Source organism: Chiroxiphia lanceolata, chromosome 7 (genome assembly GCF_009829145.1).
Source record: "Chiroxiphia lanceolata isolate bChiLan1 chromosome 7, bChiLan1.pri, whole genome shotgun sequence".
Lineage (NCBI taxonomy): Eukaryota > Metazoa > Chordata > Aves > Passeriformes > Pipridae > Chiroxiphia > Chiroxiphia lanceolata.
Window position 1 is genome coordinate 16,597,404 of NC_045643.1, and position 72,089 is coordinate 16,669,492.

Sequence of the window (72,089 nt, forward strand, 5' to 3'; positions counted from 1 at the left end):
TAGACCTCTGTAATATGTTTAGTGGCTCTGTGGAAGGCAAGTGCTCCCACTATATCTAGTACAGTTACCATATATGCATATAAGAAATCTTAAATTTCCTTTCCCTTCCAAGGGATATATCAATTTCATATAAATCTTTGGGTAGACATCCACCTCCAACATGAAGGCACAAAGAATTTAATTATTAGAGATTTATCAAATTTATACAGTTGTGCAGTTTTTTAAGTTATAAAATCACACTTTTGTACCTTGAAGGGCAAAACTGAAAATGAGATTTTCACTGCAGCTGTGTTTAAATTGCCAGGTGCACCAACAGCTGTGCTGTTGTGCATACCCAAAGCAGGCCCAGTGCACCAGCGTTAGAGACCTGTAAAGCACCTGCAAAGGAATAGGTAGTGTCCTAATTCCACTCTATTTGGCTCTATTAGATCTTTGAAAGTACCCTCAAAAATGGGTTCAAGAAATGACCAAAGGATCATCTGAAAGGTATATACTAACATACTGTCACCCAGGCTACATACACAATGGCAGTGGTCAGACCCTTTTCAAAGCTGTATTCAGTGCACTGAATTGATTAACTATTTGACTGCTGCTTGTATTTTCAAGGGGAATCCAGCTAGCTCTCTGAATAATGTCATTTACTAAATACCAACAGGTGCTTTAAGATAAGACACTCCAGTTATTTGGCAACTGACACCGGGGTAGGGATCCTGGCTTGTCCACTCTAAAGCGTCCCCCCCTACTTTTAGGCATGTTCTGGCACGCGCTTTCTATTACACCTGAGCAGTAGGTGTAATAGAAAGTGTTGGTGGATGTGATGTGCTGTTAATACGTGTTGCATATTTAATAGCTGGAAAAGCCAAAAGGTTGACAAAATGTTATCAGGTCCAGTGACATTGCTGCTCTGAGAGGGACCTCGCCCGGAGCTACCAATTCCCAACAACTCGTGTGTGCCGAGTCTCAGACCTCCTGATTTCTGTTTTGGCCGGTCCGGTGGCTCGCTCGTGTTCCCCGGCCCAGCGCACACGGGGCTGATCCCGGGGCTCTGCTGTCCCTCTGCGTCCTGCCGTCCCGGCCGTCCCCCTGCTCCAGCGCCGAGCTCACCGAGCACGGGGCTCCCGCACCCACCGGGAACACCCCGAGCAGGGGCTGCCCGCGGGCCGCGGCATCGGGGCTCGGGCGGCGGGGCTGAGCGCGGACTAACTTCCCGACGCGGCCGCCGCCGCTGCCGGGAAAGCCGCCGCCTCCGCGGGCCCCGCGGCCGCTGAGTGGCTGCGCGGCCGGGCCGGGGCGGAGCGGGGGGGGGCGGCCGCCGGCCCGGCACGGCCCCGTCCCCAAACAGCGCCGGAGCGAAGCGGCGGGCGCTGTCGGGCCTGCCACCGCCGCGCCGTGCCGGCCGCGCCGTGCGCCGCGGCCCCGCGCCATGGAGATCGAGCCGCCGCCCGCCGCACAGGTGAGCGCGGCCCGGGGGTGCCCCGGACCCGCCGCCCCCCGCGGGCAGCGCGGCCCAGCCCCGACGGTGCCGGGAGAGGGCGGGGCGGCCGCACGTGCTCCGCCGGGCGCGTGACGCGCGCCCCGCCCCCGCGGACGTGCTGAGTCACGGTAGGGGCGGGGCCGCCGCGGCCGGGCCGGGGTCAGCCTGGGCCGCCCGCAGCCGCGCCCGCAGCCTGGGGAGCGCAGGGGCCGGGAGGGCGAGAGGGGCTAGAGCCGCCCCCGAGAGAGCGGCCGGGGCGGCGCCGGAGGGGCTGGCTGAGCCGGGCGCAGCCGCGCGTCGCTGTCCCCACGGGCCCGGGCGCTCCCGCTCCGCACTCGGGTGAGTTACCGCGGGGTCTCGCCGCTGCAGCCCGGGCTCGCCCCGGGCTGTTGCACAACGACGCAGCGCCCTGGGACGGGTTGGGGTCAGCCCTGCACAGGCGGCCCGAGGAGCCCGGGCCGGGTGTCGGTGCGGGGCTGCGGCCGGTGCGCCCCTCGCACCTCCGGGCGCTGGGAACGCCCCTCCGGGGACTCGGGCACAGCGGGGCGGGCCGGCCGTGGGCTCTGTCAGGGCACATCTCTTGGAGGCTCGGGAGTGTTCGTGGTTTGTACTTAGTGGCTCAGAAAGCTCTTCTCTCGAAGCCCGGGGAAGTTCTGAACCGTTGTGTTGCAGACTAGTTGCACAAGAGCGGGGCGAATAACTGAGAACATAATCGAACTCCATTTTAATTTTATATAATCTTGTGTTTCTTCGGCTTTTAAATGGAAACCTTATCAACAGAATGTTAGCTTTAAAGAAGTAATACTTAAAACTTCACCTCGATCTGTTCTAATTCTTTTAATGCTCCAAAACTAAGACTCTTGTGTTCTGATGATCTTCCAGTGTGGGTTGGTACAATATATGCTATGCCGTGGAGTTTCTTTTAACATTGTTCAGGTTATATAAGTGGATATTTCCTACAGGTAATATCACTTTAGCAGTATTGGATATACCTTTTTTTGTTCAATGGACACAGTTGCTTTTCCGTCGTAGGCTGTGCTTGGCCCATCTGTTTTTCTAGCTGTGTGTGGCACAGCCATGACCACTTTGCTTCCTTCTCGGTTTCTTGGAAAATACTGTAGCAAAAATCAGTTTCTTGGCCTGTGCTATGTAAATACCCTGTGAATTTGTTTTTGCCTATATTATCGAGGTACTTCTGTTATCATTCCTGAGGGACCATTGACAGACCAATTCCTGTGTACCTGCTTTTCTACCTTCTTCCTCCATCAACTGTGACTTCTGTTCCCAAAACCTTACTTTTGTTACTCATTTGCCTGCTTTGTCAAACCTTTTCTACCAAGTCGTCTGTTGCAGTTTTCCTGAGTTCAGCAGCTGCTGGCTTCTTCTCTTACAGACCTAGTCTGAAAAGGCACTGTGTTCTTTAGATAGCAAATAATCATTATCTTTGACATATAGTTTTAATTGTATTTATTAAATGGAAAAGTTATGTATGTATCCTTTCCCATAAAATGTTCTCTCACAATGAGCAACAGGGAGCACAATCTTCATTTAGCCCCTCAGATTTTGCGAGCCAACAGATGGGGAAGGATTTGTGCACTTGTGCAAGTACAGTACAAGCTCCTAGTTTCTATGTGCCTGGTAGCAATTCTCATAGCAGTACAGGTGAGTGTGGAGGACTGGGACTGATCTAACTCCTCAACTAGAATGTAAAAAAATCACCACCCTCTGCTACACACTTCTGTGAGAATTAGCAGTGCTATTGCCTGCAATATTCTTGAAAAAGGTATTCCCTTATTGTGCACCTCTGTCTGGAAATAGGATGCACCTCTGCATGCAGAGGTGAAATGAAGTGTTGCCTATTACATGTGAGGAACATGGACTTCAGACCATCCAAGACAAAAGTACAGTGGAACAAGTGTCACGATGTTTCAAATCACACATACAAAGGCAGGAGGTAGTAGCTGTTCTCTTCAGTAAATTTGAGGTTATTGAAATGGTTGCTTGTAACCTTGTAAAAAAAAAAAAAAAAAGCTCAACAAGTTCCTCTCTTACTAAGTTTTAAGCCTCACAACGATAAGAGAGGAAAAAGAATTCCCTTTCCAACACAGAAATGAAGTTGTGGGTTGCACTTAGGCTGAAGTAAGACTGATTGTGACAACTGGCAAAACAGACAGTAACTGAGTGTCCGTGTAAGTGTATCTGTTAGGGTTTTTCTACCTAGAGAACTGTCCTGAAGAGTCTCCAGCTCAATTAAGTGTGATCTCTTCAGTGTAAAGGGCTCTAATGAGGAACTGCACATACTTTTTTACTTGACATGCTGCATTAGATTGTCAAGTGAGTAGATTTATTTTTTATTTCCCATAGCCTGTCTTTTCCACATGAGGTAGATTCTGCAGGCAAGTCAAAGAAGTACACCATTCAGGACTGGCAACAAGTCATTGCTTTTTGAGTTGGTTGATTTTTTGGATAATGAGGTTTAATAACCTTGTTGAATAGGAATATCTGATCAAGGTATCTGTAAAAATATCTATTTATGTATCTACGTGGATAAATTTCAGTATAAGAAAACTTCCACATTTCTGAGCGTATTGTTATCTATCAAAATGATGGATAAGTTTGGAGGAAGTAGATGAGAGAGTATCACAACCACTTTCTTAAGTAGAAGTGATTTATTTTGACCCTCCCAGTTGTTCTGTGTTCACCTTGTGATATCGAGCTGTACTGGTAGAGCTTTCTTTCCTTCAGAACTCACTAAAGAATATCTTTCGTTTAAGCCAATGTTAGATATGTAGTATGTTTGGCTGAAATGAATGTAGTCTAGTAGGAGTTGATCATGTCAATCTGTTCAGGAAAACAGCTAATTGGATGTTATTGTTAGTGTAGTAAATCTCCATCATATGAATCCTGTTCTGTAGTTTCTCTTTCAAATGTGCTAAGAATTTACAATTGTACTGGAAATCGATGGAAGTGCAAGTTAATTGTCTCAGAAAATCTGAGCTTTGAAGAAGTTTGATGGCACTTGAAGTTGGAGAAGAGTTTGGCTTTGAAAGTTTGTTGGGAAATGTTTGAAAGAGACTAAACTGTAACAAAAAAGAATATCCAGTGTAAGCAGAGGACAGCTGGATGCTCTCTGTGCTTTAAAGAACTCGAGACATTTTTATAGCACTGTGTGGGTGGTTAGGAAAGTTTGTGTACACTTCCCAATAACGTTCGTGAGTAAGAATAAATTTTGGCTTTGTCTCTTACTTTTTTCTTTTTTTAATTAAAAAAATAGAGATGGTATAATAGTCATCCAGAATAAGAATGCAACAGGTTATGTATAGTCCAGAAAGACAAGGAAATTACTGAAAAACTGTCAGATTATTGTATCTGTTGTTGCATCTGAATAGCCTTTTGTTTCTTTTACTTTCTTTACCTCTTAAATTTGCAAATCAGAAAGATACCTGTTTGACAGATAGTACTATTTCTGTGATCCTGACTGAAATGAATATAGCAATAGCATCTTGAACATACTTTGTTTAAAAAATCTGTGATATCTTTGTGGAACACGCTGGGCTTTGTGAGCTGATGTTGAGGAAAACTACAAGTGGAAGGACTTACGTGAAATATTTGTTCTAAGTAAAATCAATTCATACTATAGTTGAATTTTTCATATATAGTTGTAAAATTTTGTTATATTTTGTCCTTTAATAGAACCAAGAAAACCCAAAACAGCAAAAGCTGTTGGAATGTGTCATTGAACATTTTTGCAATGCAGTAGACTTTTTAAGGAGAGTGAAAATAGTCAATTGGAGGTTCAAAAAAGGGTGAGCTTAGGGGAGAAAGAGATAATACAGAAAGTTCAGCTGAAGATGCCAGTAAATGATGCCAGGTGTACCCCTGCTGGTAACACTGGATGTGTGGTTCATCAGGAAGAAGGAATTAGATTGATTCTTGTATCCCGAACATTACTTTCTTCTTTTTCCCCTCCCTTGCAATTATAAAGATATGCTTTAAAATGACTAAACCATTCACTAAAATTAGGCCACTTTGCGTGATGTATTTGCAGTGATTGTCTTGGCTGAGGCTGGTGTGGTACAAGTCCAGGCAGTAACCTCTTGGGCATGAATTAAATATTAATCCCCTGCTGCTTGAGTTGCAGTGCTTGAGTTGCAGCCAGCAAGAAGTCCTGCAAAGTCTCCAGGTTAATCACCTGGTTAAAGTTTGCCTTGGCCTTCATCTCATTCCAACCCTAAGTAACCTATTATTTTAATATAGCACATTCCTAGAGAACTTTTGAAAGAGTTTGAAATATGTTCAGTTTTCTGATACAGTATATTATACCAAAGTTAAACTTTGTACCACAGAATACAGCTTTAGGTGAAGGGGAAAGAATATGACACAGTGGTCAGATAAGTCATTTTCAGCAATAAACTAGTTTAATGGCTTTTGAAAACACTTCGCCTGCTACCTATGCAAGTCTTGTTATATAGACCAATGAAAAATCATGGAGGAGGAGTTGGAAGTCATGGCTTTGAATTCGTGTTATCCAAGGGTGACTGATATACAGTGAACTGAAATGCTGCTCAAGACTGTTCAACTGTAATACTTTTATGGCATATTTGTTTTATTGAGGTAAACAATTAAACCAGCCGGTAAGAACTGAAGCCAGCAATGCTATCTGTGGTGGATAAAACTGCTGAAAACCATGGAAGGCTTATCTGAAACAGATACTGGCAAATACATTTCAAGTAAAGATAGGCATTGTGTACTTTCAGCTTTCCTACCCCATAACTGCCTTCTGTATGGGAAAAACAAAGCCAGTGACAGTCACGTATTAATTGGCAGCAGCAAGAAGTCAATTGCTCTTATAGCACTCAAGTTTTTCTAAACTATAAGAGCAGTATTACTGCTCTGTGAAGCAAGTGCAGGAACAGCTCTGTCTCTGGGTATTTTTTTTGTTTCAGTGATTTTTAGATACGTATTTCTTAATTTTTCTTTACAACTTTTTAAAATAAGGAAATGAAAAAATACATTCCCTAGCCGATTCTCTTCGTTTAATATTAGTTTTACCTTGACATGCGTATGCCAACGTTTCAAATAGAAGCAAAGTGTCTATTTTAAATAGAAGCAAAGTCTCTCAGAACCATCCATTTAAATTAAATATTAATTTGGCACCATACATTTATCTTTACTTGCTGTTGTTACAGACTGCTTGGTTACTCAAATTAATATTTAATTTAAAAGTGTTTAATCATTACTTTGGAGAAGAGCATTTGTCTACATCCTATGAAGGATCTTCTGTTATCTGTCTTTTGCCATTTTGAATTCTTGGTGAAGTATTTGCTCTGCTTTCTTTAACTGACACATTGATTTTTGAATGTTATGTGTTGATACATGGGCTTTGTGTTTGCCTTTTAATTTTTATGTTAATATTCACTCTAGAATAAGTGTTTTGATACGTTGTTCACAGAGATCTTAGCAAGCTATTAGGAGATAATAAGAGTGCTAATTACTCAAGTTAGCATTATTTTATCAGCAGAGTATAACTCCTGCTCAGTAGTATATTGCTAAACCCTAGCACAAGTATTCATTGGCAAAGCTCCAGTAGGATGGGTATAGCTGAGAAATAATACGTGAGTGCAATTTATACACTACAGATCCACTTGAAGTTTTTCATTATGTCAGTTCATATTTCTGATTTGGCCTGATTAGTTGCGGTTTTTATACTGGGAAGAAGGAATATAAAATAGTGTTTATTTTTAGCAAAGATATTTTTAAGCTACTGTAAATGACTGTTAATTGACAGGTTAACTAAACCATTTCAAGAAGTATACCTTTGTTGTTAATGCTATTGCAGTACTGAGGGAGTTGACACCACCCAGCCTTGTACGTCTTGCAGTCTTAAGACTTTTAGTCTCACTTCTGCAGTATTATATTATTATGAGCAATTTTATTAAAAAAGAGAAGAGAAAGGAAAATAAAGTTCCTTTAAGACTGATGTTGCAGCAACAAGTTATGTAAGACCAGTTTGAAACCATCTCTTTAAAACCTTTTAAGGAAGTATCTTCTGCTTTGCTATGAAATGTAAAGACATCAACTTTTCGCTCCTTGTCCCCACCTCTCTCTTGCAGTTTCAAAGTTTTATTGCTGTTTGCTGTATTGATTTTACATGCTGTCTCTTGTAAGTATAACAAAAATTCCACTTCTGGAGACAGCTTGGAAAACAAAATTTTCGTACTTGGGAAATTGACTCAGAAGGAGCTTGGTTGATAGCGTGCCTTTAAGAGCAGGTTTGTTTTATGATTAAGGGTGTGTCTATTTGCTGTGTTTGAAATTAATACCTACAAAATGTTGAAGCAGTGACTTTTCAACAGCTGAGTTATGTGAAAAGCTGCTGTGACTTTGATTTGCTTCCTGGTCAGGTCATGACCACCATTTCGTTGTAAAGAGCTGTGATAGAAAGATCCTGGGGGGTTTTGTTTGTTTGAACCCTTGTGGTAAAATTAATATCTTCCTACCTATTGCTGTAATTGGAGTGGAGCAATTCCTGTACTGCTTGGGCTGTTGGAAGATCCCCATTCAGAATTCCCAGGCAGCACGTGGTCAATGCAAGTCTGCTCCCATGTAAGATGGCCAGTTTTTCTGTCTGCTCTGCAGCTGGGCATCTGGGTGTGGACACTTGATCCTTTCTTCTTTCTACTCTTAGGAACTGTTTGTTTGGGTTATGTGCTGTTGGGTAAGAATGAATTTTGTTATAAATCAGGGTATTTCCAGTTAAATTGCGTGCAGTTATGTGACCAGATGACACAATCATCTGGGTAGCAGAACAATGGGCAGGAGAGGGTGGCAGGGATGAGTGGGTGGCTCTGAAGGTTGGTGCAGCTCAGCTCAGATGGGTGAGCTTTTCAGATGCTTCATGGCCGGAAGGAGAACAGGGAGACTGTAGTGGCAGAGGTCATACAAGACGTGTCAGTACGAGTATTCCACCCCGGCTTGTTACACTAATGCTTGTCTTCACCACTATGACAGAAGTAGTCACTGATAAGTCTGCACCAGTGCAGATAATACAGTCATTAAGTGCCCTTGAAACAAATGTACTATAGACCCTGATGCAATCTGCTATGAATTATTTGACGTGAGATGCATGGACATGTTTTCTGTTTTATAATACTGAATTACATTCACACTTGGTTTACTTTTTTCTACTGTAGCTTAGTCTTCAGCAGATCTGTGTCAGCTGAGGAGTTTCTGGAAGATTGTCCCGCTGATATTTGTAAAATAAATCAAAAAAATCTGAGTAGACTTTTGAAGCAAATAGGATTTAAGATACCTAAGGATGAAAATGGAAGTCAGTAAAAAAAATAATGCTAGTGAAATAGCATAATATGAAAAACAGAACTTTATGTTTGAAACTAAACCGTGACTTCTAACAGCTGGTCTTCCTAATTATTTAAATTGAATTCTTTGGCTATGGAAATGCACATGATATTTATGTGTCTCATAGATGTGTAGGTTGTAACAGAGAATTACAGCACAGTGACTTCTGATACTGTGCTTTCTATTTTGGTTTTAGTATTTGAACTAGAATATGATTAGGTCAGTTCTTCAATTAGTATAAGTTGTGACTCAGTGAAATGTTGTAGTGCCATGGAATGTTTTATGGCTTGATTTGTGATCCTTTATCATCTGCCACTTCAGGAATCTAGTCTGCACCAACCACTCTTGGGAATCCTTGCTCAGCTGATAAACAGTGTGCACATGTCTAGACATCTCTCAAAGTTTCTTTTTGTTGGCAAAATGAAGAATGGAAGCCACTTAAATAATGAAACAGTTGAGTGCTTTAAATTATTCTGAAAAACTGTTACTAAGGTCAGAGCCGTAGAATTATTTTAAACACAAAATGAAGCTTGGGATGGGAGTTTTTGGTAAAATGTGGATCTGTGTGGCAGAGATGATGAACAAGGTCTTATAAAATGTAACTAGTAATAACAATTAACAGTTCATAGCTGAGTCAATGGGCAGTGATTTACCCTAACAGGATCTGTCTTTCCGTGTCTGAATTAACCGCGTTATAGAAAAACCTTAGAATCTTGCAATTTTTTTACTGATAATTTGCTATAGTCTCATTTTTTCCTAAGTATTTACTGAGGCACAAGGAAGAAAAGTGTTTTGGTCAACAGAAAACTGCGTTAAGATCCAAAGCTGACATTTCCTTTGCATTCCATATTTTTCTTATTTTACAAGTGATCTTAACATTTTTGCTCAACAAATTGATTCTAATTATATCTGGAAAGCAATAAAATATTCTGTAATGTCTTCTACTAGAAAAATCAGCCATAAATGCTGATTTTAGAAACGATCTTCTAAATATAGTGTACTTAATATACTTGCAAACTGGATGCCTTCCTCCCCCTCGTATTTAATACTATGAAGCCTGCAGTATGTTTACTGCTTGTGGATGAAAAAGGTATATTGACATGCTTTTATTTGTGGCAAATAGTTGTGTTTTGGCTGTCATAGGTGCTGCTGGTAAAGTGTATGAGGGGACACATGTCAGGGAATGAATGGCCTCTGCCTTGATTTCTTAGGTACATCTACCCACTTAATCAGAAGGCTGAGAGAGACATCCTTGTGATAATTGGGTGTGTGGGCTATGAGTGTCCTGTATACTCCAAGGGGACAGACACGGAAGAAGACCTAAGGGAAATGGTGGGCAGTGGAGGCTTTTGATTTAGATGGAAGGACACAATTACTGGTAGTTGAATTTTGCAGTTTTGTTGTTCTTTTGAGGATATTGACAATTACTTTGGTAAGAAATATAAAACCATTTACCTACTCTGATTTATGCCTTGGAAGATGAATTAGATCCCTTTACTTTCAGAATTTATAAATTTAAAAGTGAGGGCTGGATTGCATCACACAGACAGAACTTTAGTTTTGTACCCAGTTGTTGTTCAGTTCCTCAGTGGGCTTACCTTTTTTAAGTAAAAGCTGTCATTGTGTACAGAAATGATAACTTACATGTGGATGACTGACACCTTAGCGCTTCTTGAACTTTCTGATTTAGTTGTTTAACTTTACAGGACCTTCACATGGAAGAGCTTCCTGAAACCTTTGTGGGGGCTGATGACTTTTAGAGGCTTGCTTTTTGCTGAGAAATGTGTGAATTACAAGTGCTTAAGACAATGAGTAAAATCTACCCTTGCCTCATTCTATGGAAAGACAACTCTCATACATAATGGTGTGGCTAGAGGAAGGGGAAAAGCTATACAAAGTCCTTTCATGCAAATTAAATAACGATTTCTGTGATGTTTCATGTCAATTTAGGGAGAGTGTTTTTGGTCATCAGTGCACAGATGAATGGTATTATTATTGACTGAAGCTTTTTTGTAGTATGTCACTAATGAAGGCTGTTCATGTTGTCAAATAAACCATTTAACCATAGATTACTTGTTTGGAAAGATACTGTCACCACAGTGAAAAAGTGCCCCTGGCTCTCCCTTTCTCCAATCTGTTATAGTCCTGTACTGCCCGGTGGTGACCAGTTGAACAGCAATGTAATTTTGGCCTTATTTCTGGGTCAGTTTTTTTCTCTCCTTTTAGAAACTAAATAATCTTTCTAATTGTATTAGAAGTTGAACACTCAAAAAAATTCACCCTGCTTATTTAGTCAGAACTATGCACTGACACTGAATTCCCAGCATTATCTATATGAATTTATGTATGTGAGAAGAGCACATTAATTGCAAGACTGACTCACGAAGGTGTTTTAACAGCTGTGCCCCACAGACTGCAGTGGGAACTGAGTATCTACGTACTCTGCCAGATGTGGGCACATCACAGATCTGCCCATATCTGGAGCAAATGCTATTCCCTGCAATATAACCATATTCTTAAGCTTTTAGGCTTAAGATTGTGCTCTAGGCTGATTTGTGTGGAATTTCCTTGATGCAGCCTTAGCAGGTAGACGTCTGTGCTTCTGAAGGAGGGCTGGTAGATGTGTGCTGGCAGGACATGTGGTGAACCTCATTGCTTTCTAACCCACCCAGACACTCTAGTTGCTTACTGCTGTAGTTTGTCCACAAACAACAAAAACAAAGTAAGTTGCTTGTGAGATCAGTGAGGTGGAACTTGTGGAAACGTGCTTCTTGTAGTACTAGAGCACAGCAGTTTCCATGTCCAGGCTGTAATGACCCATCTGGTGCCCGTCCCTGTAACTTGCCCAGCCATCAGCAAAATGCCAGCTAGAAATGGGGGCTTTACAGTAATATCCCAGTGTGGTAAAAATGTGTGGTACAAGAAAGATTCTGAATAATCCTGGAGAATATTTTTACCCTCAAACAAATACACGGTTTTCCTGTTCGGTTTGAAACGTGCTTTTCTAAAAAGTGTGAAATCAAAATAGTGGCTATAATAGGTTATAACCCAAGGTAAATACAACCTAATAAATGTAATTTGCAGTTTTGTTCGGTTCTTTCCTCTGTTTCTATGTTCATATTTTCTTGCTTCCTGATTTGTTTCATTGGACATACGAATGTGCTGTAATTTAACTGGATCATGTTTCCCAGATGACTGAGCCATTATTATAAACAAGTCCTCTTGTGGATAAACTAATGAGTATCCTGTGGCAATGTCCACACAGAGGACATACCTGGCTGACTACTGCAGGATAGCTTGAAGATACTCATTTAACAGGTAACTGTTTTCCAAGTACTGTAGGTTCAATATAGAAAATAAATTGGAACACAAAGGCTTTTGTATTCCTACCATTAAAAGATCAGTATTTTACTTACATTATTTGTTTAGATGTAGGGATTTTTTATTGTATAAATGATGAAATTCAATAAATGCCCATTGTATTATGATGCAGTTTTAACTTGGGAGGAAGAAAATCAAGCACAGATAAAGCCATTAAGAAGTCTATCTCGTTTCAGGAAAAGCTGGTCTATCTGAGATGGCTGCTATTTGAATACCTTTCAAAATGGAGTTATGTGGTGCAGCACATAGAGATTAGACAACAGCTAGAAAGTCAACCGCAACAGAATCACCCACTTTACTTGCTGAGGCAACACAGTAGTATTTTGTTGATGTATCAAGCATGTAAAAACAAATAGACAGACTAACCCTCTCATAGAAAACAATCCTGTATTTTTGCCAGCCTCCTAATTTCATTGTGCAACTTGTGTAATAGATTGTAACTTGAATATATATTAACCTTGTGTGCTTATTGACTTAATAATTTTGTAATGCTGCTGATGCAAGATAAAGAGTAAATAGCTCTGTTAAGCTGAAACAGAGAATCAGACTTTGAGTAGAAAGGACCATAACACTACAACCCAAATACACTGTGGAAAAGTGAAAATTGGATTAACACAATATAATTAAGAATGGAAAGAGAAGAACAGAACCCATCTAAGTGAAACGGCAAAGTTCTGAAAACACGTACGATTCATTACTTTGGATACTGATGTTTCAGAAGGCACTCCGGGATGTCAAGAGATTTAGGACTAAGTTTGAAGAAGTGACATGACCCCCTTGGCCATTTTTGGCTTGTTCTTAGCAGTCAGGGTAGCACTTGAAAATATGGGCATAGTTCAATTTATTCAAGAAAAATTCATTGTCAGTAGCTCACCATGTTAGACCTTACCCTGTCTTTTCCTTTCAGCTAAAGTAGGGGAATTTGGAGCAAATACAATGCATGATAGATCTAATCCTCAATACTAGAGGATAACTTCGGAAAAATCCGGTATTGGACAAAGAAAATAAGTGCCAGTGTCAGAATTAAGGTTTTGCTTTCTGTAAGCCGTGCAGATGAGACCGTCTTTTTGGTTGGTTGGTTGGTTGCTACACTATGTATTGATTAAACAATTTAGAAAGCACAGATACTTCTGGAGTATCTGAGATTGTTTCATGTTCTGTCTTCTGCAAAAAGATCTGCAGCACTGAGCAAGAATCCCCTGATCGGTTGTACCATAAATGGTCACCTCAAGGCAGACCAGATGTGGTGGGAAAAGGATATCTATATGTATTTCTGACTCCAGAGATTAATGAGCCAGAGAGGAGAATGTCTCTCCTGCTGCTGTGCCCCAGGCTGGAAGGGAGTGCTGTGAGGCTCTTGCACACAGTCCATGTTTTAAGGAGTAGCAGGGAAGTAGGGATTGATTGATTTTGCAGAAAAAGAGAAAACTTGCCAAAGTGAAAAAGTAAACTGCTTTATGTCGTTCCTTTTTCTTTTCTTTGCTGTCTTTCTGATGAAGGTGTTTTTCTCTACCTGCTATGGTCTTGCTTACTGTTAGCATTAGGATTTTGCAGGTTTTGGAACTGAAATAAAGTTAGTACATTAATGACCATAAACAGCCTACAACAGCTATTTTTTATTGCAGTTACATTCTTGCTCATTTTATGCTCTTCAGGCTTAAACTTGTCTTTTCACTATTATTGGAGAAATATACAAGGTATATTCTTTCCCTGGCAGTTTGGAAAGTTTGCTTGCCATAGGGTGTATGTAAGAAAATCATTGTGTTGAGAGCTTTACAGACCTTTGTTGATACCATTCCTGGAAGGTGCTGCTTCAGGTGAAATACATAAGTCATCCACCGCTCAGAGGAGATGTTTCTGGTGTGAGGGTTGGAAGAGTGGGTGAGTGGTATCCAGAATTGTACTTCCAGCCAGGCAGAGCCTCTCCACATTTTTGTCAGAGTATTGCCCAGACAAGGCTTGTAGCGAAGCTTTCTTAAGAATGCTGGACAATCCAGCCAAGGAATTATTCCACTAATCTAATTTATAAGAGTAGATCCTGACAATTTGGCATTTATTAGGAGAGCATGCTGGAATACAGTGGGAGGTACAGTCTGAAATACGAGATGTATGTTAGGAGAAAATAGAAATTGGCCTACACACACTTAACATTTCAGGAACTGATCTTATCTGTCTCTCTTGAGGCAGCAGAATGTCCAAAGACACATGGTCAGCATGGACAGCATATTTTAACAGTCTTATTTATGTAGACATGAAGTGGAAATTCTCTTGCAACATCAGTTCTTTAAAGCTAGGGCTTTTCAACTCTTAAAAGAGTCCTTTCTTAGTTAAGTTAGCCTGCCAGGGCTTAAAAAGTGTTTCCTGATGCAGGCATCCAAAGACTTTAGGGCCAGGAAGGGCAAATGGGCATCAAGGAGCAGAAGCAGGCTGGTGTAGTGTTAAAACATACTGGTTTAGTGTGAGTCTGGTCACACCATTAGTAAGTGGCACAGGTATGAAAGACAGAAAAAAGACACCCCATTAAACTCAAAAGCACTGTGTTTGCTCCTTGATTGCCTGGAGGGTCTTGGTGAAGGATGTGGTGAAGCAGACAGCTCCGCAGGGCAGTCGGGGATTTGACCTTGTGTATTCACAAATCACAGGTTGCTGTCACATGGCTTTGTTTGACAGCTGTCTGTTCTGTCACGCTTCCAAACCCTAAATTCAGGCATCTAAATTTGCTATGGTAACCCTCTGCCTTGCAGTGCAGATAACTTCTGCCATTCCCTTTTCTCCATTCTTCTCAATTGTTTTTAAAAAGTTTTGATGTTGGGCTAACTTCATCTGCTTTCTATGCTTTCTCTCAAGCATGAGACTTATGTGTCCAGGATTCTTTTCTGTAATTCTAAGTTGTAATTAAGTAACTTACCTTGAAAAAGATTTAGAAAACCAACCACTAGTTATGATGACAGAGATCATCTGAAAAAATTACATGATTTGTAAATAATTCTTAAAAACTACTTGAACAAGATCGGTTCCTCCAGCAAATAATGAGGGGAAGACATACAGTTGTTGCTTCCACTGTGCTTTTCTTAAGTGGTGAGATGTGTCCAGCTCCTCTTGCACTTGCTTTATTACTTTATGGCCTCTTTTTCATTTTTGCCTTGGACTATCTCAGGTCCTTGATCCTCATTTCCTACACCTTTTTTTTTGAATAAAGCAAAAATGTAAGGTGCTTTTCATTCATTCATTTGCTTTCTGGAAAAGAAATAAGAATTGAAGGATATTTTGCCATGTCTGTTTCTGTGAGAAAGGTATAGGAGTGCTTTCCTGCTCCTCATGGGATGCTGGTCTGAGCTCCTTGCTGGATGCAATAGCCATCGTTTCTGTTCCTCTTTCACTGACTCATACTGGCATGTGAAATCATCTGTCTCTTTGGGGTTAGATGCTAACAGATCATGGGAGAGGAAAATAAATCCTTGTCTAGTGAGCGGTTCTGCTAGTGTTATCCCAGTTTATGTTGCAAAAGGCAGGACTTTAAGAAGTGAATGCACAAACCCCACAATGTGCTCTGTATCAAGGGGATAGCTAGTAATGGGTTGAAGGTGCTGTCTGAGATAACAGATTGTTTCTCTGCTGACACTTGGGCTGCTGGATCGTTTCCATTCTACCAGTGCTACCTGTAAATGGATTATATTCCATACAACACCAAAACCAGTCAGATAAATGAGACAGGAATAAAACAAAAGATTAACATTTTGTTTAAAGCACAAAAGTCAGTCTATGAAAGTAACATGAAAACAGGGTCGCTTTCCTTTGTTTACCCTTCTGCAAATGTTTGCTTAGGAGCAATAAGAGTTAATTGTCAAACTTTACAATGTAGTCAGAGATTTTCTCATAAAATGTATAACAGACTTTGCCCAGATGGCAAATGCTGATATGTAAATCCAAAACATGAAAATTTCCATTGGGGGCCAGATGGTGGCTTAATGTGAATTGTTTAACATTTATGTTTATCTTATTAAAAGTGCCTTTATATGTCCAAACTAAGCTATCAATGTGATTGGAAGAGCATATCACTAAATGAACAGAAAAATCAAACCATCAGTACAAGGCACCTCCTGCTCACATGGATCATGGGAAAGCAAAGCATGTCGTCTGTTGAAAAGTTCTTTTTCTGCCTACAAAGTTATGAAGAAAATATAACCAAAATTAAATTACTGTCTGCTTGGGGAAAATATTAAACCCATATTATTCTCCCAGAAGTTAAAAATGTTGGACAACAGTAATACCCATGTTGAATACTGTAATGTATTTCCCCTCAGTGTAGGTGTTGGTGTTCAGCTCTAGAGGCGAGGGGGAAGCATTGTGGCTGCAATCCCTCCTGGGCGCAGGCCCTTCCTCCTCCAGGGGAGGCCTGGCTCGTCCTGCGGCCTCCTGGCTCTGCCAAAGCCATCGTTTCCTCTGATGCAATTCACGGAGTTGCACAACGGAGGAAAGAACAAGTGGGCGCTTGTGGAGTCTGTCACATGAGGCCGGTGCCTTTGCAGTAAATGTGTGATATTAAGGGAAGTGGTTAGCATGGCTCTGAAGGGCAGCAACAAGCCCTGGGTCAGATGAGTCTTTCACAGGACTCTCTGTGCACGTGTTCCAGTTTAGATGCCAATCTGTGCTCACTTGTCCCTTCAAATGAGTCTTTCTGAAAACAGCACATCATGTTGAGGCAACTAAAAATCAGCAGGTAGCCCTTGCACAGGCAAGAAGAAAAACACCTTTTAATAGCTTTAGTTTAAACACTCCAGACATCAAATACACAGTTACTTTTGGGATGCTTTCCCAGTAGAAGGAGAAAAATGCTTCACTGATAAACTTAGAGTGCCTGCCTGTGTGGATACCTGTGTGTATGTGTGTGATGCTGTTCAACAATGCAGAGAAATAATTTAAAGAGGAAGGTTGAGGGGAGGCTGAAGGAACAGTATTGCAAAATGTTTGCTTTAGACTGAAAGTTTTTTTAAGAGTTCTTTGCCATTACTTTATGCTGGTGGTTGTGACTCACTCCTTAATGAATCACTGGTCAATGTTGACTCCGTTAACTTTGACCTGAGGCTTTGGACTAATGCCTAGAGTATTTTTTTTCTTAAAAAGGGCAGTATTACTAAAAGCCTTGGCTGAAATTATAGATAAGTGTTAAATGGCAGGTTAATATTTAAATCAGTGTGCTGTTTGATACTATGTATCAGCATACTGACCAGAAGAACACTTCTTCCATGTAGTCTATTTAAGGCTGAGATGTAACTACTTGAATTGTTATTCAAAGTTAAGGCTAATATTGCTGTATTTATGTAGAACTTTTCAAATTGAAAATAGGAGGGCTCCTTTCCAATTACATGGTGATAATAAAAAAACCCCCAACAACAGGCAACAAAACAACCCATGCTTTTGGTTTTTAGTGCCACAAATACAACAACTACATAGAATAAATAAAGATGCTCCCAAGAAGCATCACTCTCCAGGGTAGAGCACATCAGGGTAGGCTGTTTGGCAAAGCTCAGCCTTTTGCCAGAGATAAGACATTGGCCTAAATATGGTCCCTTTAAAAATAGTGACAGGAGCCAATCAGTGCTGTCACAGTTGTCAAACAACAGCTCAAGATCCTGGCAATCCTGATAAGTATGGAAACATTCATTCAAAAAAGAATCCTGCTTGCTGAATTGACTGCTACGCACACACAGAGGCAGTGCTGTACAGCCACAGCAATTTATTTGGTCAGCTGGTGTCTTTGGAGAGATCTCATCCCACAACTGAGGCAGCACCCGAAGCTACTTAACTTTGATAATGAATATTGCCAGTAGAATGGCTGAAAGAAGTAATAGCTGTGCCATAAGTTTTTGCACTAAGGCTACGTGAATTTTCTTCCTAATGAAAATGTGTTTTGCCTTCTGTAGCTCTTTTTTTCTGTTCACTTTTGTTTTACATGATTTAAACTGAAATTGAGCACCAATTCTGATATTTTTGTGCTGCAGTGTGTTACAACTCATGGAGGAAAACAGCTCTCTTAATTCACAGCTTTGTGCATTATATACACACATCTTTTGATTCACATTTTTAATGTTGCTTTGTAAATGAATAATTCAGAAGTGAGCCCTAAAATCCAGATCCTGCAGTTTTATCCAGAACATATTGCAAATGCTCAGAGACTAGGAAACAGTTTTGGATCTGCTGCTGCAGGAGACAGTGAGCAGCTGGTAAACTACTGGCCCTTAATGAAGCTGTACCATATTGCAATATCTCCAATTACTGCAGAACTTAATTAGTTCATTTTACTCTGCCAATCTGGAAAGACCAAACATTGTCTTGGGTAGCCACTGTAATTATTTCAGCTTCTTCATTGCTGGCCATTAAAGCTGAGTTTGGTCTCTCCCAGTAAGGTATATTAAATGTTTGGTTTTTTAGATTTGGGAGTGCCTGCATTGTGTTACACCCATATATTTTATGTAACTACCCAATTTTATTAAAAAGAGATTTTTTTTTTAGTAATTAGTATAAGTCATTCCTGCCATAGGTAGATATGAGTGCTAATGGTACAGAATTTTTAATAAAGAAATGAGAGAACTGAATTGGTTTGTTGAAATGTGGACTTTCCCTAAAGCTTTTTGCCATAACTGTTGTATATAAGTGATTGTTTTGAATGGCAGCATGAGTTGACATTCAGGTTATTTTGCTTCTTTATTTGAAAATAACCTTTAGAGATAAGGGAATGTTTTAATTTGATATGATGGCAAAAAAATTGTATCTTGGGTGTAGAGCTGCTAAGTGAATCAGATAGGTTCTGTTTAAATGAAATGCACTGTTTGGTGTATTATTTGTAGTGTGTTAGTCTGGTGAGGATGCCCAACATTGAACGTTATTTTTATGTGCTGCCCCAAAGGGTAATTTTCTGCATAATGAAACATGACGTAAAATCCAAACTTCCAGGCACCAGATAAATGCTTGGCACTTACCATCTGAGAAATGTGGCTACCAAGTATTAAAATTCTGTATCAACAGACATACATATTGATAAGTTTTGAGTGTTATAAAGAAAATGGTCTCGACTTTAAAAATATTGAATATTTGAACAGTAAAAAACCAAAACAATGCACTAACCCTCTTGTCCCTCAGCCTCCAAAAAACCCCCTGATGCAATAAATTAAAAGTAATTGTAGCCAAAGCAAGTAGTATTAACCTATTGCTTTTTCATAAATAGCAACTGAATTTGTCTTCTGAAACACTACAGATGCAAGGGGTAGCTGATTTCCAAGAAATTTAGGTCATTGTTAGCTGTCTGATAATGATGGAGTCTCTGATGAACCAGAGCCCAACTGATTAACTGTATTTGAACCCCTTTGAGCACTGTTTATATTCAGCTACTCCAAACCAACCACATCTAGAACATCTAAGATTTAAATTACAATTTTTCAATAATAGTCTTAATAATTGTGTTTAGTGCTACAGTGATGTTACATCACTTGGTGCCTTTGAAACCACATTATCCTCCAACTCTGAAGCTCTGTTCTGCTGATCTTTAAGGTTAATACCAGGATGGAACATAAATATTTTAAAATACATTTTGCAGTATGGCTATTTTAGTTACTTCAGAAAGCTGCCATCATGTTTTTAGTCAGCTTTTACAGTTTTACAAGATCACGTGAAAAAAAATTTACATGGTCAAACTTTTCAATTTCTCTTCTTTCCCTTAAAAAGACTTTCTTAATGTGACACAATTCATTCTATAGCTTAATGTTTTCTATAAGTTAAAAAAAATAATATATTAATCCTCTAGCTAATTCCTGTAATACCTTACCAAATGTAATAAATTCTTGGTTTCCACGAGCCTGTGTGTGGGCCACAGAAACCAAACCATCAGTTCACACACCTCAGGAAGGTCATATAGAGCCATATTTTATTTCAATAATTTTGTAGGATTAAGAGAATAGGACTCAGTTACGTGAGCCCACCCATTTGACACAGAGGTTAGAAGCTTTGCTATTGTTCTAAACCAGTTCTGATGGGGAGGACACTTGCTTAAAAAAAGCATTTCTGTTACAGGACATGAACTTGATTGACATCCTTTGGAGGCAAGATATAGACCTTGGGGCAAGACGTGAAGTTTTTGATTTTAGTCAACGACAGAAGGAGTATGAGCTCGAAAAACAGAAGAAACTTGAAAAGGAGAGACAAGAACAGTTGCAAAAAGAGCAGGAGAAAGCCTTGCTGGCTCAGCTGGAATTAGACGAAGAGACAGGTGAATTTGTTCCTGTGCAGCCAGCTCAGTGCATTCAGTCAGAAAATACTGAGCCACCAGTTGTTTTTTCGCAGGTAAACTCCAATATGTGTTTGTGAGCGTGTTTAACCCTTTTTCCATTCACAGAAAGGCATAATGCTAGTGGCTGCCTAAAATTAATTTGCATGTGTTACTGTAATGGAAGATTCTTCAGTTATTCAAAGATGCAGTGACCTTTTTTCATAACTTTCCTATTTAGACCACAGAGCCTTCAAACCAGAAGCAGAGGCCTTGTCCTTTGATGACTGCATGCAGCTCTTGGCAGAAGCATTCCCATTTATAGATGAGAATGAGGTAAAAATGATCAATACAGCAATTTCGTGGGTGGTCGTCTACGGGGTCAGTCTCATATCTCTTCTGAGATTCGTCTTCAGCATAATACTAATTTGTGGTCTGATTGGAGTTTTCTCCTCAAGCTGGTTCCAGCTGGAATAAAGCAGTGTGGTAGGCTTGAACTAGTGCTGTGTTTGGAGGGAGTGGAGTGGTTGGTACTCCTGTGTTCCTCCCGCTTCCAAGTCCTGCAGCCAGGGCTCGGTGTGTCAGGCCAGCTGGTGCAGCCACACCAAGTCCTGCACACAGCGGTCATGGGCTGCTCAGTTTCTGACAGTGAGCTCAGCACAGCTCTCTGGATTAGTGCCTTCAAGTTGATTTATTTCCATCTGCTGACCCAGACTATTTGTGTAAGGATAGGCCCTTCACCAGCCAGTTTCTAGATTTTTCCCCCTCCCCATTTCTTTCCTTAATATGAAAACACCTTTCATGGGAATATTTTGATATTATCTATTGTTTACAAAAATGCTTTTCTTAGGAAATACCTGTCTGTTCTGCAGAAACAGTAAAACTCTAAAAGCTAGATTTTTGCTTTGGAAATGCAAATCTGGTTTTTTTGAGTGGAGTTTTTGTGTGGTGGGGTTTTTTGTTATTGTTGTTTTGTTTGGCTTTTTAATTTTTATTTTATTTTATTTTATTTCAGGTTTCTTCAGCTGCATTTCAGTCATTGGTTCCTGCTCAGATTGATAGCAACACAGCCTTCCTTTCCTCTGATCAGACTCAGCCACCTGAATCACCTGATCTAGTTCCACCCACTGATGCAGAGAATATGCAGAACATAGAGCAAGTTTGGGAAGAATTATTGTCCCTCCCAGAGTTACAGGTTAGTGTGATAAGAACCTGAAAAATGAAGCATGGTATTTTGGAAAACTGTGGTATTTTGGAGAAGGCAGTACAATAGCGTCTGAACAGATGGTGACTATGACTGCTGTGTTGGATTCTACACCTATAGGGTGCCTGTAACTCAATTTAAGCTTTAACTTTTTCAAAAATAATGTCTTGAAAAACCTGTACAAAGAAGGAAATGAGTTGTTTATGGATAGGCCTTAATAAAGCACACTCTAACTTCTCAAACAGAACTTCCTCATGTTTAGCAAGTCATTGTTTGCCTCTATATGCAACTTATTGCAGCGTTATTACATCGTTAAAATTTCAGCTGCTTAAAAATGGACACTTCTCAATTATGGATCTACAACAGGAATTGTTTTCACAAGCACTGTAAATTTTTTTTTTTTTGCAGTGTCTGATTGTGTGAATCATTTATGGTTACTTTTGCATTCAATTTTCATCTAAGGAAGAGGTTTTTTAAAGCTGATAATAGAATGTGTATTTAGGTACATAGAAGAGTCAGGTATGTTTATATAAATGCTGCCTATATGTGTTCAGTAAGAACTACTTATATAATGTACAAAATTCGATATTCCAAAGGAACAAAAAAGTCACTTTGCTAATACAGAGGATATGTAGGGTTTTTTTAATCCTATCCTTATATTTTTATTTATATTTTCTTTAGATTTGACTATAAATGAGAATAAATTTATTTTCAAATATGCTACTGTAGAATGTCACCATGCTCCAGCACTATGCTGCTCCACTTTATGCTATCAATACAAGAGATGATTGCTAGGTAGAATGCCCGTAAATCCAAATCATATTTCAAAAAATAAAGTGAAAATTTGTAGGAATTGTGTTTTTTCTGCCACTCTGCCTTTTTCCTTTGTCCTTTTATATTTTTCAAATTTTTTTCTAGTTTCCTAACCTTATTACTGTGGTAGGCTTAAAAGCCCCATGTAAGTGGCAAAGGAAATTGGCTGTGAAGAGGGAGCAGTGATGGTGAAAAAACATTAAGAAACCAAAACAAAAGAATCTTGGAGTAATTCTGAATAGTAATTGAATAATTTTCTGGGGGAAAAAAGGTGAGATAATTAAACTGAGGGCATTGTCTTTTAGAAATTAAGTTTAGAGAAATGGAAAAACAGAGCTCTCACATTGAAAACCTTAGCTTAAGCCTTGAACAACCTCTGGTTAAATAATCAGTGTGTGGGTCCTGTTATTAAGAGAAACAGAATCATTTTGGTAGTTGCCTCATTCCTTGGGGACAGCAGGCCTGCTTCTTTCAGCTTCAGTTAAGAACTTCCACTCCATTGGAAAGAACGTTGATCTTGTAGCCAGTGAAAGCCCATCAGTCTGATGCTCACACTGGTGTTAGCCAGCTTAACTAAAAGGCAAGTTGTTTGCCAGGTTTCGTGTTAAGTACTCTTAGTTCACCAAGAATTACATTTCTCTGTGCTGAACAGCTGCTGAATCTTGGTTTTGAGGAAACATAACATGAAACTAAGAGTCCTAAAAGTAATTGCTTGCTAGTAATGCTCATTAAGTCTCATTCAGGAATTTCACATTTACTGTACTCGTGCCGTTCCTAGCAGTGGTGCTTGTGAGAAGTTCAGACCTGGCAGCTCCAGCATCCACACTAGCAATTACCAGAACAGGAGCTCTCCATGGATCTTCCCTAAAGCATTGCAATGGGTCTCTTCAGCAACTTGCTCTTAGTTTGAGATGTTCTACTCTCTTTATCTAAATGGCTTTGTCCAGAACAAGTTGCTTTGTGCTCTTGTTTTGATATCTGTCATCTTCCTAGATTGCCTCTCCATAGTACAAGTGTGCTGTAGTCATCTGGATTACAGCAGTGTTGTAATACCCCTTTTATGTGCGTGCTGATTGCTAAAATATTTAATGTTTGGAGGTTATAGAAAACGAGTTTATCAATTGGAGATGTGTTTCTCAACTTCTCCCTTGCATTTCCCATCTAGTGTCTTAACATTGAAAATGATAACCTGGCTGAGGTGAGCACAATCACCAACCCTGCAACCAAGCCAACAGAGACGCACAACAGCTGTCATTACTGCAGCTCATTACGTGTGATGAAAAAGGATGTTAACTGTGGTCCTGATTTCCTGGATAGCATTGAGGGCCCCTTTTCCAGCATTTTGCCACCAGAAGACACCAGCCAGCTGAGTGTAAACTCTTTAAATGACACGTCCTCTTCAAACTCTGATTTCTGTGAGGATTTCTACACCACCTTTATCGATACAAAGGCGAACGGTGACGCAGCAACGACAAACGCTATCAGTCAATCCCTTGCTGAGGTTCTGAGTGAACCTATTGATCTTTCTTACTTCTCACTGTGTAAAGCTTTTAATGGCAACCTCTCAGGGACCGGACCAGAATGTAATGACTCTGACTCTGGTATTTCACTGAATGCAAGTTCTAGTATAGCATCGCCTGAACACTCTGTGGAATCATCTGCCTATGGAGATAAGACTTTGGGTTGTAGTGATTCTGAAATGGAAGACATGGATAGTGCTCCTGGAAGCGTGCTGCAGAGCAATGCTAGTGTGCACTCTATGCAATTCCAGGATCAAGTGTTTTCTTCCATGGGGCCAAACACTCAAACACCAAGTTTGCCATGTACAAAGACACCAAAGAAAGAACCCCCTGCTGCTCCCGGCTACCCCGAAGCTCCGTTCACAAAAGATAAACCTTCAAGCCGCCTTGAAGCTCATCTCACAAGAGATGAGCAAAGAGCAAAAGCTCTGCAGATCCCTTTTCCTGTTGAAAAAATTATCAATCTCCCTGTTGAGGACTTCAATGAAATGATGTCTAAGGAGCAGTTCAATGAAGCCCAGCTCACACTTATTCGAGATATACGGAGGAGAGGCAAGAACAAAGTGGCTGCTCAAAATTGCCGTAAAAGAAAACTGGAAAATATAGTGGAACTGACACAAGACTTGACTCACCTAAAAGATGAGAAAGAGAAATTGCTTAAGGAAAAAGGAGAGCATGACAGGAGCCTCCGCCAAATAAAAAAGCAACTAACCACCTTATACCTCGAGGTCTTCAGCATGCTACGTGATGAGGACGGAAAGCCTTACTCTCCTAGTGAATATTCACTGCAGCAAACTACAGATGGTAATGTCTTTCTTGTTCCTAAGAGCAAGAAGTCAGGGACTAAACTTTGAAGGGCAGTACAGCTGGCTACTGTTCTTTACTATTTTTGTATCATTATCCTGGTAGTTTTTACTGTGAGGTGGAATGCAGAATTAGGTAATATTTTTCAAGTCTATGCAATGATAATTTTAAAGTTGTTAATTAGTTTATGGAAGATGCAAGTGGAAAATTAATCGTGTAATGCAGATGGATGTATGCAAAATTTGTAATCTCACTTTTATAACAGACATTTCCTTCTTATAGCACCACTTTGACTAGTTTCCATATATATGTAAATATTTAAAGATGCCATATTTATATACTGTTCCTATCTATTGTTATATTCATAGATTTGATATATATATAAATGATTTTAGCCTTCTAAATATAATTTCTTGCAAGACAAACAGGTTGGCTTCTGATACTTTTTTATAAATATGCAATAGTATGTTTCCCATTTTTCTTACACATTTATACTTGCTTTATATTTAATATATTATTTCAATTTAGTATAAAAGTTGACACAGTGTTTGATTTTGCTTTATCAGTTCATTAAACTTTTTAAACTCTACTTCATGCATGTTTATTTCCCTAAAGAAGAGAAATCCTCTCTAGTTTTCCAAGGCTAAGCCTTCATGTAACAGATATGCACAATAAGCAATTGCACAGCCTTGTCAGCATTACTAATGCTTCATTCAGTGTAATTTAAACTGTCATTTGGAAAGATCATGTAGCACAAAGTTTCAAGTCTCTACTAAGTTTACATTTTTGTTTTGCTCTTTGAACACTACTTAAATTTGTGAGATCTTCCCTCTAAAGGCATTTAAAATCAGTTAAGACATTGTCAGCATTATGCCCTTTTCCAACTAAAATTTCTGTACATTTTAGAGTAATTCTTCTAGAAATACACTCTTGTGTCTCCGATCAACAAGCATCACTTGTCCCTGCTGTTACTTTGGTGCTTAAGGAAAACAGCATACTAGCTGCCAGCCAACTGCACTGTTTGGAATCTATGCTCAATGAATCGAAAAGTGTTGTGGAGTTAATATTATGATTTATAAAAGAATAAAAATTGGGCAAACAAATAGCATTGTTTTGTTTACTCTTGAAAGGAACTCACTGCACGTAATCATTGTGGATTTTTTCAGTACAAAAAATGCATGATTTGTAAGACGTTGATTGTGAACATTAAAAACCATATCTTCTTACAAAACTTCTAAAAGGCATGCTTAATCTGAAGCAAGTTTTTTCCTGCTACTTATGCTCTATATAATTTTAGGAGTATTTTGTCTATTGCAGTATTATGCATGACTTCATTTAAGTAATCGTAAAACCCAAGTTGTTTTGCAAGACCTCATGGCACATCTGTTAAAAAGAAGGACATGGAGATGCTGAGAAAGGGTAGAGTAGGATCCACAAAAATTGTTTAATAATACTGTAGGAGAGTTTAAAGAGAGACTTCAGATTAGGAATCCAGCCTTCCATTAGCTCATTATTCACAAAGTTAGAGTAATGCTAAGTAAAATGATACACTTGCTAGTGAGTTTAGTTTTGAGATTTTTATTTCCCAGACTTTTTAACTGTGCTGGATTTGCATATCCATCAGAAAGCATCACATGACTGCACATGAAAGCTAAAGGAACAATTTTAGATTATCCCAATTCCATACTATATCATTTTTTTTTTTGAACCTTGAGTGTCCTCAACCCCCCGTCCAATTAGGAAGTACAGAAAGCCATAGTCCTGACAAGTATTATTGTGCCACAGGATGCTGTGGAAGGGCTCCTGTTTTCCAACTCTTCTATGCTGTTTGCTGCTTTCATGCAACTCCTCAGTGACTACAAGCCCTCTCACCTCAACAGCAGTACTAGTTTGGAGCCAACAATTATGTAGCTTTGTTTTTCACTGGATGCACAGAATTTCAGATGCCCTTTTATTGTCGGGCTGGTCACAGTAGCATCACTCAGTGTAACTTCACAGTCAGCTTTTATTTTTATTACCCCACAACCTTGTCACCTTGTCATTCATCTTCCTGTCAACTCATTTACTGATTCTGAATAGCAGAGGTCTCCCCAGTACCTGGTGCAAACATACACACATACACACACTATCCCTCTGCAGTGCAGTCTTGGCTGAGTAGAGCAGGAGCAGGAAAAGCAGAGCAGTAACAGTTTCCCCACAGGGATGGGTTTGCTTCAGGGCAGTGTAACACCAGGAACCATGATCCTATTAACTATGTCCAAAAAGGCATGTGTTCTGCCAAGTGCTAGTATCAGAAGAAAGTTTCTAGTACTTAAACCTAGGACTATCAGATGTTCCAGCCCTGCCTACCTCAAAAGTAACATAAAAGTTTCATAGAAGTTCTCATACTGTGTTCCTTGCTGCAAACTTTCAAGTGAGGCTCTGCCCCATAAAATGTCTATATTTGACGCAGCAGATACAGTGAAGTCATGAAAAAAATTCATGTCAGATTTGCAGCATCCCTGCAGTGATAGGGGCCATGCCTGTTACAGCAAGTACTAAGATATGCAGTTTTGCAGAAGACATTAGGAAATGCAAATCTAGGTGGCCCAGTTTGCACCTCGAGGCTGCTTACCTTGGTTATACTGACCTTCCTTGTTAATTGTATGCCAGGCCATCCCCTTGCCCAGTCCTTACGTGCTCTGAACGCAGGAACACTCCTCTGCTTGGAGCAAATGGTCAGTAACAATGGTTGATAACTTGGGAGGCTCAATTTTATGGACAAAGCAGATTTATTTGCTCTAGATAGGGCAGCCAGGTACCAGCTAAAAATCAAAGCTACTGCAGCAGTGAGTGATACTTTTTCCTTCTGCTGTTATTTAAATGTGCCTCTTGACTTTGCCACCAGCACTGCTCAGGAAGAAAAGCACCTCTTAACAGTTGCCAAACCTGGGTGAGCACTAGAGGAATACCAGACACTGCTGCCATTTAAAGCAAGAGGACTAATCCATATTTGAGGATGGCTGTTTTAGAGTATAGGCATTAAGGAGAAAGCACACTGAGCCTTGGCCTGGACAGTCTTTCAACACTGATACACAGTAGCTCTAATACACAGGCAGGTCCAATGGCAAAGCGGAGAGAACCTAAAGAGCTCCTGGGTTCCCCCTGCCACTAATTAGGCTATCAAATGTCTGACTTACAGAGAAAATGTTCTCTCTAACTGCAATATAAATACTTGAATTACAAAGTGGCTATAAAACAGACTCTTCCCTATACTTCAGTTTGTTCCTTAATTTGTTCACTAATGTGAGAACCAAAGCCAAACGGCAACCTTACAACCTTCAGAGGGGCTGTTGCATTTGTACCCATGTCTAAAATATAATACAAGGATAGCATTACCAAGACAAAAAGTGCAACAAGAAAAAACCTGCAGTTAATGCAGACACCTTGTTTGAATTTCACCAGGCAAAGAATCAGGCTAAAGGAACTCAAACTGTGACAACTTGCATTCCGTCTAAACCAGTATTCACATCATGAACACAGTGAATGCTGTACTCACATTGAAACATCCAACATTAATGAAAAAAATTCCACATCACTCATGTATGTAAAAACTTCATAGTGCAAATTATAACCTTTATTATTATTACTGAGGTACAGAGTATATTCCCAAACCTGAGAGTGGCTAGAGACACTGACAAGTCTAAAGCATCACAATGCTGACCTTATATGCTGACAATTTTTCACATGGAGACCATTTATTTCTTGATCAAAACATCCAGTTTTAAAACTGTTAAACGTAAAGCTGAAAAGATGGGCTGAACCAAGGTTTTTTGACTTGCAGTCCCCAAGTTGGAAAGATGATCCTGTAAGAAAACGTGTTGCAATAATTCAAGACCGCTTTGTGTTCATCACAGCACTAAAAAAAGGTGATGGCAACGCATTTTAGATTGTAAGTCATTTGACAATATACACTTTATTCTGATACAAAATTGAAATATTTTAAACAAATTTCAATCCATTATGGACTATACTGAAATTTTTCATTTCTATGCTATTTTAACTTGTTTAACCACAAGTTCTGAGATTCCAGCACACTAGCACCATTGCTCTTGAAGTCTTTGCCAGTTATTATACCATTTTATTCTGTTTCCAGTCTTGCGATATTATCTTCTACATGAAGGCCATTTTTCTTCTACTTGGAGATACTTGGATTACTTTAGTTCAGGAAAAAGCTAATAGACAGAGATGGCAACCTGTAGCACCCACAGCAGAAAAAGAATCATCCATCAGATATCTGAATTTCAGTGATACTCAAGATCCTACATGCTCCACACAATTTAAGATACAGGCACTTGTCAGAGACCACAGACTAATTTTTAAGAGAACATTCCACCCCAGTGCAGACAGCATATGAAAACATGTTAATGTCTTAAACACAGGAACCAAAGACAGCACATCAGTACATCACACAATCAATGCCTGAAAGACTAGGAGCTTTAAATATTAAACGGATATAAAAGTTAAGATGCTGTGTTCAATTTCCATGTTATGTAATAACATACTTATCACATCTGCATCAATCTGGCCTCCTTTTGGGGTAACCCTCCTTACTACCTGGAAGTACCATCTTTGTTTTCAAATAAACTTCTGTACAACTGCAGCTTAGGGACCAGTGCTTCATTAATTTTGCATCTTTAGATCTCCATCTTTAGCTATTTTTAACAGCAGCCAATAAAGAAAAAAGGTGGCCATAAAATAAGGTTCTCAACTCTTCAAAGTGACTCCTAGACAAAGGTATACTTGACCAAGTAGTCCCTTCAAGAATGTGTTTATCTTTGACAAAGTTATTTCTGAACAAATTAGGGTACAAATAATTGAACCTAAGCCAATTAGTCTAATAAAAGTGTTATGAATCAAAGTGTGAAAATAGTTCTAACAGTGAATATTTAGTTCTTTATGTGGTGCAAAAAGACCTGTCCAGGGCACAAAACCAGTCTGCAGCAATGTGGAATCCTCTAACGTTAAGGAAAGGTAGAATTCTGCTGTATACATAGGCTAGTAGTAGAATGCAAACTAGAAAGTTTTTGGTAAAAATTACTTTTGTTAAAACAATCTTAAGATACTCGGAAGAACAACAGCATTTGCCCTCACCTGAGTAATCGTGAAACACTAATGCTGTTCCCTGTTACCTGTTGCTACACAAATGCCTGGGGGAAGCTCTGCCTAGCAGAGGAAAATCACAGGTTTTCAACTTCCAGGTGTAAGCAAGCAAGCTTGTCACCTCTGCAACAAGCTGACTGGCATAATACACTATGACTGTACTGCTGCAGTTTCAGATTTTGGCTCCACCTTGGCTAAGCAAAAACTTTTGTCAGTGTTTTTTTTTAAAAAAAAAATACAGTCATAGGGAGATTTTCCATTAAGTAGCTCCTGATTTTGTGGAAAGCTCTGTAAATTACTTCCAAATTAACTTTTAATTTTACATTACTAAATCATGAACTGCTTTCTGGAAGTTTACAGATGACAAAGTTTAAATACTTGAATCAGTTTGTGAATATGCCTCAGCCTCTGATAAACTGAAATGCAGATTCCATTTGACTATTTTCAGAATAACTGCAGTATAGCCAACACTAAAATAGAAACTGACTTCATAAAAATTATGCACAGGCTCAGAAACGTATCAGGAAGTTTAAAAGGATGCTAGACTGCTATATGAAGGGACCTGTAATGATCAAAGATGCAGAAAAGGAAATAATACATGTTCCAAGAGCTAAGAACCAATGTGCATAAAATCTGATTCCATGAGTTTTCACCTGTACAAAAGCTGCTGGGGATTCAGGGTATCATGTGACAGTACTGGCCTCCACTTAACTACCCTGCCCGAAAGCACACAAAATCTAAAAGGGAGCTCTTTGATTTGTACAGGTACATACAACCCCACCTGGTAAGCCAAGCTCCACTCACTAGGAGGGAAGTCCCAGCTCTTGAAGGGTGCAGAATGAATGCAGCAGCAGGTCACACACTGCTGAGAACTGAAGAACTGCTTCAGCGTTGCCGCCTTTCTGGGCTTCTGGGGGCTCTTCCCATTACATGGCACAGAACAATTTCCCCCCACTCCCAACCCCAACACACCCCCCCCTACAGTAACCAGAGTGCCTACTTCAAAACATTTACAGTTTGTCTTGTTGATCTGGAACACACAGCAATTTTGTATCTGCCAGGAACAGAAGATTCTTGGATAGGAACCGGATGACATATACTGGAATACTTGCTCCTTACTACTTATGGCTTTCCTTGATATTAAAAGGCTGGCAAAGGAAAGCCTAGAAGGAAAGAAGGGTTAAACAGATGTTTTACTATACACTACAAATCTTACCCAGTCAGAAACCTTCAACTGAAGAGGATGTGCAAGACATTCCCCATTTTGTCAAGCAGCAGCTTCTCATTCAACCTGAAAATTAAAGAAATTACTCTTACCTTGTTTAAAAACCTCCCACTACTCTTTATAATTCATGAAAAATTTTAAAGGCAAACCTTACCTATGCTCATTGCCCTTCCTTTCAGGTCTAAATGCTAGACCTATTGATTTTGAGTCAACTCAAGTAGCTATCACTCAAGGAGGTTCCAAAAGGTGAAGAACTCTTGCTAGACTTTCTTCGATATTTCAGCTGTGATAAGCAGATTTAACTAGCCTTGGGAAAGCTGCTCACTATCAGCACAGTATCTTATGCCTTCACTTTTCTGGAAGTTGAAGCTGTTGCTCCTGCTGCCTTGTCATTCTTTTATTAGGCTGACTTCTCCATACTCAATAGGCTGCTGAAGTCCTGTCTTACGAGTCTCCTTAGCAATGTATGGATCAAAGAAGTACATCCTAGGTTCTGAAAAGCTGGTGAATCACTGTCCTCAGGGCTTACACTTTTCCACATCACAAACAACAGCTAAGCTACCCCACCCACCTACAAAGCGGTCACTTACATCCATCTCTTAAAAGGTTGCATACAGATCTTGTTCATAAAGTTTATTATGACACTATTTTTCAAAGTTAACATTGTTGTCACAGTACAGCTACAAGAGGCCCTGTTAAAAAGAACACTGTCAATACATTCTAAAAAAATTTAGAAATACCAGATCAATTGTCAGAAGGGACATCAACCCCATCCTCCAGTTGTCCCTGCAATCAGTTGCAGACCCCAGGTGCAAGTCTACACATCTTCTAGAGCATAGTAACATACAAAGCAAGTCGGTAGTTTGGTGTCTCACTCCCTAGTGAGTTGTGGTTTAGTTTCCCATGTTTTCAAACTCCAAATGGGTTGTTTAAAAAATGCCTTTATTGAAGTACAGCCTCCCCCCCCCAAGCCCAAATGAATATGTACAACAGAAGCGTTCACTAAACCACCAATTCTTGCTTTAACTTTTGAGATCTTTTAAAACTCCACAGAAAATAAGCAGCAGACTTTGAAATCCATTTTGGACGCTACCATCTTGACACTGGTTCCTTGTTTTAGTGTACTGCAGTCTAAATACACTCCGATAACAGTGTTTAAATAACATGTTTAATTTTTTTTGCAAACAACACACTCATTTTTCTACCACTTCTTAAAAATTATAATTCATTATTAATATGACTGATTATGCCTTGAGCCATTTCATACATCTTTGCAGATTCATTCCTATACTGGAATTGCATTTACCTTATACTGCACATTGACCCAGAAGTGAAACAGGTGTGAGTAATTCCAATACAAATTGCCAAGTGTCTGAGTATTTCTTTTATTGACTGGGTCCCTACTCTTCTTAGTCTGAATTGACAGCAAGCACTGGCCTGGCAATAGTCAAGAGAATTCACATCAGATGAGGACAGGACAGACTGCAGTGCCTTAATTTGGAGGTCAGAAGTGAGAATGGATTACCATTTCTAGCCATATGCGCTGGTAACATTTGCTACTCCAGTGTACCAAATCCAGTTGCAGCACACTATCACTCTGCCTGTGGGAACTTGAGACTGTACATTCTACATTGTGGGAAGTGTTTCTAGTCGGAAAAATACAACTAGATGGTGTTTTATTTTCAAGCTCTTATCTGAGCACAGACATCTGCAAGGGAAACAGCTTACAAACTATACTACTTCAGAGCCCACGGGGAATGGGCTTTTGGAACGCATTACCTGGGACTGTCAGTGATTACACCTGCGCTACCCTTGGCTCCCAGTCAGAAGAATGTGTCCAGAAAATTGCCTAGGGTGCATGCAAGAAAGTATATAGCCATTAAATTATTGAGGAACATACCTATTACTCTCACTATGACGCCTCATTTAATTGAAACAGTGCAGTCTGGTGTGAGGGAAAAGGAAATGGGGACAAAGGAAGGGGATGAAAATTCCAAGCCACCCTCCCCAAAGTATAGTTTTATTGAAACAGATTCATTGTATATCTCAAGGAAACAGGCACTTGATTCCCCCCACCTTAACTTCTCGGGAATTACAATAAATATAAAGGTAAAAAGCAAGTTTCTTTTTCTCTTAACCCAAGACTTAAACAACTTCAGTTATCCCTTATGCATCTCAAATGAGACGGGAGACAGCTTTCATGTGTCTAAAGTTGGTCTTGTTAAAATATTTATCATGCCTTATTTTCTTGAAGCGCTAGTACTAATACAGAACTACAAATTAAAAAAATATGCACAAACCAAAAAGTAATTTTAAATTTTCATTAAGGTAAAGCTTAATTCTATGATTCACAAACACTAATTTGAGTAACTCAATCCTAGTTATACATCTAAACAAACTATAATGCAACATACAGATGTTTTCCCTCTGTATGCCTATGTAAGTCATGTCAATGACAGTTACGTATATACACTGAGACTAGACCCTTAAGACTGCAAATCAATAGGTGTTTCTATTGTTAACTTTAAATTAATACAAAATAGTAATTGAGAAATGCATTAATCTTCTCTATTAACTAACAAGGAAACACCCTAAACTACATTTTATTTCTGTTATAGTTCTCTGTACTAAATGTGGAAAAACTGAACTACACAAATATTGAAAAGTTAAAAAATCATTGATTTGTTTATTCCTGGTACCACTACCACAATTTACAGGGCAATATACCTGATGTAATGGGAAAATAAAAAGAAAAAAGAAAGACAAAGCTACAACAGAGAAAGACCTCAGGAATGTACATCTAATCGACACTACATTGCATTAATCAATAGCTGCACTTTTTGCAAACTGTGGCTATGACAGTCCTGATCAAGAAGGGTTTCCTGTTTAAGCTGCAGTAACTTTTCTGACTATGGATCATCGTTCCTTCTGTGGCAGATTTTACAGTTCCTCTAATTCATTTGGGACGACTGTCTCAAAGTAACCTGCAGCTTTCCTGACAACTCCTCGCTCTCTCTCCTGCTAAGAACTGTAGCCTGTTGAATACAGGATAAGAAAATTATTACTCTCAGTGAACAGTTGCACATTATTAATCATCATTATAAATATACATTACACCTACCCTTTTTCTGGTAGCATTTTTAGAATCTTCTACCACCATAGCCCCCACTTCCACTTCCAGATCCATAACCACCTACAAAAATAGGATGTATATTGAAATACAAGAATAACAAGGGATTTTAACTCAAGAAACATTCTCTATACAAAATCATGCTTACCACCATAGGGACTGCCTGAACTTCTGCCACCAAAGCTACCACCACCTTTCATGGGACCATAGTTAGACTGCTGTTGTCCGCTGTAATTGCCAAAATCATTGTAGTTTCCACTTCCACCATAATTACCTGAAACAAACACAAATTTATAAAGTCATGTTTGATCAACTCTTAGGGAACAAAGCTTGCAAATTATGGTATCTCCAATGTGAAAGTAATAGTTTAAAACTATTTAAAATAAAGTTCAAGCATTTTGCATGCTACCTTTATGCAAAATGTATGAATAAGAGAAAATCCTTAACACTGGAAAATTTATCGATTTGAGTAGGCAATTTGATGTTAACACAATTTAAGGCCCTTAAAGTAAGAAAAGCACATGAGTTTCACCATCATTCTTCCACTGCCCAACACGCTGCATGTATGACAACAGACAATAATGTAAATTACATACTATTTACTCCAAAAAGTGATAGCAGTGTAACAGGCATGCTGCAAATATACATCAGAAAGTATAATAAAGTATGCAGCAGCTTTTGCAGCCTGACTTCCCAAATTTGGGGCAAACAATAAACAAACTTATAAAAACTTATATTCACAGTCCTTGGAAAGGAAGATGTGATCTACATGATGTGAACTGGTATTTGAGGAAAACAGCATATTTAAAATGGTCAAAATCTTTAATACTCTACCTCCACACAGAACTACAGCTGAAACTTTTTGAAAAAGACATCCCAGGCAACATAATGTTATAGCGTATCAAAGCTGATCCACACTGAAAAGAACTCTCCTTATGCAACATGGCATTCTATGTTAAAACCTACTTGTACAACCCATTTTATACATATTCCAGCATCATATTTCAGGCACTGTAAAATGAGACCTGACTAAAAAATATGGATGTCTAATTAAAGCTGGCATCTTACCACCACCAAAATTTCCTCCTTCATTGTAGCCATCATATCCTCCTCCACCACCTCCATATCCACCACCTGGGTTTCCATATCCTGGTCCTCCACCACCACCATAACCTCCTCTGCTGCCATAGCCAGGACCACCTCCATAGTTGCCACCTTTGAATAAAAAAGTCAAACTAAACACACCAAAGCCAAATACCGGCAAGAAAAGGTCCATTTAACAAAAAACCCCAAACCAACACAATTGCCCAATAAAAATGTCCCACAGCATTTTCCCTTTATTATACTCATTGTGGTTCCAACTTTATCTAAGCTATTTAACTGAAAAAATCCCCCACGTTTATAAAGTCAGGACCCAAGTAATCACATACTACTTCCCTTGTCCCTTTCTGACTATCGATAATTGTCCTTTTTGGCTTTTTGGTAATGTACACATTTCTCTTCAGATGCATTCTGGATACTCATCCAAACTTCATCATGAAAAAGATACTATTGAGCCAGGAAAACTCTTACAGCTGATTGAAAACATTTCTGGTATGATAGCTGGCCATTGCTTTGTTCAGTTTTAGTCTTTTCAAGTGACAGCAGAATCTTCATTTAGTTCTCAATAATCTTTAACAGCTGTCTCATGACCTCATAAATATGAGATTATTTAAAGGGTAAATACAAAGGAGTATTTTTTTCCATCCATCCATCATATTGTGGAGAAAACAAAAAAACCACTAATTCTTCACAGCTCTACGATGTAGACATTTAACTTCCACTATCACTATTATGACATTATCACCAAAGCAGATTTTGTTTTGAAGGTGAATGCAAGACTTACAGCTCGCTCTAACAGTGTGGGGAAAAAGAAAGTGAACAATACACTTACCATCACCAAATCCATTGTATCCGTCACCACCCCCAAAGCTTCCTCTGCTCCCACCACCGCCACCACCACCCCCATAGCCTCCTAGAACACAAAACAGATGAGAATGTTTTCCGGAATAGACACGTTAAATGTTTAAGCCAATTGACACAGGAAATAATAATAAAAAAACCAAACCCACACCAGAAATTGCATTCTATATAAATATTCCAGTCATTTACCTCTCCCACCAAAGTTTCCTCCTCGGCCAAAGTTCCCTCCACCGCCTCCAAAGTTTCCACGGCCCATGAAGTTGCCGGAGCCACCCCCACGACCTACAAAATATTTCACTTGAATTACATTAATTGAAAGCCCGTTACATAAAATAACTATGCACAACTACAACTCACCTCTCTGAGAGCTAGCAGTCTGCATCTCTTGTTTTGAGAGTGCTTTTTTCACTTCACAGTTATGTCCATTTATAGTATGATATTTCTGAACTACAGAAAATTGTGAAATAGCAAAGTTAGAAAATCGCATCACAGTAATATGCTGTAAAACTCTCAGAGACAGCTACTGTAAGGCATGAGCACAACTTTTAAAAGGAAAATGAAACTGACCCCATCTCTTACAACAGTAAAGCAGTTGACTATGCAAACACCTCATTCCACATGTTGCTGTTCTGAAGTCTTACATTAACACTTATCCCATAAAAGTAGTACTCAATAAAGAGTTACATACCAACAATTTTATCAACTGTATCATGATCATCAAAAGTTACAAAAGCGAAGCCTCTTTTCTTTCCACTCTGCCTGTCTTCCATGACTTCTATGGTTTCAATCTTGCCATATTTTTCAAAGTACTCCCTTAAATTATATTCTTCTGTATCTTCTTTAATTCCACCAACAAATATTTTCTTTACTGTGAGATGTGCCCCAGGCTTTACAGAATCCTGAAATGCATAAAATGACATTCAGTGCTTCACACCATTAGGTAAACATTAGGAAAGAAGGTTAACTGAAACACTAACTCACCTCCCTCGAAACTGCTCTCTTTGGTTCAACCACGCGTCCATCAACCTTATGTGGTCGAGCACTCATGGCAGCATCCACCTCCTCCACACAAGAGTAAGTCACAAAGCCAAAGCCTCTGGAACGTTTTGTCTGGGGGTCTCTCATCACCTGCAAGAACACAGGAGGTATCTGCATCTCTGTCCTAGATTAAGTACCTATGCCCTTTCAAAACCACCAACTATTATTAGACACTTTACCACACAGTCCGTGAGTGTGCCCCATTTTTCAAAGTGCTCTCTCAAGCTATCATCTGTTGTTTCAAAGCTCAGACCTCCAATGAACAGCTTTCGCAACTGCTCTGGCTCCTTCGGCTCATGGCCCTACAAAATCAAAAATCAAAAACATATTTTGAATACAAATCACAGAATTAAAATTTCACAGAATTACTAAAAATTATCTGTGCACAATATACCTACAAATAGGTGGAATACATTTACATAAAAACAATGACTTCTAATGGGTATAAGACAGCAGCATAGTAAACAATTAATGAGGTGTGATTTTAACTAAAACACTAACTAACTAACAACCTTAAGAGTGCTCAAGTGCAAACAGTAAAAGAATTTCAATATACTAAATAACTTGGTTGCTCCCCACCCCCTGGAAGTGCATTCATTCTATGCCTATCTTTGAGTTGCAGATGAAGCACTGCTGGATAAAGTTCTAACACTTCATGAAGCATAATCACAAAGAACTATAAAAAATTTTAAGGATGCAGAAATGAGTTTAATTGAAGCTTTTGACAACATTGCCTACATATGAGCAGTCACATTTTAAAATGAAGTTTTAGAGCCCAGTTTTCTACAGAATGATTAAAGTGGGCTTACAAGTACAATTGTGTTTCTGCTTTCAGTGCTGCATTTTTTTAGTAGGCAGGGAATTTCCCCATACCTTTGACAGGAGTTTATGAAATATTATTTTAAAACCTTCTTCCACTGTAAGGGAAGTCTTACCAAAAGGCAACCAAATTAAAACCTTGTTTTGCAACCATGAACTTCTGTGCATGTGAAACACTCCACAAGGTACTGGCCAGCTATACTATGTATGACTTCAGTTCTGCAGCACAAATGCGCAACAGGCTTCACTGTTTCTGCTGCAGTGCGCTGAACCAGACTAGATGCAGCATTATTTGTGAGAGGTGAACTACATAAAACCAGCCACAGACTTCTATGTGTAGACATCTTGCTTCCAACCTGAGGTGCTTTAAGCTCTGATAAGGTGCTAGGAATAGCCAGGAAAGCATTCCTTTGAGTGAGATTTTCTGATTTACACAGTACTTTAGGAAATTGTTGGTTTATAATGTTCAGGTTGTACTACGGGAAACAACACCTACGATAATGAAAAACTGACTGAGAAGCAAATCCCTGCTTTCATACCTGCTAAACTTTGTGAGAAACAGCACGAACATTCTCAGTTATAGCTTTTTATTTATGGCCTTGTTACTGCAGGAACATTACATAAATGATTAACAGTCAACAATCCTAGGACTACAAAGTTAAGCTTTTTTTCTACGGTCTTCTAAGTGGTCTGGACTACAAAAGTATAATAAATAAAATCTCCCTTGTAACTACACGTAAACTTAAAATTTTATAGGGTAACACCCCCATTGCATACAGAAAGCGCTTTAGGCCAAGTGATGTTTTCTGTTGCTGTTTTTTTTTAAATCTACTGACAATATGTAATTTTTACCTGGGTCATGTTAAAGCTGGGAACACCTCTGAGTGTTTCAAAGTCTCTTACATATATTAAAGGAAATTTATTTTGTGAAACTGCAGAGTTCAGACTCCTCCAAAACAAAAAGCCTATATAAGGAAAAACTATACAAATTTTTTACAGTTCTCTAATATCCCTCAAGGCTATGATGGTTTTCAGCTAACAACTCAGACTGCTTTTACCTTAAAAGAATGACCACACAACTTTTCAGGTCACTCCTGAAAGGAAAAGTGAAGTCCTTCTCAGCTTATTGTTATTATGTGCACATGAACTGCTGCTCTCATACAGGAGCAAGAACACCTGCTGTTATAGCTTCTCTCTTTCATTAGAGAGAAATTATCCTCAGGACACACCTATGTTATAGGAACTCTACACAAAAGTAAAAGGCAGAATTTTCTTAGGAAATTAGTTTTTTTTCCAGGCAGTTTGTTCTCACTGGGGTTTTCAGTGCTGTCCTATATGACAAAGCGCTGTTTTCTCGGTTGTTCTGCTGGAGGTTACTCATAGCAGCAGTCTCTCCTGAGCAGCAAATGCTGTGCAACACCTCTCTCCCTTCCTCTTTAGTTTAACTACCACACTGCTCCAATGAAATCAGCAGGCGGCCTCCTACTCGGCTGACACCGCAGGCCAGCACGCCATTTTGCAGCTCTCCTCTACGGGGGCGGAGAGTTTAAGCCGTAAGAACGCCCAGCCTGCATTTAGCCGGCAAGACGCTGTTTCTCCCCTGGAACTGTTTAAGGGGCTTCCAAGCACATTAATAGGCTCTGATGAGGCGGGAAACTTTCTTTCCTGCCTCGCCTACTGCCTTCCTCCCTAAAGCCAAGGCTCTGCGCAGCCCCGACCGCCTCCATTTTGTGAGCGGCCGCGTCTCCTCCGCCGTCAATATGGAGCCGGGGGCGGGGCCGCGCCGTCAGATCCCAGCACCGCAGTGGCGCCATGGGCGGGGCCCGCCGGCCCGGCAGGAGGGCAGGGACAGGCCGGCGCTGAGGGGACTGCGCGGTCCCCTCCGCTCACCTCCTCCCGCCAGCAACATCGAAACGCTGGTTCCTAGGTCCTACCTAAACCCCCAAACGCTCAGCACAACCTAACTGTACCTCTCATCAGAGGGAAAGAAAAGATGGCAGCTAGAATCCCCTGGGATTCCTGCAAAAATCCTAATCTTCGCAGAAATCCGGACACCTTTTGACAATACTGCGGCAGATACATACTGCCTTTATCCCAAGGCTGCTATCAACTGAAATTTCCCATGGCAGGGGTTTTGAATAATCAGCCTTTTGGAGCTGCAGTATTTCTCTCTAGAGGCACAGGTTTCAGGTGGAGCCCTCCCACGCATTATACCTCTATGAACCAAGTGTCCACAAAATGCCTGGCACCACACCTACAGGCAGCTGTGGCTAAACGTGAGACCATCCTGTCCCCCAGGCAGTACAATCCTAGACTGTCTTCTGAAACGGGAAAGCTGACAGGCAACTGTGGCCTCAGCACCTTTCTCTGTGAAACAGTTTCTCTACAAACTTTATAGGTTTTAAAATCATTCCAGGGCAAGCTACTTTTGTGAACTACAAGAGCTTCTTTAGTATGCAGCTGAGCAACCCCAGTTACACTCTATCCAAAGTCCAAATCAGTGAGAGAGTTTCAACATTCCTTCCAGAAGGACTTTACACACACACTACCAGACGCATGCAACTCTAACAAGGTTTGTTCTTAACCCAAGTGTAGAGGCCCTCCCACATTGCAGTAGTATATCATTCCAGAAAAAAGTTGGTTTCAACAAGCTATTCAGGCATCCTGAAAAAATGATGTTAGAAAGCAAGCAAATCGAAATAAACAATCAGAAAATGCCTCAGTTATAAACTATATAGACATATTTAACACCCTTTTTGCTGATCTTAAAATTACCTTCTGAAGGGTATCAAGAACTTCACCCCCCTCCCATTTCCACACCCTGCCCCAAAGTAACTAGCTCCCATCCTCCCAGAAACAGCCCCAACATCTTCTCTATACTACGCACCTTATTCAGTCTACGGTATTTCTGCTAGAAGCAAAAGAAAACAGTTATTTTTACTTAGTACAGCTCGCTTTCATTTGCAGTGACTATCAGGCAACCATTTTTTCATTAAAAAAAAAAAAAAGAAAAAAGAAAAAAAGGAACCTGTCTTCATTCCCACTAAAAACAGGACTTTGAAGATATGAAGTATTCAAGTTCCTGCTGATACTCTGAGGATGCATGAATTTTTCAATAATTACACCTTGCTTTAATCAGAAACATATATTTAATTGGTTTTGTCTTAACAGAAAACTAGAAAAGCAAAATTTCCCCGTTATGCTAACACCCCACCCCTTAAAACTGTAAGCAATAAACTGCAATTTAAAGTTACTCTGCTAACACGGGGATGAAGAAGGTAGAAAAAAAAAAGCCATTTATTAATATGTCAGATAGAAATTAGTAACTTGGGGTTTTTTTTTTTGTTTGTTTCCCCTTAAAACTTTTTTTAAATAAAAAAACCAATCCTCTCACCTGTGAGGATCGTCTTCCTTTCCTCTTGTAGTCTTCCACCTCTCTCTCTTCCTTAATAGCAGCCATTTTGGAAGGGTACTCTAACTCAGCCTTTCTTTTAGATCTAGGAAACCTAGAAAACAGGTTGGATAAGTCAGCACTTACCCCAATTCCTGTGACACAGGGCCTTCTCTGGCTGAAATGCACAGGTGTGGCTTTACAGGAGGAAACGGGTAAAAGCAGGAAAAAAAATCCAAGTATTTAAAAGGGTAAAAATCCTCAGCCTATTTACTGATGATTATGAAGAGCTGCAGAAGGAACATCTGCTATCCTAGTAAAGCTCGTTTTACAACTGTTGGAATACCTAGGTACAATGCTAAAATCTGCAGAAAACCTGTATCTATTACTGTCTTACATAACTATCACAGATACAACTGATACAGAGCAAGCAAATGCCACCTCTGATACCCAAAACCACTATATAAATTCTAAATACATTTATAAATATATAAATCTATATAAATATATCTATATAAATATATAAATCTAAAATCTCTGGATTTTAAACCCCAAAACACTTAACATTTTGCAAATAGTGCTAGTAAGAACTATCTGATGATAACCTATTGTAATCAGCAATCCAGCATCGTGGAACACTAAAGGATGTCTTACAACGTTTTCTGTACTGAAAACCATTTACCACTATCAGCAGTGGAATTTACTGACTGTATCTTGCAACATCAGAAATTTTAACATCTGATCCTCAGCAATATGTAACACCAGACATTTGCATCACTTTTGCTTCCAAATTATCTATTTGTTTACTGTACTATATAAAGTGATGTACGTATCATTACAAAAATTACATCTTCTACAAGTTAACCTCGGTGGATGAACCCATACCTACACATTTAAACAAAAAAATGTTCCCTATAGCCTTTATTCTTTAAAATTTTTTGAGATCTTCAAGTTACTTGCCTTAGTACTAGTGCACTGGTATCTGACCACAATTCATCACTACTTTGGATGTTTCCTGCAACTTTATTACAGTAACCAAAATGCAATACTGTACATTTTATAACATACTTCAGTAAAACTACTCTTGTGCTGTATTAAAATCACAGGTATTTACAAGATTAGGTGTGTTTCTGTGGGGGTTGTTTGTTTGGGTTGGGGGTTTTTTTTAAAGTTTTCTTCATGTAAATACTGCATATGGAAAGGCAGAGAGGTCTCTACTAATCACCAATATGTGCTGATGTTCATAGTGGAAATTACTGTTTAATATAATTCCATGTTAAAATACAGTTTTAAATTAAACTCAACTGTGAAATCTTGAGTATCGTGATTTAACGATTTAACAATTTTAAAGGTTTTATTAAGTAACATCGAAGTGTTTGTATTACCTTTAATTCCTCTCTACACAATATTAAACCTCCTCTTGAAATCCTTTAAATCAAACACCAGTTTGACTTAGGAGGTATTAGGATATTAAGTGCTTCAACTGAGCTGTTCAGTTCTTGAAGTCATACACAGTAGGTATGGAACAGACCATTAACAGTTCAAAGGCTTTTTATAAACTGGCTGTATGGCAAAATACAACTTCGGGAATTGTTAGGAGGAAAGGGATAAACTTATTTAAATACTTTTTGTAAGTAATGGAAAGTATGCAATCCCTCTCTAATTTTGTCACCTGCTGCTTCCCCCAGTGAGGCTCAGCGCTGGCCAACATTAAGCTCCTGGGCATGGTGTCTGCAGGCCATGACGGTCAGAACAGTATTGTCTCCTTGCTAATGCCACCAGCTCAGTTGGAACACAGCTATCACTAAATGCTAGTTAAACTAGCATTGAACACTTACATACTGCAACTTCACTACAGAACTGAAAGTAGTCACAGAACAAATCTCTTAGCTTATAATGAGAAAAAGTCATTAGGAGACGTCTCACTACTCAAAGGAACTTACAATGCTGCTGTATCTCTTACAGGAGACAAGGAGCTAACAGAGGCAAAACAGACATTCCCAAGATGGAGGTTTTCCTGTCCAATCAGAAAACACTAAGGAGATATATCAGTCTTTTCTATAAATAGCTAAAGTTGGACCTAAAGTGCACACACTTAGTGTACTATAGTAAAACTAAGAGTTAAAGCGGGAAAAAAATTATTTTCAGCTTTAGGTGTGTTGGTAGTTTACTCCCAATGCCAATAGGAATGTCTGCCTGGGAAAAAAAATTGCCAAGATAAAAGCTTAGTATCTTATGTGATGGATTTTCAAGCTTTACAGAAGCATGTTCAAATGCTTTGAATACATCAACCCCTCCAGTTAAACCCTGAAGCTGCTAAAACAATTGCTTCCATGGAAAAGTTATTTTTAGCTGTTTTGCTAAGGGATCCAGTTTCTTCTCTGCTTTTAATGTAGGAACAGTAGTTGATGTAGATCACTAGCGTGATCTCTTGTTTTCTGATCTTAATTTTATAGGGTTTCATCTTGCAATGAAGGGAATAAACAGCACACAAAAGAATCTGCACTATTCTTCTCACCACACTCTGAAATACTTGAGAAAAAAAGCCTTTGAGAAAAAACCCTTAGGTTTCGAGGAAAGAAAAGCAAAAAGGGAAGATAATGACCATTTCCCTCCAGGTAGGGCAGGGATGATTGCTTCAGTCTCAGTCTGCATTTGATCTCGACTTCAGTAAAGTTCAGGATATCTGAACCAAGGTTTGTACAGGGCTGCCTCTTCGTGCTCCACACCAAGATCATGGCTGGATGCCACCGAATGTCGTGACTTTTGTGCATGTGTGGTTGGTGGAGTGGAGAAAGGGAAGAGAGCTCTGTACTTTGCCTTCCCCCACCTCTCCGGGCAGCAGAGTCTCGCTACACGTGTTAACTCCCCCTAGAAAGGGGTGAGTGATATTAGGGAGGTGTCGCAACGTGTCGCATTCCTCTACGAGAAGCAGCGTACTGCACCTAATGATCTTAACGCTTTAAAAGTCTGTTCTGAGGAAAGTGAGCGTGGAAAAAATGTCCCTGGCGCACTACTCGGGTAACTTACGTGGGGGGAGGGGAAGAACACAGGGAGGGCAGAACAATGACACAGGCACGTGTGGGGCTCGCCTCTCCCTACTCCTGCCTGAATCCGCGCCCAAGTGTTTCGGTGTGCCCAGGGCTGCTGCGGAGGACTCTGCTACTCACAGCCCTGCCCCAGGCCGAGGGCCGGGCCGCTCTCTCCCACACGCCAGAGCGCTGCAAAATGGCGGCCGCAGCTCGCGGGGCCGCGCGGTGGAAGCGCCGCTCTCCCGCTCCCTCCCTTTTCCTGCCCGCGCCATTGCGGAATAAAGTGCCGCGTCGCCGGGAAAAGCGGATCTGGAGCGCGCCAGGAACGCTACAAGGAGGCGGCGGCCACGGGAACCGCGAGGGGCTCCGTGAGATGCCCCCCACACTCGCTCCGCGCCCTCCCGCCCGCCTGCACCCAGGGGCTCGGGTAGAGATCGAGCTGCTCCGGCTCCGCGCGACGAGCCGCCTGGCCTGGCCTCGCCTCCCCTTCGACCCCCGCCTTGGCCGAGCCCGGCGAGGCCCACTCCCCGTTACCTCCATTTTGTGCCCAGACTTGCCTCGCGCAGCGGCAATATGGAGCCGAGCGGGAAAGGGAGGAGGGCGTGGGGGGGGTGTCACGTGGCGGGAAGGCGGGCTCGGGCCGCGCGCGCGCGCGCGCTCCGGCCATTAACGTTTTTCTTCTCAGGGCCCGCCGCCCCTCTCCCCCGCCCGCGCGCCCCGCCGGGGGGGCGGAAAGGGCCGGGAACGGGGGAAGGTGAGGAGAGGAAAGATGGGGAGAGGGGTCGCGAAGCGAGAAAAGATAAAATATCACCGTGCCGAGCGTTCAGCGAAAGCGCCTTCTCGGTCCCACGCCGGCCGCTGGCCCCGCGCACGAACCTCCGCCCGCCCGCTGTGGGGGTGGCGGCGCCGGCGCAGCCGCGACTGGCGCGCGGGGCGGCCCCGCCCCCCGGACGTGGCCCCGCCCTGCGGGCTGTGCGGCCCCTCCAGGGCGGTGTCCGCGCGTGTGAGGGCTCCGCGCGGAGGGGGCGGCGAGGAGGGAGGCAGTGCTTTGTGCGAAAGAGAAGGAAGGAGGAGATGCGGTGTTTACGGGGCACTTCCTCAGGAGTTTCAGAATGTGCCTGAGGCGCCCAGGACCTTCCAGGAGAAGTTGTTTTTCTCCACGTATTGTTTTTATTCTGGAGATGCTGCAAGGACGCAGCTAAAGATTGGCTCTCCAGAGCCTGTTCGGCGCTCACCCTTTGAACTGGTATTCCGGATGAATAGCAAAACAAATCGAAGCAATAAGTTTCACGAACTTTCCCTCGCAGACACATTGCCTATACCTTTTAATGGCGTTTTCCATCGTAAACTAGCATGGAGAGTTCAAAAGAGGGTATTCTGCAAGAGTTTTGTGTAGAATAAAGCACAGTTAAGCACATACATTAAAAATTTTTCCTTATCTGAAAAATGATGTCGGGAGAAGCAGCATTATAAAAACCTACCATTAAAGTCAAGGTTTCTTTAGTCTTGGTTATCTCTATCCTCTCACAGTATCAGTAACTATTTTAGTATGATGACCTAACCTAAGCAGGAGGAGTTGGCACTTAGCTACTTTAAAAATACCTTTATGCTGTGTAAAGGAGTAAACCAGTTTATATGGTTTTACCAAATCACTGGAAGTTTAGTGTTAGCTGCTAATTTAATTTCTTTATTTTACCCTGCAGTTTCTGAAGAAAAAAAAAAAGAGAACCCCCAAACCCCCAAAAACCTGAGTTTCAGACTGGCATCTTTTGTTTATGCAAAGGTTTAAAAACCTGTTTGGTTAACTAAAGAGAATTTTCCTAATATGTAGAGAAATTCCCAATAGATCTAGAAATGTTCTCACTGCTGTTGTGTGCAGAAGTTGAAACAAGTTTTTAGATCATTCCTGCATCTCTGTGAGAAGGTAGATGCCTTTACAGAAACTTTATTGCAAATCTCAGCAGTCTCCAGATATTCTTTGCACTGAGGCCAAACGCAACAATTTCTCGTCTTCCTTCTCTCAATCAAGTAAACCACCCAATTTCATTTTTTATTTAAAATAAAATGCTTCATATATGTTGTTTATTCTCTTGCCCATTACCCACAGGATGAGAGTATCAAGAGACAGACAATGGTACTGGCTAAATACGTCTCTTAGTTTCAAAGATTCCTGTAGTTTACATGGGAGCTGCCTTCCTGATTTTGAAGAATTCCATGCCTTTATTAGTTTGTTTGTCATTCATTTTGCATTTAACTGTTACTCATGAAGGCTGATTGTCTTTGAGTTTCATTTGGTTGCACAGCCATAGGCAGATCACATTTGAATTCTACAGTTTCAGTTCATGATCGCCCTCCCCTATGTGTAGTCAACTGTACAGAATGTAATAATTTTATAATACTGTGCTTACTGCGCTGACATAAAAGACAAACCAGTAAATGAAGAAGATGCACATTTTACAAAGATTCACAGTGGCAAATGAAAAGTATCCACAAGCTTGAGGCTTAGATAAAAAAAAAATCAGGCAAACAATTTTCTGCTAGTCAAGTGTTTTCAGGTTGGTTATCAGGTTATCTAGGAGAATATTGCTTACCATTTTGGGTCACCCATTTCCGTAAGTGAAAATGTAGCATTTAAAACACCTGTATCTGTTCTGGCTGATGTAGTTTCATAGTCAGATAAAGTTTCACATTATCTAACAGATGTGGTATTGGTCATCTATGCACGTGTCTGACATGCTTTTCTTTTTTCTAGCAGTGTTTGCAAACGTAGTCTCCTCTTTGTAAGCCAAGGAAGCAGTAGTGTGTATCTAGTTAAAAAAAAAAAAACCAAAACCAAAACAGCCAGAAAGGCTTTTTGCTTTTATATATTTCTGTGGCTGAAATGTCAGTTTCTCTTCATTGTTTTTTTTTTGTCGTGGGTTTGTTGGAGGTTTTTATTGCTTGATTCTTATACAGCATTTGTTTGTGAAGTGAATCCTTGCATAGGTAAATATTGTTAGTGAAATTGGCTAAAGTGTTTTTTAGTGTTACACAGAGTTTAAGATGTGAATATGAAATTGCTCTTTAACTCTAGTCTCTAGAATAGTGATGTTAATGGAGCCAATTCACTGAAGTAAATGTATTTTCTATAAACCTCTGGGATTACAGAAACAAATGGACTCATTATTAATTAAATGTTAGTATTGTCATGATAGTTTTGCAAATGTAGTCGATTTGCATATATTTAAGTTTCATACTTTAAGAAGGATGCAGACTACAATTTTGATAAGAAGGCCTGAGTGCTATAAAGCAAAGCATTTGCATGAGCTTCAGGACAAACGTTTGTTTAACATTCAGTTCTTTTTTCTGGGTTATAGAAATACAGTATATTTAAACATAGGCAAGTGTTACTGCAGACACTTGACTATTGTGCAAGCTTCCTTGCACAATAAGACAACAATACTGCAGCTTCTGCTATCTTCTTCATTTGGAAACAATTGTTCTCGTCTCTGAATTTGATTTAAATTGCTGAGCTTTGCTGAAAAAAAGACAGGATAATAAATTAGTGTAAAGTCTTGTAACATTTATGCAATTCTTGTATGCAGTGTATGGTGCATGGAAACCTTTTACTTCATTAATTAAAAAATACATAGAGTTAATAAACTAATTATTTTTAGTACAATTATGCTACAATATTTACTCTATTTCAGTAATTGTTAATAATACTCTTTATATATATGTACAGAAATATATGTGTACATATATACAGACACATATGTATACATACATATATTTGTATACATACACACTCCAGAAGCAATACTAAAGGCCCTTTCCACTACAGATTGTGCCAATTAAATGTCTCATGCCCCAGAACTCTGGCAGTGTCTGCAGGTCTTAGTTGCTGTGATTTGAGAAGGCTTTCTGTCTGGTTTTTTTTCCTGTGGAAGTTATTCAATGCATGCAGACACATCAGCTGCTTCAATGTGAACTCTCCTATTTTAATTTTAATAATTGATAAGGGGTGTTTGAAGTAATATGTCAGTCTATGAGCTAGTTTGAACAGAAAACACACATACTTATCTACCAGCCTAGTACAGGTTTGGTAATCTTTAGTATTTGAAAATAGCACCAAACTCTTGACTCCATCTGTCAGAGACCTTAGATCAATTTGCATGACTTCTGTTCTTTAAGAGCTATATCTGACAGTTGTGATCCAGAAAATGAGAGGGATCAAACAATTTTGAGCATCTCAATTAAAAATGCTTTTAAAATGCTTTCCCTTTGTATATTTCAGTTTCATTCAGGGTCACAGGATTAATTCTTTCTACAAAGAATTACTCTCTATAGAAAATGTTTATTTTTTACAATATTTTACATTTTTACCGGACATGTAATATGGAAAATAATCCTGCATTTTGGATTGCTATAAATATGAATAGTTTCCTAAACACTTCTTTTCCCCTTTTGTTCTGCTCTTCTTTGTATGCTAATTAAATCTGAACCTATTAGACTGTATTTTATTCCATAATCTGCTTTGTCTATGTTGTATCTGAATTTTTTAAACAAAATTTATTTTCTTGAACCCTTCTGACAAAAATGAAAGGAAGAAGTGTGCATTAGCAATGATATTAGGATGAACCAAACAATAAAGCCACTAGCAGTGAAGGAAAAATAGCTTGCTGAGATACCATTATAACACAGCTGGCTCTGTAACTTTGGGCCCAAGATTTTCACATTTACTCTCTTAGGATGGGGGAATTCTGTTACTAGCAGAATTATGCCCTAGACAAAGTGTAAAGGTGCCAGGTTTAAGTGTCAACAGTCATATTTAAGGAGCTTACTTCAGATAAAGAATCCTATGCCTAACATTCTATGCTGTGTGATTTAGAAAAGGCTCTACAGTAAATTTGGGTAAATTTTTTCTTAAAAGTAATATTCTTTGTTTATGCTAGAAATTTTTTTGTTAGCAAACACATGTTCTTTAAATAGATCAAACAGAAAGGTGTTTATGTATTGCTGGGGGAAAAAAGAATGTGATTTACAGCTGAAAACTCCAGGTAAAATGAAGTTTAATATGTTACGTTTAAGATGCCAGTGCATGAGGAGTCAGCTGTTTTGAAATTTGCATAATATGAAATGTAGAAGAAAGAAGAAAAATGGAGGATGTAGCAGGTAATATCTCCTGTTCTTGAAATCAAAATTGTAAAAAATAATATATAATTATGCTTGATCGTGGTGTTCATTCTTTGTTACTAAGATTTGCAAAACACTAATTAGAGGTAATTGTACAACTAACTAAAGAGTAAGAATTATTTGATACATTTTGTGAAGGCGAGGAGGTGGATTTCCTGCTTGCGTACGTATCTGTGCAAGAGAGTAGAGCAGAGGAAATAAATCTTGTTCTTCCCTTGACTGCAATGCAGATCTGGCTCTGGGAGGGGTTTTCGTACCCGCACGGCTCGAACACATGGTCTGTGCTCAGCCAATCGTTCGCTTCACGTCTGGCACTGGTTTTGTGTGGCTCAGAATGGCTCTCCGACTGCTAAACAAGAAAACCTCTCGCTTCCCCCCCCCCCCCCCCCCCCCCCCCCCCCCCAAATTGAATTTGCACACAGTCTTCAGACCGTGATTTATATCAAACATAGTTTTAACTGTTTATCTGGTATACACTGTAGCTACCCTAACAATTACTTTGCCAACACCTGTCACACACAGGATTTTTTAAAAGCACAGCTATTTAGATGATCCTTTTCCTGACTTGCTCTCCGTGCTATGCTCTAAGCTGCTAGGATCATGCTATTTGGTGGCATACTGTGTTTTAGTCTCTTTGTAAATTGTACTCCACTTTTTAGTATTACACCCCCTCGCAAGTCAGGTATTTCAAAATGCATTGAGTTGATTTTTTACATGATTATTTTCTGGTCTTGTTACTGGTGAGAAAGAGTTTATTCTTTTTATAACATGTATTTGAGACTTTTAGATTACTGTGACATAAGGACATATGTACATGTCTTTATATATGGCATGAAATATGTGAATAAGAGTATGTCTTTCAAAAGCTGCCAAAATAAATTTAAAATTCAAGAGGGTAATGCCACATATGCTAATGATTGCATTTGGAACAGGTATGAGGAATTTGGAATTAGGGTGTATCTGTTTTAAAAAAATTGAGTCTTCATAATACGTTCCGTACAAGTTTGTGGTTTTTCCCCAACATAGAGATTTTGTATTTAGTTAGAAATAGATATTGCTAAATATAAAATATTAAGCCCTAAAATATGAGAGGTTGTAGTTTAAACCCGTATCACAAGGATTATATTAGTTTCTGCCAAGTATCTTATAGTTTTTTCTCTCTGCTTTTAAAATGATTGTACTGACCAATACCAGGAGTTCAGTGGAGATGCTGGGCAAGTAGAATGAAACTGCAGAAAATGTCAAGAACCAATCTACTCATTGTGGCTGATTAAATCACTTAATTAAGAGAAATATATTGAAACTGCAGAGAGAATATAGCCAAAGGTGAGGAAACGGCAGCTGGTACATTAAGAGACCTCAAGTGTACAAGCTGATGTATTCCATGAAAAATTGTGTTATTAGTTTAAAGAAATGCCCTGTAATACTAGAGCATTTGCCAGGGAAATGGCTGCACATGGTTGTTTGCCAAATATTGTAGGTCATGTACAATAAACACAGTTTAAAAATGCTGAGTAGTGGAAATATTTACGGCAATATATAACCCAATTCCATTCCTGCCTTCAGGACAGACATGGTTTGAATTCATTGGACATATTATTAATTGTCTTCTATGTGTTAAGAAGAGGATGGTAATATAGGCAAATAGATTCTGCAAGAGAAATCTCACATAAGGTCAATGATCCAATTTAAAAAAATGTATGAATATTTAACTTTCAAACAAGTTACTTTGTATAAATGGGAACAATTTGGGTTTTTCAATGCTGCTAATTTGCTTTTGGAAAAATGACAAAAAAGTATTTTTTGTGCAGTTTCCCCTGAAACTTGTCACTTGGTGAAATGTAATGTTTGCAACCATAACGTTGGAGTTGTTTCATCTGCATTTAACGTGTATTTCATCAATCTACATTATCCAGATGTCAGAGGACTTGGTTACAAGATCTTGTGCCAAATATACTTAAAACATAGTTTGATTTTGTAATTCTTAAGGGATTTAATAAACTGTCTAGCAATGTGCCCAATGCGTAAAGAAAATTCTGAATAAAGGCTCTAGAATTGTGAAATCAGATTCTTTTCTGATGTCTGATTCTTGCTTGTGCTTTATGTTGGCTGAGGATGAGACCTGCAGTCTAAGGAGACAGAAGTAATTTGCACATATCGCCCATTCTCATACTCTTTCTGGGTTCCATTTCTGAGGCTTGTTAGTAAAAACATGCAGATAAATGGGTCTGTTTGCCTCACTGCAGTGGGGCCACCTCAAAGAAGTATCACCTGGGAGACTGTGACTTCAGAGTTTCTCTTTAAGTTTGGTCAACAGACACTTGCTGTGGTGAAAATTGAATTTGTTCAATTTTCAACTCTATCAGTACACAAGATTTTATTTAAAAATAAAGGTGCTTATAACATATAAATATAGAAAACACACAGCTTGCTCCTTCTGTCAGTTAAAATTGCCATTTTATCTAAGCAAGAAGAAGCTGCTTTTTTATCCTTTCATATGGGCATGTGCTAACCCTCCAGTACACCTGTTGCTTTTACCTCCAACTTGTGAAGTTAGCTATGGGATTAAATTAATTAGTTATTTTTCCTTGTATTCTGTAGTCCAGTGCCCAAACAAAGCCTCTGCATCGTGTATTTTTTTAGATTAACAACCTTGCAAGAGTTTCAGAAAGCACACTGATGCAATTATGTAGCACATCCCAGTGGAAAATTGGGACTACTGTATTAGACCTGGAGCAGCAAGGCAATATTCCAAAGCACAGATCTTGACCATTATTGCAAAACTTGTGATAGGAACACAAAGAAGAGTATTATTAGCTAGTCATGGAGTATTAAATTATACATGGACTGCAGCACTGCTGAAACATCAGCTACCAGCCTAAAGCTCTTCCTTTTTTGGTTTTGTTCACTTCAATAACAAGAGGCAGATTTTCCTGGTTTGACCTTTGGATTAAATCTGTCAATATTGATTTTAAAATCTGTCTACAGTCCATTTTTTGAACCCAAGTTCTTTTTTTTTTTTTTCCTGTGGAATCAGTATCTGAGGTCCCAACTAATTGTTTTACGTGAATTTTAGCCTTAGGATACAGAAGGAATTGGCAGTATATAAAGTGTCTGAAAAATGTCTGTGCAAGTTTCATCCCATTATTAGGGTTTTACTGTAGTGGTATTCCAGTGAAAAGAATACCTAAACTTTAACCTGTTTTAGAAAGACTCCTATACATACATGCAATAGCAAGGTTCTTTACTCTAATGAAAGCTGATTACTGGACCAAAACAGATGTTGCTGAATTACTTCTCTGTGAAGGGTAATGAGGAGAAGGGAATATTTTGATATAAAATAGTTTCTTTTGAAACGTGCTTGTCCCTACAGTTTGCTGCTAGGTATTATCTCATCTTGATAACTGTCCCACAAACCTTTGGTTCCTCGTAGCAGGGGCCATGTTGCTTTTTTGTCTGCCTTACATAAATGGTTTTAATTTGCTAGAACCCATATTAATTACTACTGTATGAAACCAACCAGTGCAGAAGGTCTCCCCAGACCTTTCCAAAACTGTCTCAGACCTTCCTTAGAGTCTCCTGGTCACTGCTGCTCTTCCTGCAGCTCTGTGAGTGTTCCTGTTTCCACTGAGAACTGCATAGGAAATTCGCTACATAATATTGTAGGACTGCAACCTTGTAAGTTCACAGTCTAGGTAGGATGATTTGGGAAGAGAAGTAAACCATCTTTGTTGTGACAGTCAGCTGTGCTTTAACCATTCTGTGAGGAACTGGGTTATAAATACACACAGAATACACAAAAAATTATGAGTATTTCGAAAAGTTCAACTAATATATAATTGGTCATTGTTACTTCGGGGGGGGGCAGGAATCTCTGTGTTTCTAATAAAATCAAGCAAAATGCTATTTTCATGATGCTGAATTCGAATACTTTTTTTGTTTGTTTGTTTTCTTTGCTTGGTTTGATTTTTTTGTTGTTTTGTGTGTGTGGAGGGGTGTTTTGGTTTGGTTTGGTTTCATTTTTTTTTGTTTTGGGGGTTTTTTGTTTTGTTTTTGTTTGGTTGGTTTTCTTTTTTTTTTTTTTACTACAGTCAGATTGGCTATATTTAAAAATGTTGGATTGTGAATTGCAGCATCTGAAATGCAGGCCCACATTCCCCTCTCCTTACTGTTTTCTGAAGATGGTAACTTCCAGCAGGGGAGGTACCAGACAACAGGCAGTGTACAAATGACTTAAATCTCTGCAGCTGTTGGCTCATTTCTGTTCTGGTGCCACATGTTGTTATGAGTAATTTGTGACATTCATCAAAAGTGGAAAGTGTGTATGCTTTTCGGTTTTTGTAATCTATGTGCTACAGTTGTAGTTAAGCTGAATGTTACAGTATTAATGCAGGTTTTCTTATTACTTTGGCAATACTCCCCCAGCAATTACTGCTCAACAGGCAGACTGTGTTGAGGGGAAAAAAAGTCAAGGTGAGGCATGACAAGGAAAAAAATCATTGGCTCCTAGCTAATCAAAAGGAATACCTTATTTTCTTTCTTTATTTTTCTCTTGTTCCTGGATATAATGTATAGCAGAGGAAAGTGATATCAGAAGGAAGGGGCTTGAGGAACTTAGTGGGGACAGGTTATGGAAACAAACTGCTTGTTTTCTTTCTGTATAAATGATTGGTGATTGTACTTACAGATGAGGTAATTGGTGCTAATTCAGCTAAAATTAGTATAAAGTTAGAACAAGGAACAACAGAATATAAATAGCAGAGTCCATCTGGAGTCTACTTAAATATATTTATGTAATAGGCTAAAAGATTTCCACCAAAGGTTACATTTATTATTCTACTGATATGTCCAGGCTCACAAAATTTGGATTCCAGGATGCATTTTTTCACAATCTGGAGGTGTTTTGTTTCCAGGTTTGCTTTCTGATCTCTCAACAGACATTGTCTTTTACTTTGCTTTTACTCATGAGTGAACTGCCTTGCTCTTTATGTACCTGCCCTTTTTTTTACAATTTTTGATTGTATCTTTCATTTTTATTACTATCATCTGCTTTAAAAAATAGGTTGTAAAAAATTTTAAGTTAATGATAATTTTATTTTTATATTTATAATTATAATTTGTATTTTTTATAAATAGTTATTATAGTAGCGTGGCATGCCCCTACAGTTGGCCCTTGGTAAAGAAGGAGTCGTTCTTTACAAAACTGGTTGGATGACTGGGATCCAGATTATTCCTGCATGATGGTTCTAAAATTTTCAGTTTCATAATAATCATGATACTGATGTAATATATCAGTTCTATTTCACACTTTTGACATCACTACAGTAGTATTATCTAAAAAAATAGTGAATTCTTGAGTATGAACTCTTTGGGTTTTTAGTGCTAAGGCTGTCATCCAACCAACATTGGGGTCCTTAGATACAAAGCTGTACTTAGGGGCTCTTATTAGAATAGCATATACTAACAGTGAAGAAAGGATTGCTAAATTCCTAGAAAGAGGATGAACCTGACTTGAAAGTATTCACTTAAAAACAGTGCATTTGTCAGATCAACCTCAGGTGATGACATATACATTTTGTATTATTCCCAAAATGGCTTTGTATGCAATTTAAAGCAGTGAAAATTACTGGCATTATGAAGCCTGGTTTAGCTTGGTTAGTGAGTCACCCCCCCACCCCCCTCCACAGATAAATAGTGAGAAGCTTGGCATAAAGAATGCAGCCTGGGGCATACCCCATAAAACTTACAATGCAATTAAATGAACAATTTCTACTGGAAATAAAATGGGCATGTTGAGTAGAATATGAATTAAACCAGGCAAGAACAGTCAGACAACCTTTCCTAGTACTCCAGGCTCTTGGAGAGAACCCCCAGGGTCAGCAGTACCAAATGCAGCTGACGGGTCAAGGCCAATCAGTAAAGAAAGATAACTGCAGTTTGCAATGAAAAGCAGGTCATTCCAAATTTTGATTAATGTAGTCTCAATGCTGTGGTGTCCACTCGACTGGGTTAGCAAAATAAAGACAGATAGCAGTGGATTAACTCTAACACTTCTTTATTATACTGCAGCTGTTAGAAGCTTCTCTGCTGCATTCACTAAGACTGGTGGGTTTTCTCCAATTTATGATCCTTCGTCCCCCATTGCTGCCTGTCCTGAATTCTGTGGAATTGACTCAGTTGCAAAGGGCTGCCCCATTGACTATTTGCAGGACTACCAAAATTACCTCAAAATAACTTTGGGACAAGGCAAACCTACCATATTCTTAACATTATGATTAATTGATGTTGGCAGTGTTTATCCTGTGGAGTATATATGGTGAAAAGGTGTCAACTTCAATGGCTTTGTAAAAAAATAGGGGCAACTAATTTGTTGTTTATTGACAGATTTCGTTACACAAAACAAAGACTCAAAACCTTTGGCTACAGAGGGAGCTTTGGAAGTGTTACATTCAAAAGACAGGAGTCTGAGAAGTTCAGGTACAATGAAGAAATGTTGCCTTGTAAAGTTTCCTCTTATGAAAGAAAATTGTGATCCGAATGTGTTCCTTAGACAGTATTTTTTGAGGTAGGAGAGAAACAAGTATGCTTTCTTAATTGTTCTTTTCTCTTCCAAGACAACATTAATTTTGAAATAATGCTTTACAAAACACAAAATATCTGTGTCAGCAAAGAATGAAATTCCCTAGCAAATATGAAGATATCGAAGAGATTTAAAACATCAAAAGAATTTGTTTTAGGTGGGTTCCTTCCATTGCTTTCCAGTCTTTTGTTTGATTGTTTTTTTTTCTTTTGGAAGGTAAGTATTTGCACCATATCAGCTTGAATATATGCTATAGTGTTTATTCACCCAAATCCATCCATGCACAGTCTTCCAAATCAGTCTATTAGTTAGGACTGATTTTGTCATTTCAGACAACAGCACTTCCATGACATTAGTGATTACCCTGGAAACACAAGTGCAGTCTGTGTGCATACTCACCTCTGTGCCTGTGGTGGGAGCTGCCTTCTGCCTGCAGTTCACCTGGGTGGAAGTGCAGTGCTTAAAGCAGGCTGGAGACTGGCCTGGCAGTGCTACTGTAGTATGCAAATGGCAGAATCTGACCAGTGTAGATAACAGAGAAGGTGTAGGTGAAGTTCTCCATTTCCCTGTTAGGTAGGACAGAAATGTCAGTAAGAATTAGAATGCTTTTTTCCCCATGTAGCTAACAGTATAAGCTATTCTGTGATACTTTTTTTTTTTTTTTTTGCTCAGGAAAAAAGAGCCATCAGCTAGCTATGTAGTGAACCAACTACAGCATTCGTAACATGTATAGCACTGTTCTTCAAAGTGTACATTCTCTTCTCTCTGGTCCTATGGAAGATCGTGAAAAAGAATATGTGTAACTTTATGAGCTATGCTGTTTAATGGTGCCAAGGTCAGAATAGCAGGGTTCTCTTGAGGTGACTGCCATTACTGATACCAAAATCTTGTCAGTATGTCCTCACTTTCATAGTGACTTTTGACTTGATTAACAGTTGCAGAGAATCTGTCCCAGAGTAGGAGAAAGCTTTATTTTCTTTTTAGGGAAGATTTTCTTATTTTATGGAAGTTTTTCTTGTATTCAGATCACAGCTGAGAGATTTGCCTCAAACATGATGTATTTATAAATTATCAGTCCTCTGTTGTTGGTATTAGGTGAACAATTATCATTTTCTTTGCCCAATCTGTAAATAAACATAAAATTTCATAGACAGTTTGGAGCAGTTTTCTGAATTTTTATTTGATCTCTTCTGAGGCTCAGCAGTAGATGGCTGGCTTGTATCTGCTGCTTTGACCTTTGTGTGGGCCTGGATGTGTGAGTGCACGTGGCAGTGCCTGTGTCGGGTCAGCCCATAGCGGCTGGTCTGAAAGAACTGGAGCAGAACATGGCAGTGAAGTCGATTGCAATGTCAGAGCCACTGCAGTCAGAGAATGGAAACCAGGGCCCTGCCTCTCAGGGCATCTGTATCCAGCCAGCAGACAATGAAAGCAGCAGGCTCTAATGAGAAAAGGGAAGCCAGTGAAGGAGACAGACTCTGTGAAATTTATTAGCTGGTGCAATAAAGCTGCTTCTTTGGGAATGAACCTGAAGTGGCCTCTGAGTTAATTTGGGATGAAAAGCCCAGTAAGGGAGGCAGTTTATTGGGGTTCATCCTCTTCATAACCCAAGATATTGACCCCTACGGTCTCCCAGCCAGCAGCAAAAATATCAGACTCTCCCATTTGTGCACAGTGCCATTTATTTTCATGTAATAAAAACACCCCCTGAGTCTGTTAACTATTATCCATTTCCCTTTGCAGGATGTATCATACCAGTCATCATTGAGAATATTGCTTTCAGACTCATTTTAGTTTATAGCCCGAAATATTTCTTGTTTGCTTTGAGTAATTGTTTTCTGTTAAAAATTAGGTAGCTGGCTTGTTAATTAGTAAGATATAAACCAGATACTTCACTACATTTTTAAAGCTATGGTGCCAGCTAGTGGTGAGAGATGATAGACAGTGTCTCAAGCGTGACATTTATGTAAGTGTACAGTATATTTTTATTTGCATCATGATAAGGTGACATTAAGTTTTATTTGTCAGCTATCAGTACCTTGTGACAAAAAAATGCAAAATAAAATGATCCGCTGCTATAATTTTCCACTTGGATTTTAATTTGGTATTGTTTATTTGAAACCTTTCTGCCATTATTGATGGAGTAATTATATCATTCATCAGGCCATTTGCCAGTGAAGCCTTTTAGTTCTTAGTTTCTCATGTGTGAACATCAGTTCTTATGCAATATGAAGCTGTAGGTGCTCTTTTGCTTTTCTAGAAACTGAATTTCTTTAAAAATGCAGTGGAGTTTAGTTGTGAGCAGCAGAAAGATGCTTAGAGGGTTTCTGCAATTGATTAATTTGTGAAAATTGAGAACTTTAGTGTGGCCAGTACAGGGTAAAACTCTTAATTGATTCTATTCTATTTACTTAGCTAATGCATCCCACTAAGATGAAAATCTTGTATTTTATTAACATGTGGGGAAATTCAGACAATTCATTATTCACATGCACTGTCTGTATTCATATAAGTTCACAACAGAAAAGAAAAATAAGCAACCTTTAAGAACGTTTGTAAAGAAATGCAAAAAATAATATTTTTAATGTTTGGGGTTTTTTTATTATTTATTTTTTTATTTTTATTTTGAACAAGGAGTCATTGACAGGCCATCTTTTCTAGTTTAATTAAACAATAACCGATCTCAATGAGGTTGTGGAAGGCTCTTGAATACTAATAAATAAAACTAGAAGATGAAGCATTTCTTTCATTAAATAGTAGAAGCTGCTTATAACTCTATTACTTACTGCTAAAATCAATTATTATTACTAATACTCTACGAGTAATTTATAACTGAAGGCACACTGAAGGTTGTAAAGCAGAACTTTTCTTTTTAAATGTCAGACATAGCCATGAAGGTCAGCTATTGTGAATAAGGACATCTCAGATGAACACACTTGTAATAATATTTGTGAAGATAGATCTAGTGTTAGTGACAGCTGCAGGCAGCAAGCAGAGCTGTTACAGTCTTATTTCCAGTCAAATGTGCGTGATTACACTGGTGTAAAAATATAGGGATGCTGCTAATCCAAGGGAATGAAGAAAATGGAATGATTTTTTTGTATGAGATTGAATCAACTTGTACAGATACACAGGCAATTTATTTAAAAGAGACACTTAAAATATTAACCTATGCAAGAAATAGTTTTCTGTTATGAAAATAAATTGTATTCTAATAGGTGTGAAAAAATATCAGGGGCCCATGGTGCATGTGTGTTTCTTTCCACATAACTACTTGAAATATTCCATCATAGTATCATCAGACACTTCCTTCTGGTCTGCTTTCCTTACCAGTGTGTTTGTGACAGATGTGCACTTTCTATTTTTTCTCATGTGCTGTTACAACACAATTGCTTTAATACTAAAGGGAATATTTCAATTAAAAACCCCTATATCTCTTAAAATATTGAAGTGCAAGTATGAATTTTAACTGATTTCTTAACTGGGGGGTTTATAATATGTCTTTAATGCTGTTTCCTAATTTATTACTTGAATTATTTGGTTTATTCTGCAAATTGGTAGTCTCCTAACATTTGCATAACTTTGAATTAAATAAATAATGTTTTAATTTTTCAAAGAACATATCATATGTTGTCCAGTTGCAACAGTCATAGAAAATTAGGTACACACTTTGGATGTGAGGTCAACAAATGGCAGTCTCCAGCTTAATTTTTCTCTTCTTGTGCTTTAAATTAAATAAATGTCCATAAACATAGTATCAGTGTGTAACTAAACCACCATTTTATTTTATTTATTTTATTTTATTTTATTTTATTGGAATTCCACTGTCATTTAGGCAAAAGAAGTTACTTGTTCAGACTAATGGCTATAATGTTGTCAGCACTGAGATTAAATTGCCAAGGCTTTTGACTTGCAAACAAAATAACATGGAGTTCAGTGACATAAACACAGGGACCAATATTTATTATGTTGGTGCATCCATTTGGATTGGCAGTCCTCTAGCTATCATGGTGTTAGAGTCCAAATGTATTTCTTGTCCCAAATGAGTAATTTATGCAGAAAGCAGATATTATACAAAAATGCTCTTTAAAAAACATTTTAAAGGTATTTTTAAGTTTATTTTTTTACATTTTTCTGACTAAGATATAGATTTAGCAGTTTGCTTTCTTTACTGTTATAGAACATGTCTTGTTAATATAGTACTGAAATAATACACACTATGTGTATTCTAAACTGGATACCGTTGCGCATCTCATAGAATTCTCTGAAATTTGTGTATTTTAAAATCTGTATAATACATTAAGCTCAGTTGACTTAGAAAAATCCAGATCTTAGCCTAAAGCTTGATTTAAAAAAAAAAACCTGCCTAAATTGAGCTGTCATGTAATTTCTTTACATCTACTGATGTTGTGTTGGAGTTGGTGGAGTTGAATGTGATACCATGGCTGACAAAGGGGGAAAAAAGCTTCACAATAGTTTTGAAATCAAAAGGAATGTGTTTGGAAAGCCCTTTGGCAATAAAACCTACAAACAAATGAAACCTCACAAACCCCAAACTAACAAACAAAACCCCCAACAAAATCAACCAACAACCAACTGCTTTATTATTGACAAAGAGCTCCCACATTTGAATACCTGAGGGTGCTGTTTTCTGCCTTTCCCTTGGAATGCTGTCACTGGAGCCCTCCACCAAGCTCTGTGTCAGAAGATGGAGTGGCCCGGTATGGGAGTTGGCCACATCTGTCCGGAAACTGCTACAGATGGTTCAACTCATTAGCTGCCAGAACTCAGAGCAAACATCATCCAGGAGTATGGGGATCTCACTTGGGCTAAATGTTAAGCTTGCCTCCTGTTCAGTGTCATTGCATTTTTCTGCAAAATAAGATCCTTAACTATTTCTGTTGGAGCCTGGATACCCCTGGATGTAACCAGTCTGCAAGTCCTTTGTACAGTTTGCAAATGTTAAAAAAGAATAAAAAAGTTAGTACTGGTTCCAGCAGTACAGGTCTATCCAAACACTGTCTTCAGCACAGCTCACCATATCTTTTAAGTTTTGGCTATATCTGATATTAGTACATCTCCACAATGATACCCCAACTGTGATGCAATGATCTGCAATATGGTCTACATTTGTATTTGCAAAACCTTTCCTTTAGTATCATGTCTGTATTGTGATGTGTGCAGTCACTCATGCAGAATTTTTCAGCTTGCCTGTCTTGTTGCTTGGTGTTTCTAGCGAAGTGGTTCCGTGTTTGTGTCAGTGTTTTTAGTAGCAGAGCTATCACAGCAGGTGTGTTCCATGGTTAACTTTGCAGCAGAGCCAGCAGAGGGAGCAAACACATTGGTGTTTTATGGTACTGACAGATTTTTGCCGTTTTCCCCCCCTGTTTTTGGAAAGATATTTTCATATACGTGGTCATTATATATGAGAACATGGCCAAATATTTGTGCTTTGAAAGTTCAGTAACTGTGGAGAAAAGCCAAGCTGTTGGTTTTTTTATAATTACAAAATTATCTTTGATTTTGCAAAGATTTGCAGGTATCAGTTTGTGTACCGGGAGTAATTATTTGGACTCAGTTTTTTTGTACCCTGCAGAGAAGAGACTTTACCTCCAAAAAACCCCTTCTGTTATACTGCAGAGTACACTGCCTTTAGGAAAACCTCAACATAAATTTAAGGACAGGTTAAGATGACTTCACCCACTTGCAAGGTCAAGCCCTTAATAAATCACTACACACATTGTGTGCAGTTCACCTGTGTGAAATAGGCTTGAAGAGACTGTTCTGCTCTGAGCTGATATTTGGAGATACATTTTTGGTATATGCAAAATATGCTTTACAAAGATTTCTTTTGCAGTTAAACCTAAATGCAAAAATTGCTCTCAAATAATTTTCACATTCATGGTCCTTGTGCCTTGGGCCTGCTTTCAAATTGGACAGGAATTTTACATGAAGAAGTAACAGGGTAGAAAGGCGAGGGTGTTTTATACAATCTTATGTGTGTTTAAACAATATGGTGAAGTAAGTATTACTTTGTAAATGATGTTGTTTGCATCATGATTTAAACTTTGTTTAAATACTTTTTTTTTTTCTGATAGCATTATTGCACTATATGCTTGGTTAAGCCAGGCGGGGTTGATTATCATTAAGTGTTATTTATTTCTATTTTATTAAGCTTCCTTTTACATTCATGTTACAGGTTAATTTATACTTTTATTTCATGCACTACTTGGCTTTACTGATTAATATGCCCCATGGCATTCAATAAAGCCAGGCACTGGAGGAAATAAGAGTGGTATTAATTTCTAACATTGCTATAAATTTGCCTTAATAAAACTAGCTCAATAACACTGCAGTAGTAGTACAATGGATGCTTCCAAATTGTTAGCAAAGACACAACTGAAAGAACAACACATTTTTTTCCAGAATTTAAGAATGCTGTGCTGTCTTTTTACTAGTGTTCAAATTAGGCTACCTGTTATAATACTGAGTGCTCTTACATTGTGTCCTAAAAAGCGGTATATGTTTTTCCAAAAGATTTATTATTTTGCTTAGTCATTTAGTTCAATCAGATGCAAATAAGTCCTCTGGATCCTTTCAAATGCCTTGTGGATTTTCATGACTGCTGTTACTTAACAGACTGCCTAAACCCAGGTTTCAAAGTATCAAGTGAAAAAGAGAAAATTCTGGAGCATAAGGGCAAACAGCAAAAAAGAAAAATTAGAACAATGGATTTTCTTTTTAGTAGTAAAATGATTTAAGTTTTCCAGTATTTTTCCATTGATTTACATGTTGCTTTGTAGTAGAGGAAAATTCATGAGAAAGAAACGTAGATAGGATTGGTGAATGTTAGTTTTAGATGCACAAACTACTCGTTATAGTGGAAATATTTTTGCTATATATTATTAATTAACTATTTTTTTCAGGTCTAGATTGTGAAATCTGTGTAGTATAAAATTCTGAAGTAAGCTTTGCCACGTAACATCTAGCTGCGACAAACTTTTTACTCATGTCTGAATTCCTTTCTCACTCAAACTCATATTGACTTAACTGAAAATTTTGCTCAGAAAGAGGGTTTTGGATATATTTGTTATTTGGCCTCAGTACAAAATGAAAGCATGATAAAGCAAGTTAGCACAGAAAAATCTGAACAAAACCATAGCCCAAAAAGATTGCCAGATCCTCAGAGCTTATTCCTGGAAGGTTCATGGAGAAGACCTTCGTTGTTCCTCAAGTCAGTGGGATGTGAGACTTCTCTGCGCTTTGCTGGGTCTGACCTTAATAAATCACTCGACATATTTTGCAGAGATCACCTACGGGGTGAAAGGCAGCAAATGTTTAAAAGGATTAATGTAAACATTATATATCAAATAGAACTTATTTTTACATTCAGGCAACCATGAAAATAATACTGTCATTTTGATAAGTGTATTGGTTAGTTAAAATCAGATGGGCAGCAGACAGGCCACTATTGTTGGATTTTACTAAATAAATGCACTTATATGCATTTACATAATGCATAGCCTAAGGATCTACCAATGTAGATTCAAATTTTAGGCTTAATAGAAGGATCTTTGCTTAATATGTCTTTCTAAATAGTAACATACCTTGTAAAATTGCCTTACTTACTATAAAACTCATATATGTCCATACATACCATTTAATTAGCTTATATGGTGCTGCTATAGTTTAACTATGTCAAACAACTTTAAGTGTTCTGTAACCTTATAATCATAGAGTCACTGAAGTTAGAAGTGTGCAGGGCACAGCCAGGCCAGTTCCATGCCCCCCATAGGCAATGTATGATATTTTGTCTGGGCTACTCCTCTTGCAGAGTTCCATTTTATCAACAGTTGTATCAGAAGAGTATTTAGTTTCTAATGGAAAACTAAATGTCTTCCTGTATCAAACTTTTAAACAAGATACTAGACAACAATAGGAGTAACGATATTCACAGTCCTGTTGGATTCAGTTTTTTAAGTGGGGATATAAACTGTAATACTGTGGGGGAAAATTGCCAACTGCTGTGTTAAGCTGGACAGCTTAGTGTAGAACTGTACTTCATGGAAAGCTCCTCTATATGCCCCATGAGCAGTGGAAAATTAGGTTAGATAAATAGACCATTGATTTGGTTGTTTGGCAGTTTAGTTTGCCAGAAATTATGAAAATCTGTACCATGTATTAATATTGGGGATCTATGCATCCAGAATGCTTTCTGTCTTTCATTGACAAGAACAGAAGTTTGGATTACTCATTAGCTCTCTGGGTATGGCCTTTGGGGTTGTATGTAAAAGATACCGAGAACATTTTCTTTCTGGCTGCACACATAAGCAGCAAAGATTATAAAGGAACATTCATAGGAGTAGTTATTCATGGTTAACCCCCTGATGCAAAACTGTAGATCAGTTTTCTTCTTGTATCACCACAACCAAGTACAATAAACTGCAGTGCTTGCAAAACAGAAAAATGTGTTTGGGCTGTGCGGCGTAACACATGCAGTTAAATATGAGCAGATCTATTTAGTGTTACCAGTGTGGGGTCTGGGGGACTGGGCTGAGTGAGAATGTCAGCCTGGGTGCTGCAGCTAAAGTGGGAAGGGTTAAGGCAGTGTCTTTTCCTTTGAGAGATTTAAAAAAATCAGTCAATTTTAAAGGGATGTCTATAAATTAGAAGATTAAATGGAGGAAAGGTGAATCCTTCTCCCCATCTCTTGCACCATACATGCCTCCATGTGTTGAAACAAGAGTATTCACTTCTGTTTCAACTTATCTCCAAGTGTCTGTCATCAGTAAGGATAAACTGATATTTTTATTTCTTTTGCTCTCTGTTTTATTTTGTTGTGTGTTGTGGGTTTTCCCCCTACCCATATAGCACACCTGTGCTTTTACAGAGCACAGAAAATTCTGTACTTTTGTAGAAGGAAATACATACTGATTTTCTATTCTACCCCTCCACTAAATGTTTCTTCTCTTTCAATGTATTTTTATGGAATTAAAGGTGTTGCCCTTATTTATTGGCTGGTGATAAATATTATTTATTTTTACACCTTCTTTACAGCACAATCTTCGAAGAGAAATTGTGCTCTAAACATTGTTGTTAAGTTTTACATTTCCAGCCATGCATTTAAGGGACTTTTGTTTCAGAAGGAATAGATCACTTTTCAGATGACATTTTCTGGGAACTAGAACAAAAAAATCCAAACCCAATGTAGCCAAATCCCTGCCTGTATCTATGAGAAGAACATAAACTGATCACAAGAAACAGCCAAAACACAATCTTAATTAGGATCATTAAAATATTTTCTGGACATCCGAGGCAAATACGAATGTAGTAACACATAATAACAAGTACAATACATTCTGTAAGGAGTGTTAGAGAGCGTCGAGCAGTTCTGCTGCTGCCGCTCGTGAGGAATTTGAACGGTGCCTTTGTTTAGGCCTTCTCACAGCAGATTGTGCACGGACACCGAACTGCTGGGTGATATCTGCTTTGGCTATGGTATGCTTTGGCTATGACGTGCTGTGGACGTGCTGTGCTTTGGGTATGACGTGCACGTGCTTTGGGTATGACGTGCTGCGGAGCTGTGGATGGGCCGTGCTATGGATGTGCAGTGCTTTGGGTATGACGTGCTGCGGAGCTGTGGATGGGCCGTGCTGTGGATGTGCAGTGCTTTGGGTATGACGTGCTGCGGAGCTGTGGATGGGCCGTGCTGTGGATGTGCAGTGCTTTGGGTATGACGTGCTGCGGAGCTGTGGATGGGCCGTGCTGTGGATGTGCAGCGCCCTGGAGCGATGCCCCGCGGAGTCCCCGTCACTCCGCGGCGCTGCCGCCAGGGGGCGCCGCCGCCCGTGCTGCCCGTGCGGTCCCGCGGGATCCGCGGCCGCGCCGCCGGGATTGATGCGGCGCTGGGATTGATGCGGCGCTGGGATTGATGCGGCGCTGGGATTGATGCGGCGCTGGGATTGATGCGGCGCTGGGATTGATGCGCCGCCGCGTTCGGCCGGTATAAAACGTGCCATAAACCCAGCGGCACCCCGTGCAGTTCCTGTAACACGATCGTTTGCTGGCGATCATTACGGGATCACTGTGCTGAGAACGGCGCTGCGGCCCGTTCAATTCCGCTCGCAGCTCATGGCAGATCCGTGCAGTGAGTCACTGCCTTGCTGCAACTACCATTTTCTGCAAATAGCTGCGACCTTAATAGAGAGATAGGAAAATAAAGATGTGATGGGGAGAGGAAGGATATGAGTTTGCACATAGCCACAATTTATAGAATCATCGAATCATAGAATCATAGAATCAGATGGGTTGGAAAGGATCTCTGAGATCATCAAGTCCAACCCTTGATCCACTACCACCACGGCTGCTAGACCATGGCACTAAGTGCTATGTCCAGCCTCATCTTAAAAACCTCCAGGGATGGAGAATCCACCACTTCCCTGGGCAGCCCATTCCAATGGCTGATTACCCTCTCTGTAAAGAATTTCTTTCTAATGTCTAACCTAAACCTCCCCTGGCGCAGCTTAAGGCCATGCCCTCTTGTCCTACTGCTCGTTGCCTGGGAGAAGAGACCAACAACCATCCGGCTACAACCTCCTCTCAGGTAGTTGTAGAGAGTGATGAGGTCTCCCCTGAGCCTTCTCTTCTCAAGGCTAAACAACTCCAGTTCCCTCAGCCTCTCCTCATAGGACTTGTGCTCCAGTCCCTTCACCAGCCTCGTTGACCTTCTATTCCTATCCTTATTTGCCCTCACATACTTGTTTAAAATCCTACTTGAAAGGCAGATGTGGAGAAATGTCCTACCCTATAAACTGTTGCAAGTTGACTTCAGTTGATGGGTTTTGTATGGATTGCAGTCTAAGTGCAATCCTGAACACAGTGGACATGTAGATAATTTTAGGAATTGTGTCTGTCTGCAATTTATGGAAACTCCCTCCTTATGTATGGGCTGGAAATGCAGATATAGAAAGGTGAACTTCACGTTTTACCTGCCACGTTACCACTGCTGCTTATATGATAATAAATAATGATAGTTATAATAATGATGATAACAATAACAATGCTATTAACAACCAGCATAAAGAGCAGAGCAGGGAAAATCATCAGAAACTAGGGGCATCTCACCTAATCCATTAAACCCACAGAACTAAATTTTAAAATTCAAGGAAAACAAACACCTGTTTGTTTTCCCCTTCTCTTTTGAGCAGATGCTTGCCTATTATGGACCGTTAAGTGGAAGGTTGTTTCGAGGATCCTTAGAGAGTGTGGATACAGTTTGCTGCAGCTCAGCCCAGGTACAGAGTCCTGCTCTAGCTGAAAAATGCAGGCACTCATTGCAAATTGCAAAAGTATGGCCTTTTTAATTAAAAACCAATGGACCTCATTTTATTGGGCCTTACTGAGGCTGGCTGGGTAGCCACACCATTTCTTTGCATTTAATTAAAGTTTTTGTGAAATAAATAACTGGTGTGCGTATAACGCATGTATGTATTTATGCATATATAAAAATAGATATTGGCCAAGGAGCATGGAGAGGTTTTCACAGAGGGGTGGTGCTCTCAGCCCAGTGCTTTTATGAAAATGATACAGTAGGCTTCTATTTGGAAGATTTGAAGTTAAATCATCTGAGATAATTTGGACAGTTTGTGTCAGCTGTAATTCTATTTGTACTATGATCTCAAGACCTTTTCCTGAAATCCACCAACTTCTGTGCTTGGATCTTCAAGTTCCTGTTATAATCCTACACAATAATTTCAGCTAGTGAATTTAGGGAGAATGCAAGACTTTGTGGCTTCAGAATTCCATCTAAGGAGATGCATCTGAAAATATCCTTTTTTTCCATAGTTATTTTAATCCTATTCTTTCTTAGAGAAAATATGTAGGAAAATGTGTTTCTAAAATGTGTTCCCAACTATAATAGTTGTTACAGAGAAGTAGCTTTCTTTTTTAAACTCTAGAGGATGTTCTTCCAAATTGCATCATTTTTCTGTCAGCATTTGTTACTTGGAAAAGGAAAGATGGAATGACAGAAGGAAAAAATGAGAAACAGGTTACAACAAATGGAATCTCTTCACAAGCAGTACACTTTTCACCTCTGGGTGCCACTGTTCAACTGTTTCTTGTGCGGTGACCATCTGCTTAAAAGTCCAGCTCTTATTGCAGAAATATTCCCTGAAAGAAACTTAAAGACATACTGCCTTTATCTCTGGATAATCAAGAAGCAAGTTTCTATTATATGGATATTAGTTATGCACTGTTCTGACATGCTTTTAACATACTGAACAAGGGAACAGTAAACAGTCCACATTTGTTCTGTTTCGTGAGAGTAGTCAGATGATTTATTTAAAACTTTTCTTGCCTCTTTAGTTAGAAGTTGAAATGTGAATCTCCTTTTTTTTTCATATAAATGAATACTAGTACAGATTAAATAAGTATGGAGATTTACTGTAATCATTCAGTTGATTTAAACAAGTTCTACAATATCAACAATAATTTTCTTTATTGCCCACAACCTACATAATTCAAAAATCTATTGACCAATATAATTTCTTTCTGCTGTGGAACTGTTACTGTTCAGAGCAAAATTAATTGCAGTCTGTGTATCCAGCTGTTCCACCAGATTAATTATATTGTGACTATTTCTCCTAGAAGCTCAGCCAGGGCAACTCATTGCTAAATGACACTGGACCTCTTCTCTGAACTGTACTATGATTTTAATTCTAGTCAAATAAAAGTCTTCTATGAATGAAATCAACTGTGTCATTTAACTCCTTCATTACTATAAGGTTGTGTTTTGAGCAACATTTTCAAAATAGTAATGATTGCCTTTTAAGTCATGGTATGTGCCTTTTCTCACCCAGGGAGGAATACTCTGCTGTCTTGCCGATATCTTCAGTGTGGTTCTTCCTGCACTGTGCTAAGCACCACAGTCTATCAGTGAAAGCCAGCAAGCCTTTTCTTACCTGCACACAGACAGTGGAAAGTTCCACAATTGCCTCACAAACTGTATTTGTTTCTGCTCAGTAGTTCTAATGCATTTGTTCAAAGTGGTAGAGGAAAAATTCAGACTAAAACATCTGTTAAAAATTAATTTCAACTTTGTCCCAGATTTGTACTTTTTTTTTTTTCTATCCAGTTTCACTGGAAAATCCCAAATAAATAGAACAGTTCAAAATAAAAGAATTTAACTTTATCCTGGGAACATGCAGTTTAGATTTTGGAAGGGGAAATGTGTAATAAAATGCTGCTCAAATGAAACTGGTGAAGCTGTAAAATACGTAAGTGGAAACTTTGAGGAAACTGGCAATGAGAAACTGGAAATCAAGCAGTAATTTAAGTTTCACACAACCACCCTTTGCATGTGTGAGTACAAAGGAGAGACTAGGCACCGGTGTGAGTCAGACCTGTCCTCTCAGGAACTGAAGGGACAGAGATTCCCAGCATCTGTTTCCTTAACTATCACCCAGAGGATACTGGTGGTAAATCATGGTGAGTAAAAATAGAATCAGAAAACTAGCTCAAAACAAATGAGGTACTGTATTCTGCAGTACTTTTGCAGTAGATCTGTATCCAGCTCAGCTTTCATCTGTGTTCAAATTGGATGTGTCAGCTTACATTCACTTCTAAACAAGTTGTTAATAAAATCACAAGCATGAATAAGTTGGATGTCCCACAGAATAGCTGGCCAAATTTCATGCTTAAAGGGGAGATTCATCCTGCTCACATATTTTAATGAATGTATCAATGTCATTGTTGTAGAATAAGATGGCCAACACTTTGGTAGAGTTAACCACTGCCCTTCTTTTGGAGTGAATGGACCTTCATCTAGTTGAATCAACTGTGGTCCAGCGAAGAGACTCCAACTGGAAGAGTATGTAGGTATGAATTATTTTAGGTGCCCCATTGATATGTACATATTTTCCATGTCATCAGTGAAGGCTGAAGTAATAATACTTGAAAAGTATTGAAGCCTTGAAGGGCTCTGGTGAAATTTAATTAAAGTACTGTGAGTTCTTAATCTGGAAGACGCATATAGTTGTGAGAAATGTTTATCAACCATAAGAGTTCTGAGTTTATACTCGAAAATCAAACATGTAAAATAATATTTTACTGATTTATTAGAGTTGTGGTGTTTAAAAAAATGTCGAAGACCGATGTGGAATCAACATGTCTTCAGTATATCCTATTTTCTGTAAATAGCCTTTTTTTTGGGTATGAAAATATAATGTGACTTGGACTTGCGAAGAAAACCCCAACTTTTTATTTTAGAAATACATTTGTTTATGTGTAATTAAAGTGAGATATTTCTGGAATCTATAATGGTTTAGTAAATAATAGTTACAGGTTTCAAGAAATACAGCAGTTTTAATGAAATAGATTTCCAGGTGAGAGAAGTTAACAATATTTAGCAGAGTTGATCCAGTAAGTTATCATTGTCAACTCTTAGTGACTACCATTTCAATATATACTATTGTCAAGAGAGAATAAAAATTTTATGTCTTCTTTTAGTGTTTTGCCTCCTCATATCTTGAGGATATACCTTTTTAGTCTTGTTTTATTCCTCATAAAAGATCATTTAGTTTTATTTCCAACAAAAGATGTTTGAAAAAAAGACTTTTCTTCTAGAGAAATTAATAATTTTAGTAGCAGTAGCCCTAAATTTTTTTGTGGTGGAGGAATAGTTCATAAAACAATAAAAAGCTGACAAAAAACCCCAATCATATATGCAATAAGTACTAAAAATGAACCACTGTTGGTTAAAAGCTGCCAAGCAGAAAATAAAAAGCTTTACAATGAAGAGCACCTAATCTATTACCTCCTATTGCTGTTATACAGAGAGAATTTAATTTAAATGATTTTTAAAACCAATGCAATAACAAATCAGCAATGGTGGTGTTCAAGATTATTTAAATTATCTGAATCTTTAATTACACAGAATTTACAATTCTGAAAAAAAAATCTTATTGTGTGGTTCGGAAACTAGCAAGGTTAATGATGTGGCTCTCATCTAATCATAAATATTTGTTGTTTATATTTCCTTTCATCTTTGCTCTACTGTGCATTTAGTCCAGTGTCCATGTTCTCCAGTTTATCACAGACACCTTTCTAAGGCAGGTTTTTTTCCCTTGCATTCCTGTAGTTTAGAATCTGGGCCTGGAGGTGAAGAGTACATTTTAAAAGAAAATATTTCTTACATTTTTAACCAGGTTAAAAGATGCCAATTATTTTTTGATTGGGTATTTTGCTTAATTGGAGTCAGGGTTCCATGCTACATTCTTAATGCTACATGCAAACACTAACTCTGACACAGAGACCTTCCACTTAAAGAATTTGTGAATAGATTTTCAAAATTACTGGTTGCTGTTGTACCCATCATATCCTATGCCTTTATGATATATCACATTGAATAACCAGGAAAAGATAAAGATAACCTAAGAATATTCAGAAGTCCCCTTGATACGATGATGATCCAGCTCCATTCAGTCCCTTGTGCTCACGTCTGTTTGTGATACGGTCGTTTCTAGTGGCTTTTTTCCAGTAGTATTTGGGTGATGTAGTGTGGTGACTGCACCAGCTGCTTCAAGTGCAGATGGAGTTTTCCTTGTATGCTTTTTAATGCCATTTGGCATTTGTTTTCCATCCTGGGTGTTGACTCATTCATTCAGGAACTTTAGTGACTGAAACATATCTCTTCTGGTCATCGAGCATCATACATGTTTTGTCTCATGTCTGCTGCTGAGAAAAAGTGTGAAAAACCCTGAGAGACAAAGGGTGAGGCAAAGA

At 39.0% G+C, this 72,089-nt stretch overlaps 2 protein-coding genes across 18 annotated transcripts; one reads left to right on the plus strand and one right to left on the minus strand.

The window, feature by feature from the left end:
* Positions 1-1,388: 1,388 nt before the first annotated feature.
* Positions 1,389-26,041, plus strand: NFE2L2 (nuclear factor, erythroid 2 like 2). Its single transcript, XM_032693682.1, is given in 6 exon segments — positions 1,389-1,453; positions 20,282-20,551; positions 20,716-20,725; positions 20,728-20,810; positions 21,490-21,669; positions 23,657-26,041. Coding segments are annotated over 6 exon segments (1,782 nt in total). The 5' UTR covers positions 1,389-1,423; the 3' UTR covers positions 24,866-26,041.
* A 2,357-nt stretch (positions 26,042-28,398) lies between these two features.
* Positions 28,399-45,463, minus strand: HNRNPA3 (heterogeneous nuclear ribonucleoprotein A3). Of its 17 annotated transcripts, none has more exons than XR_004358108.1 (15): positions 45,112-45,236; positions 41,526-41,637; positions 41,019-41,042; positions 37,492-37,614; positions 37,256-37,402; positions 36,963-37,173; positions 36,632-36,721; positions 36,464-36,571; positions 36,246-36,326; positions 35,381-35,527; positions 34,461-34,586; positions 34,304-34,375; positions 32,962-33,031; positions 31,174-31,248; positions 28,399-28,660 (listed from the first exon to the last, which is right to left on the minus strand). XR_004358108.1 is itself a non-coding variant. In XM_032693688.1 (13 exons), exons 2-12 carry the CDS (start codon positions 41,589-41,591, stop codon positions 34,323-34,325), a joined length of 1,176 nt encoding a protein of 391 aa, XP_032549579.1. In that variant the 5' UTR covers positions 41,592-41,637; positions 45,366-45,463; the 3' UTR covers positions 33,379-34,217; positions 34,304-34,322. The 17 variants fall into 17 exon arrangements, 11 of the variants coding, with proteins under 11 accessions (XP_032549579.1, XP_032549583.1, XP_032549582.1 ...); XR_004358107.1 differs by having other exon boundaries at positions 28,403-28,660; positions 31,773-33,031; XR_004358104.1 differs by having other exon boundaries at positions 28,403-29,050; positions 31,773-33,031.
* Between the last annotated feature and the right edge of the window lie 26,626 nt (positions 45,464-72,089).

Coding starts and splice junctions, on each gene's coding strand:
- HNRNPA3 (XM_032693683.1), bottom strand. CDS start 45,221: ATGGCCGGAGCGCGCGCGCGCGCGCGGCCCGAGCCCGCCTTCCCGCCA. Junction 36,327..36,463: donor AGGAAACTTTGGTGGGAGAG/GTAAATGACTGG, acceptor TTTGTGTTCTAG/GAGGCTATGGGGGTGGTGGT. Junction 34,376..34,460: donor TTCAGGCAGTCCCTATGGTG/GTAAGCATGATT, acceptor CTATTTTTGTAG/GTGGTTATGGATCTGGAAGT.